The sequence below is a fragment of the Vulpes vulpes genome, chromosome 14 (genome assembly GCF_048418805.1).
Source record: "Vulpes vulpes isolate BD-2025 chromosome 14, VulVul3, whole genome shotgun sequence".
Taxonomy (NCBI): Eukaryota; Metazoa; Chordata; class Mammalia; order Carnivora; family Canidae; genus Vulpes; species Vulpes vulpes.
The window spans coordinates 14,574,857-14,636,123 of record NC_132793.1 but is presented as its reverse complement, the minus strand read 5'-3'; the positions used below and the strand labels follow the sequence as shown (position 1 = coordinate 14,636,123).

General features: G+C 46.6%; 3 protein-coding genes across 7 annotated transcripts; 2 read left to right on the top strand and 1 right to left on the bottom strand.

The window, feature by feature from the left end:
* Positions 1 to 14,984: 14,984 nt before the first annotated feature.
* Positions 14,985 to 29,663, bottom strand: WFDC3 (WAP four-disulfide core domain 3). 3 transcript variants are annotated; one of them, XM_026014673.2, is made up of 7 exons: positions 29,234 to 29,663; positions 26,913 to 27,230; positions 26,305 to 26,436; positions 25,556 to 25,702; positions 17,205 to 17,336; positions 15,793 to 15,977; positions 14,985 to 15,214 (listed from the first exon to the last, which is right to left on the bottom strand). In XM_026014673.2, exons 2-6 carry the CDS (start codon positions 26,989 to 26,991, stop codon positions 15,793 to 15,795), a joined length of 675 nt encoding a protein of 224 aa, XP_025870458.1. In that variant the 5' UTR covers positions 26,992 to 27,230; positions 29,234 to 29,663; the 3' UTR covers positions 14,985 to 15,214. The 3 variants fall into 3 exon arrangements, with proteins under 3 accessions (XP_025870458.1, XP_025870457.1, XP_025870456.1); XM_026014672.2 differs by having other exon boundaries at positions 29,574 to 29,663; XM_026014671.2 differs by having other exon boundaries at positions 29,583 to 29,663.
* An 82-nt stretch (positions 29,664 to 29,745) lies between these two features.
* On the top strand, positions 29,746 to 54,529 carry DNTTIP1 (deoxynucleotidyltransferase terminal interacting protein 1). Of its 2 annotated transcripts, XM_026014667.2 has the most exons (14): positions 29,746 to 29,910; positions 30,484 to 30,554; positions 31,612 to 31,708; positions 38,012 to 38,110; positions 43,900 to 43,968; positions 44,237 to 44,293; positions 44,551 to 44,607; positions 45,252 to 45,301; positions 45,486 to 45,531; positions 47,760 to 47,818; positions 47,920 to 47,980; positions 52,253 to 52,324; positions 53,998 to 54,053; positions 54,164 to 54,529. In XM_026014667.2, the coding sequence occupies exons 1-14, from the start codon at positions 29,806 to 29,808 to the stop codon at positions 54,300 to 54,302; spliced, it is 1,038 nt and encodes a 345-aa protein (XP_025870452.1). In that variant the 5' UTR covers positions 29,746 to 29,805; the 3' UTR covers positions 54,303 to 54,529. The 2 variants fall into 2 exon arrangements, with proteins under 2 accessions (XP_025870452.1, XP_025870453.1); XM_026014668.2 differs by lacking the exon at positions 45,252 to 45,301 and having other exon boundaries at positions 29,748 to 29,910; positions 44,551 to 44,609.
* A 776-nt stretch (positions 54,530 to 55,305) lies between these two features.
* UBE2C (ubiquitin conjugating enzyme E2 C) lies at positions 55,306 to 60,733 on the top strand. 2 transcript variants are annotated; one of them, XM_026014740.2, is made up of 6 exons: positions 55,383 to 55,543; positions 56,277 to 56,304; positions 57,573 to 57,659; positions 58,348 to 58,552; positions 58,668 to 58,727; positions 59,027 to 60,733. In XM_026014740.2, exons 1-6 carry the CDS (start codon positions 55,443 to 55,445, stop codon positions 59,083 to 59,085), a joined length of 540 nt encoding a protein of 179 aa, XP_025870525.1. In that variant the 5' UTR covers positions 55,383 to 55,442; the 3' UTR covers positions 59,086 to 60,733. The 2 variants fall into 2 exon arrangements, with proteins under 2 accessions (XP_072591845.1, XP_025870525.1); XM_072735744.1 differs by lacking the exon at positions 59,027 to 60,733 and having other exon boundaries at positions 55,306 to 55,543; positions 58,668 to 59,009.
* Positions 60,734 to 61,267: the final 534 nt, after the last annotated feature.

Here is a 61,267-nt window from a genome sequence, read left to right as displayed (position 1 = left end):
GACAACAGGATACTCTATGTAGAAAACCCAAAAGACTACACAAAAAAAATTACTAGAACTGATACAGGAATTCAGCAAAGTCACAGGATATAATATCAATGCACAGAAGTATGTTGCACTCCTATATGCTAACAATGAGGCAGAAGAAAGAGAAATCAACAATTGCACCAAAAACCAAAAGATACCTAGGAATAAATGTAACCAAAGAGGTAAAAGATCTGCACTCTGATAACTATTAGAACACTTAGGAAAGAAATTGAGGAAGACACAAAGAAATGGAAAAATATGGGACGCCTGGGTGACTCAGCGGTTGAACATCTGCCTTTGGCTCAGGGCATGATGCCCAAGTCCCAGGAGTCCCAGGATTGAGTCCTGCACTGGGCTTCCTGCACGGAGCCCACTTCTCCCTCTGCCTAGGTCTCTACCCCTCTGTATGTCTCTCATGAATAAATAAATAAAATCTTAAAAAAAAAAAAAAAGAAAGAAAGGAATGAAAAAACATTCCATGCTCATGGATTGGAAGAGCAAATACTGTTTAAAAGTCTATACTACCCAAAGTGATCTACATGTTCAGTGCAATCTCTATCCAAATGCCACCAGCATTTTTCACAGAGCAGGAAAAACAATCTAAAATTTGATGGAACCAGAAAATGCCCTGAATAGACAAAGGAATGGGGGAAAAAATAAACCAAAGCTAAAGGCATCACAATTCTGGAATTCAACCTCTATTACAAAACTGTAATCATCAAGACAGTATGGTAATGGCACAAAAACAGACACATAGATCAATGGAACAGAATAGAAAGATAGAGAACACAGAAATGGACCCTCAACTCTATGGTCACCTAATCTTCCACAAAGCAGGAAAGAATATCCAATGGAAAAAAGACAGTCTCTTCAACAAATAATGTTGGGAAAATTGAACAGCCACATGCAGAAGAATGAAACTGGATTACTTTCTCACACTATACACAAAAATAGAGTCAGATGGATGAAAAATCTAAATGTGAGACTGGAATCCATCAAAATCCTAGAGGAGAACACAGGCAGCAACCTCTTTGATCTTGGCCACAGCAACTTCTTGCTAGACACATCTCCAAAGGCAAGGGAAACAAAAGCAAAAATGAACTATTGGGACTTCATCAGGATAAAAAATTTTTGCACAGCAATGTAGACAGTCAACAAAACTAAAAGGCAACCTGTGGACTGGGAGAAGACATTCACAAACGACATATCAGATAAAGGGCTAGTATCCAAAATCTATAAAGAGTTTTTCAAACATAACACCCAAAAATCAAAAAATCCAATCAAGTAACAGGCGGAAAGGCACCTGGGTGGCCCAGTGGGTTAAGCATCTGCCTTCGGCTCAGGTCATGATCCTGGAGTCCTGGGATCGAGTCCTGCAATGGGCTCCTCCCCCCAGTGGGGAATCCCCTCTGCCCTCCCCTCCTGCTTGTGTTCTCTCTCTGACATAAATACTTATTTTAAACCTGTAAAAAGAAAGAAAGAAAGAAAGAAAGAAAGAAAGAAAGAAAGAAAGAAAGAAAGAAAGAAAGAAAAGAAAAGAAAAGAAAAGGGCAGAAAACATAACAGACATTTCTCCAAAGAACACACATGAAAAAGTACTCAACATCACTCAGCATCAGAGAAATACAAATCAAAACCACCATAAGATACCACCTCACACCTGTCAGAATGGCTAAAATGAACAACTCAGGAAACAATAGATGTTGGCAAGGATGTAGAGAAAGGGAAACCCGTACACTGTTGGTGGGAATGCAAACTGGTGCAGCCACTCTGGAAAACAGTATGAAGGCTACTCAAAAAATTAAAAATAGAACTTCTTTAGGACCCAGCAAATGCACTAATAGGTATTGATCCAAAGGATATAAATGCAGTAATTCAAAAGGGCATATGCTGGGATGTCTCCGTGACTCAGTGGTTGAGTGTCTGCCTTTGGCTCAGGGCGTGATCCTGGAGTCCCGGGATCGAGTTCCACATTGGGCTTCCTGCATGGAATCTACTTCTGTCTCTGCCTCTCTCTCTCTCTCTCTCTCTCTCTCTCTCTCTGTGTGTCTTTCATGAATTAATAAATAAAATTTTAAAAAATTTTTTAAAAAGGGGGCATAAGCACCCCAATGTTTATAGCAGCAATGTCCGTGATAGCCAAACTCTGGAAAGAGCCCAGATGTCCATCAACAGATGAATGGATAAACAAGATATGGTACACACACACACACACACACACACACACACACACACACACTGGAATATTACTTGGCCATCAAAAAATGAAACCTTGCCATTTGCAACAACCATGGAACTAGAGGGTATTATGCTCAGTGAAATAAATCAGTCAGAGAAAAACAAATACCATATGATTTCACTCCTGTGTGGGATTTAAGAAGCAAAACAGATGAACAGAGGAGAAGGGAAGGAAAAATAAAATAAGATAAAAACAGAGAGGGAGGCAAACCATAAGAGACTCTTAACTATAGGAAACAAACTGAGGGTTGCTGGAGGGGAGGGAGGTGGGGGGGATGAGGTAACTGGGTAGTGGGCATTAGGAGGACACGAGATAAGGAGCACTGGGTGTTATATGCAACTGAAGAATCACTCAATTCTACCCCTGAAACTAATAATACACTATATGCTAACTAAATTGAATTTAAATTTTAAAATAATTTTTTAAAGAGATAGTACATTCTGCCCTCATATCTGGATTCAGAGCAGGACCTGGGAGAAGATGGAAAGAAATATCATCACAAAGACTCTGATCTCTTTCCCCATCTAACCATCCCCTTCCATCTCCTGTAAGGAAATAAAAGCTTAGGAGAAAACCTCCAACCCTTCTTCTGTGTAGCCTTCGCTGGGTCTGGTAGATCACTTTCTCCATATGAAATTCCATATCCAGTACCCTGAAACCTGTCCCATCTACCAGGCTCTCTTCATCAGATCCATTCATGATCTGGCCACTTCCAAACCCCATTAATTCTATCTCCTGTTGCCAGAATCATTATCCGCAAGTACCATTTCTGTTTTTCAGGCCCTTGGTCCAAGACATGCAGTGTTTGTGGTTAAAATTTTAACCTAATATCCAGGTCTCCCACATCTGCCCCATATTATTACTCTTTCCTACACTGGGCTTTTGTCTCAACTTCACTAGTCTTTTTATGAGTAGCATGGATTTTGAGAGAGGAAAGCGACCTAAAAGATCCTCTAATCCAATTCTGACCTATTATACATACTGGAATTGAAGGTCTGAAATGTGAGGTGACATGACAAATGCCCCATTGTATCTCAGAGTTTCCTTTATGTCTTATACTTCAACTCTCAGTTGGGAACTTTCTTCCATGTTATTAGCAGGTAGAAGAAAGGAACTTAATTTATCCATAGATTCAGCAAATATTTTCCAGAGTAAGTGAGTGATATTTGAGCTGACATCTGAAGTATAATTAGGCACAAGGGGACAGGTGTTCCCACCAGAGGGAATGATATGCATAAACCTTGAGACAGGATAGAGCATAACATATTCCAAGCATTGAATGTGCTCCCATGAGCTAGGGGCCATAGTGAGGATAAAGAGGTTTGCAGGCCCAGGTCTTCCATATGACTTTATACGTCAGGGAAAGAAGTTTAGATCTATTCCAGCTGTGATGGATAAAAATGGAGGGTTTCAAAATGAAGAATAATGTGTCTAAGAGAACATTTGGGGGATTATGGTTCTGATAATGGCAGAATGGTTTAGACCAAACTATCCTACAGATAACAATTATAATATCTTAACAAAATGTTTAAAAAAATGCAGATGAAGTTCAAGCAGAAGGCCACAGTCTTGTGTCCTGAGCAGTCAGAAAACAGTAATGAGGATGGACTCCCAAAGTAGCTATGTATCAAGGGAGGAAATCCAAAGAGAAGACAACCACAAGGGGAAATCTCCGATAATGTTATACAGTCTCCTCTCAAATCCCCGATTGTCTTTCTAATCTGTAATGTGCAGGTGATATTCCAAAGATCCAGCCATGACACAGGTGCCAAATCACTGGGTAAGCTTTATAGCTTTGATTTTTTTTTTTAAATAAGAGAGTATTACATTTGTGAACCCTTTCCAAAAAATAAAAATCTTTAAAATGTTTTTTTAATGAAATAACAGAAGGACAATAATCTAAAAATCAAAATGAACAAACTAAAAGCCCAGGAGCATCAGCACCATCTGGGAGCTTGTTAGAAATGCAGAATCTTGGGCCCACTAGAGAATTGGCAAATTAGAATTTGCACTTTAACAAGACCCCTTGGTGATTTATAGGCTCATTTCACAAGTACAAGCCTATGAAAAATGAGGAAGCTATCAGGAAAGGAAATCTACCTGAGTAGCTTCTTAGAACAAAGGTTTCTCCTACACCAACTAACTTCTACCCATAAAATGTGAAACTCTTAACAGGAGTCTGTATAGCTCTGAGGATTTACAGTGAGCTGTATCTGTCCCTTCCCATTTCTAGGAGCATTTTATTTTCCTTTTAGGGAATTCTCTCTCTCCATCCTATGATGTCTTGTGGGGGCCAATTCCAGGAGCCTGCTAACCACAACCAAAGTCAGGGAACTAGACCACTTTTCTACACAATGCTGTGAGGGGACAGCGTTGTGTAGAAATTTTCAACCAGGAGCCATTTGGCCCCTCAAGGATATTTGGCAAAATCTGGAGACATTTGGGATTATCACAAATGAAGGTGAAGTTTGGGGATCCCTGGGTGGCGCAGCGGTTTGGCGCCTGCCTTTGGCCCAGGGCGCGATCCTGGAGACCCGGGATCGAATCCCACGTCGGGCTCCCGGTGCATGGAGCCTGCTTCTCCCTCTGCCTGTGTCTCTGCCTCTCTCTCTCTCTCTCTCTCTCTCTCTCTCTCTCTCTCTCTCTGTGACTATCATAAATAAATAAAAATTAAAAAAAAAAAAAAGAAGGTGAAGTCTGCTGGCATCCAGTGGGAAAAAGCTAGGGATGCTGCTAAACATCATAGAATACACAGGACAGCCCCTCCACCTTGACAAAAAATTATCCAGTCTAGGGGCACCTGGGTGGCTCAGTCAGTTAAGCATCTGCCTTCAGTTCAGGTCGTGATCCCAGAGTCATGGGATTGAGCCCCATGTTGGGCTCCCTGCTCAGCAGGGAGTCTTTTCCCTCTCCCTCTGCCCTTCCTCCCCCCACTCCTGCATTCTCTCTCTCTCTCTCTCTCTCTCTCTCTCTCTCTCTCTCTCTCTTAAATAAATAAATAAAATATTTAAAAACAATAATAATTAAAAGAAGTATCCAGTCTAAAATAATAGTAGAACCAAGGTTGAGAAACCCTTAATCAGGAATCATGACCTTTGTCTCTTAGAAAATCTAAATCTTAAGAGAAAGACATAGGAGAAAGGGAACATCACTGTTACAGCAGTACCACCAGAACCCCATCTGGGTAACCTTCCTGCTTAGAGGACATGCTTCTTCTTTCTTGACCCTCCACAGCACCACCAGTTCCCAAACATGGAACCCCACCTTTCCATGAATAGCATGAGTATCAAAATCTTTCTTGTTTGCTTGAGTCAGCCAGTATCTTTCTGTTGCAAGTAACTGAGAATACTGACCCACAAGTACCTAGTCAGATGAGAGTCCCATTCCAGGGAAGGGTGGACTCACCTAGCCACTAGGCTAAGCATACATGTAAAGCATCAGCAAAGTAAAGTTCAGCTTTAATGAACTTTACTAGAATTTGTAATCTGAAAAACCAGAAAGAAAACTATTTTCATTTAGTCTAAATGAAAATTTTGTATCACTGATACAAACTGCTCATTATTAGGAGCCCAATGATCTAGACCACTGGATGGGTATTGAAGCAAGCTTGCTTTAGTTTTGAGTATCAGTGCTAAGAAGGCAGAAGAAAACAAGGGAGAGAGAAGAGATTGGATTGCTTCTATATGGCCCTGGGGGAGAGAACGGTGAAAAAAGAAGCCTATATTCAAAAGACCCAAAAAATGTTAAAACTGGGAAAATATTAAAAATGGAAAGACATAACCTATAAAATGGAGTGCGCTGCAGAACAGGAGAACCTAAAAATTAAAATCAGGACTATCATATATCAAGAAACATCTGTAATGATCTACCTGCAAGCCTAAGAAGTGTTGCAAACAACAGAGCCTTTGCTGTTTATAAACACTTACTGGTTTAATTGCAGTAAGATTGAAAGTAAAAGCCTTTGAAGCTGATTGGCAAAGAGCATGGGGAACAAGTCAAGGAGCAGCTACAAAGTTATGGGGTCTTGTTAAATATAAAACATCCATATGTATTTTTTTCACTAATACTTTAACAATTAAAAATCATGTCTATCAGGGCAACTGAGTGGCTCAGTCAGTTTGGCAGCCAACTCTTGGTTTCAGCTCAGGTCATGATCTCATGGATCATGAGATTGAGCCCTGAAGCAGCTCCGCATTCAGGAGAGTCTGCTTCTGCCACTCCCCCTATTCACTCCCTCTCTGTCTCCAATAAATAAACCTTTTTTAAAAATCATGTCTATCTATGACATACTGTTGAGTGACAAAAGCCTACTGTAGAACAGCAGGAACTTCCTTCCCATTCTTGCTATCCTATCAACGTTTGCGTGAGTACCTAAGGGTAAGGCAGGAGGGATGCGCACCAGTTAGCAATGGTAATCTATGGGTGGGAGATACTTCTCTTTGGACTTTTCCATGTTGTTTGAATATCTCAATAGTGATCACGCATCCTTTCTCAAAAAATAAGGAACTCGAAAAGGAGGAGGAGGGAGAAGGGACAGAGGGGAAGAGGAAAAGAAAAACAAAAAAAGATGTATGATCCCAAGCATATCAGCAGCTCTGACAATGCAAGAAAACTGAAGAAGAAAGAAAAACACGGAAGAGGTGAAGGAAGGATGAACGTTTGAGGTTACCGAGTTGGGTTCAGATATCCTCAGAGCTGGGAGGGGCTTTCACAAACTTCTAATTCAGAGATTACCAAACCAGATCATCCATGAGAATTCCCTGATGAGCATTTTTTAAAATGTAGCTCCTAGGGGCATCTGGGTGGTTCAGTGAGCTAAGCATGTGTCTTTGGCTCCGGTCACGACCTCAGAGTCCTAGAATTGAGCCCTGCATTGGGATCCCTGCTCAACAGGGAGTCAGTTTCTCCTTTTGTCCCAACCCCTCCCCCTCCCCCTGCTCATGGGTACACTCACTCGCTCTCTCTCTCCCAGATAAATAAATAAGATCTTTAAAAATAATATAAATAATAGTGAAAGGGAATAGAGGGGAAGGGAGAAGAAATGGGTAGGAAATATCAGAAAGGGAGACAGAACATGGAAGACTCCTAACTCTGGGAAATGAACTAGGGGTGGTGGAAGGGGAGGAGGGCGGGGGGTGGGGGTGACTGGGTGGCAGGCACTGAGGGGGGCACTTGATGGGATGAGCACTGGGTGTTATTCTGTATGTTGGCAAATTGAACACCAATAAAAAATAAATTTATTATTATTATTATTAATAATATAAAATGTAGCTACTAGTGGACAAACCAGCAGTTCCTTTGGCCTGCCCCACCTTTGACCAATTGAATCAAAATATCTGGGATGAAATTTGGGAATCTGCACATTGACAAGCCCTCTCAAGTAACTCTGCTCTAAAACTAGCCTCTGGCAACCTCTATTCTGCTTCCTGTCTGTATGGGTCTGCATAGCTTAGGTATTTCTTATGAATGGAAGCCTACAGGAGGTGGCCTTCTGTGTCTGGCTTCGTTCACTCAACACAATGTTTGTGAGGCGGCTCGTCAAGTTGTAGCAAGTGTCAGTACTTCAGCCCTTTTCATGGCTGAATACTACTCCATTGGAGGGTTAGGCTACATTTTGGGTTTTTTTTTTTTTTAATTTTTATTTACTTATGATAGTCACAGAGAGAGAGAGAGGCAGAGACACAGGCAGAGGGAGAAGCAGGCTCCATGCACCGGGAGCCCGATGTGGGATTCAATCCTGGGTCTCCAGGATCGCGCCCTGGGCCCATTTTGGGTTTTTTATCTATATATCCTCTGATGGACATCTGCTTTGCTTCCACCTTCTGGCTATTGCAAACGGCATTCTGCAAACATTCAAGTACAAGTTTTGGGTTGAACACCTGTTTTCTATTCATTTAGTTCTATACCTGAGAGTGGAATCACTGGGTTGTATGGTAATTCCATGTTAACTTTTTGAGGAGACACCAAACTTTTTACTTTTTTAATTTTGCCACTGGAAAACCTGAAATTACGTATGTGACTTGCATTATATTTCTCTTGGAGAGCGCTGTTCTAGATGTTTCTTTCTGCCCACACATTCCACAGATGCTAACCTCTCATGCATGTATACCACACCATCTGCCAAGCAGGATTAGAGGAACTTAATACTATAAAGTAGATTACAGGAAACTGAAAATCATTATACCAAGAGTAAAAGAGAGCCAAGAGATTAATTTTTCCAGGAAAACGTGAATAACCATCACTGAATGTGCCTTTTGTGTCAGGCTCTGTGCTAAGTGCTCTCTTTATGTATTCACTCAGCAATCCTGTGAGGTGGGCAATGTGATAATGTTATTGTCCTCATTCATATCGCACAGAGCTAACAAGCAGCAGAAGAGTTCAGATTCAAACCCAGACCTTACTGCAAAACCCAAGCTCTTGGTGTCCTGGTAGCCACAGCAAAAATGAAACCCTTTTCCACAGGGGTCAGCAACAGAGGAGATGCCAGTGACTTCCCTGCCCATTCTCAGAATGGCTCACGGTCAGAAGGAAACTTTCTCCTGATCTTGAGCTCCACAAAGAACTTTCCCTCTGTGACTTTATACAAGAAACACTGATACAAGGGGACCATAAGTGATACCATGTAAGTGTTACCAAATGGCAGTCATTCCACAAGGTATGAAAAGAAAGGACATAACATTAGGTCCTTAGGCGCCTGAGTGACTCAGTTGGTTAAGTGTCTGCTTTCAGCTCAGGTCATGATCCCTGGGTCCTGGGAAGGAGTCTCACATCGGGGTCCCTGCTCAGTGGGGAGTTTTCTTCTCCCTCTCCCCCCACTCCTCCCTGATGCTTGTGTTTGTTCTCTCTCTTTCTCTGTCAAATAAATTAATTAATTAAATCTTTTTTTAAAACACATAGTAGGGATCCCTGGGTGGCGCAGCGGTTTGGCGCCTGCCTTTGGCCCAGGGCGCGATCCTGGAGATCCGGGATCGAATCCCACATCGGGCTCCCGGTGCATGGAGCCTGCTTCTCCCTCTGCCTGTGTCTCTGCCTCTCTCTCTATCTCTCTGTGACTATCATAAATAAATTTTTTTAAAAAATTAAAAAAAAAAGTATATTAAAAAAAACACATAGTAGGTCTTATAATTGATTAAGTGCAATTCAGTAGGAATCTGGAGTATAGAGCCAGCTGTAACTTTTTCTCATAGTGACTGGAAAAAGCTGGGAAGAACTCAGACAATACTGAACTTTTCCCTTAACTAGGCTTCTAGATTTTAGGTTCCTTTCTCCTGCCTGGAAATGGTCTGTTATTTAGACCTCTGCTGCCCTCTGGTGGCTTTGAGAGTAAAGGCACCCAGCCAACAATTGTTCCCACTCAAAACTCCCCCAGCCATTGTTGTTTCCACAAGTGTCCCCAAAACAGCTGAGCTCAGGGTCTGAGGAGAGGAGCATCTGAGCTCCTCACCACTCCTCTCAGGCCTCGAGCCCTCGCTGAATACCCGCACCCCATGTTTTCACGGTCTGGGCTCTGCCCCCACCCTCACAAACTGCATTTCATTTGCCTGCCCTGGTTGCACAGTGTCCTGCTTCAGGCGGGAGCCAGGGCCCAGGTCACTGTTGGAAGAAAACGATTCAAGAACTGCTATCGGATATGGGTATTTAAGACCAGGAGGGCAGAGTGACCAGAAAATGAATGAGAAAGATGAAAGGGAGGGTATGAATAGGTCACAGATTTCCAGGGCCAAGCTCCTTCCTCCCGGGACCTGCTCGACCCTAGAGTCCCAGGGCTGGAAGGGACTTTAACTCAGGTTATCCCCTTCTCTTTCTCTTAGTCTCCCTCCCTCTCCCTCTCTCCCTCCTTCTCTCCCTCCCTCCCTACAGAGGGAGCACCCTGCCCCATGGGGCTCATGGAGCCAGTCTGGACTGGCACCCAGAGTTACCCCTGCCTATCCCTCTTTTCTTGCTTCTCAAACTGTCGCAGTTGATCCCAAACCACTTGCCTACCGCCATTTCACAGTGAGAGAAAGTAGCATACCAAAATAGCCGGAGTCACACAGACCAAGGGTCAAACTACCCCGTGACACCCTCAGTGTCACCCTTGGGCAAGTTATTTAAACGTTCTCGGGGGACGCCTGGGTGGCTCAGTGGTTGAGCATCTGCCTTTGGCTCAGGGTGTGATCCCACGGTCCCGGGGATCACAGAGGGCTTCTCCCTCTGCCTATGTCTCTGCCTGCCTCTCTCTCTCTGTGTCTCTCATGAATAAATAAATAAATAAATCTTTAGGGGGGAAAAAAACGCTCTCAGTTTCCTCTTTAGCTCATGTGGAAGACACAGAACGTCCCAGGGCCTCTCTGCATGTCCAGTTCTGAGCCCAGCACTTGGGACCCGGTAGGCACTCAGTGTTAGCTGTTAACTCTTTGGCAGGGGCCTTCTTCATTCTTTTCTGATGTTTGTGAATCTATTGGAATCTGGCCTTCTAGGCACCAATCCCCTTGACAAGAGGGCTTAACTTGGGTAGGAAAAGGAAGGTCACCCTCAAGAGCACCCCCTTGCCACGTCACCCCACATATCCTGCTTACCAATGACATTATGCCCCCCAGAGTAAGACCCAGAAGAGCAGCACACGGAAGAGGATCCAGGGCCCGTGATATCACTAAAGTGGCACACAAGTGTGCACCCTGGGGTTTCCACCACCTGATGGTCAAGGAAAGGGATGAAGAAAGACCCAGTGACTCGGGTCAAAGAACAGATCTCAGGTGACTCACACTTGAGGACCAGGAAGTATCAGAGCCCCAGAAATTCCTGCCCACTGTTCGGAAGTGTTGGAGGTCACAGAGAGGCCATGACCCCCTGTTCACCCCAGGGCAATGGGAGGCTCTTCCCCCTTCCCTGCCCTTAGAATGTACCACCACTCATGCCACTCACGTTCCACAGTGGGAGCCATCTGCCAGGATGTAGCCTTGAGGGAGCAAGGTGTTGCTGAGACCCTCTGACAGGTGCCTGTGACTGAGCCCCATTAAGGCCTCTCTGTAAACTGCTAAGGCTCTGGTGGGTGGGCAGGCGCTAAGATCTGCTGCCCTCAACAAGCATCTTGTGGTAGCTCCCTGACTTCTTACACCTGCTACCTGCTGATCAGAGCTGTGCTTCCCTCCCTCTCACCAGGCCCTCTGTGAATGGGGAGCTGGCTTCAGATTTCACCCCCTAAGGTGAGCCACAGGAAGCTGAGGATGTGGGGAGGAGTGTGTGTGTGTGTGTGTGTTTTTCAATCTGGCCAGGGCTAATTTCAGGGTGCAAGGTTAGGGCGTCCATAGGAGCAGGATCCACTGAGCCTGTTCCTCCAGGCCCGAAGCTGACATGTCCTTAAACTGAGGAAGGAAAGCTTCTGATAGCTTCTTTGGTTTGGGGTACAACGGTAGGAAAAGCAACCTAGAAAGGCCTGGGAGGAGGGTGGGGTGACATGGAATTGGACCCCATCTCAACCCTTGACGTCCAACTCCAACACAATCCCAAGGTCAAATTCGGCCCTTCAGTTCATGCTTTCTCTCGCTCTCTCTCTCTCTCACTGTCTCCCCTCCCCCTTCCCCATGTCATTGCTCCTATGTGGACAGAGTGGGCTGCCCCCGATGAGGAGGAAAAATCTGGAAGGGACCTTTCTCCCAATGTTCAGCCTGAGCTGTGCTGGGGCTCAGGCCTTCCTTTCCAGTCTTAGCCCCACCCCCAACAGAAAATCACCCCAGCAGTATTTTAAGACCCAGGACTGCTGTTTTGCATCAAAAGCTTCTCTGTGTTGATTTTTTTTACTGGTGTGCATGTGTTGTTTTGTTTTTTTAATAAATCATAACATGACAAGCAAAACCATGGAAGAGGAAACTACCAAAAGTTTAGCAGCCTATTACACTGACCCTGTGGGTCCTCCTACTTCCTTGCACTGAGCCTGAAGCCCTGAGTGTCCCTGGGATGGCCACTGCGATGCTTATGCCAGCCACTCCTCCTGGCATCAGGCAACATAGACATGTCTACTCATCTCTTTCAGTTCTCCTTGGTTCAGAACCCAGGAGAAACCAGAATTTCACAGGCTAGTGTGAAAACAGGGGGAGAAGGGGCACAAAAAGATAGTGGTAGTGGAAATTTTTTTTATTTTAAGATTTTTATGTATCTAGGGGGCAGGCAGAGGGAGCGAGAGTCTTAAGCAGACTCAGCTCACCATGGGGTTCAATACCACATCCCTGAGATCATGACCTGAGCTGAAACTTAAGTTGGATGCTTAACAGAATGAGCCACCCAAACGACCTAGAAATTGTTGTTGTTGTTGTTGTTGTTTTAAGTTGTAACTCACCTTTTTCCATTAGTGTTGGGAATCATAAAGATATTTTTGCAATATTCAAGGTGAGCACTACTATTCTTTTTTTGTTGTTGTTATGAAATCCCTGCCTACTTAGTAATTTCTGTCCACATTTTGGTTTTGGGGGTTTTTTTTAATAAATTTATTTTTTATTGGTGTTCAATTTGTCAACATACAGAATAGCACCCAGTGCTCACCCCGTCAAGTGCCCACCTCAGTGTCCGCCACCCAGTCACCCCCACCCCCCGCCCACCTCCCCTTCCACCACCCGTAATTCATTTCCCAGAGTTAGGAGTCTTTCATGTTCTGTCTCCCTTTCTGATATTTCCCACCTATTTTTTCTCCTTTCACCTTTATTCTCTTTCACATATTTTATATTCCCCAAATGAATGAGACCATATAATGTTTGTCCTTCTCCGATTGACTTACTTCACTCAGCATGATACCCCCCAGTTCCATCCACGTTGAAGCAAATGGTGGGTATTTGTCGTTTCTTTTTTTGTTTGTTCGTTTAATAATAAATTTATTTTTTATTGGTGTTCAATTTGCCAACATACAGAATAACACCCAGTGCTCATCCCGTCAAGTGCCCCCCTCAGTGCCTGCCAATCAGTCACCACCACCCCTAGTTCGTTTCCCAGAGTTAGGAGTCTTCCATGTTCTGTCTCCCTTTCTGATATTTCCTACCCATTTCTTCTCCCTTCCCCTCTATTCCCTTTCACTATTATTTATATTGCCCAAATGAATGAGACCATATAATGTTTGTCCTTCTCCGATTGACTTATTTCACTCAGCATAATACCCCCCAGTTCCATCCACGTCGAAGCAAATGGTGGGTATTTGTCATTTCTAATGGCTGAGTAATATTCCATTGTATACATAGACCACATCATCTTTATCCATTCATCTTTCGATGGACACCGAGGCTCCTTCCACAGCTTGGCAATTGTGGCTGTCCACATTTTGAACATATATATCCTTTGACCCCATGCAACACACGCAGTTCATTACTTACCTACTCCAAAATCATTCTCCCCTTCTTTCTTGCTAATAGAATCTTGACTTTTATATCCAGGTGGGACCCTCCCTCAGCTTCAAGGATAAAGCATGTATAATCTAAGAACAGTCACATTTTCCCTTTCCTATTTGCAGACATTTGCTTCTCTGTCCTCCCGGGCAGCAACACCTCTGGCCAATGAGAGGATGAGGAAAATGTGGGGAGGGGTCAGCTTCTGGGGAAGATGGTCGCCATCATTAAAAGGAGCTCACCAGGGGCACCTGGGTGGCTCAGTGGTTGAGTGTCTGCCTTTGGCTCAGGTTGTGATCCTGGAGTCCTGGAATCAAGTCCCACATCACGCTCTGCTTCTCCCTCTGCCTCTCTGTGTCTTCATGAACAAATAAATATTTTTTAAAAAATGGAGCACATCATTTGAGGTGAAGGTCTTTCCACCACTCTGCTCACCACAAACCTTCCTGCCATGACATCCAGATCTGTAGCAACTATCCCAGGTGACAGTCTCACTGACATTGGTATGGGAGGAAGGAAGGAGTCTGCTCATTAGTATTGTGGGTGAGCTGCTGGACCAGCCTCACAGCCTCTCTCCGAAATCTAATATGAGAAAATTAAATGTCTTTATTGGCTACGCCACTATTAGTTGGGTTTTCTATTACTTGCAGCTCAACAAATTCCTAATGGAAAGACTCAGGGATTATATTCATTCATTCAACAAACACTAATTGAGGGCGTTTTTGGGGGTCAGGCTCTATTGAAGGAACTAGAATTCTACTACAAAGAATTTCCCCAGATTTACTTGCAAAAGTAGGCCAACACTTATAGGTACAAGCATTAATGTCCACCAGGAGATGACTAGTTAAATTAGCTATTTTCACGGTGTCCCATTACAAGAATAATGTGATGACATAAACTTCTCCAAGACATAGAATGTGATCCATTTTGTATGCAGTTTTAAATTATTTTTTTTAATTGTTTATATTCTGAGACCCTAAGAACAACCCCTCCCTACAGCAAAGCTACCCAGAGAGGACAAACTGCCTGTCTTAGAGCTAAGGGACGGGCCCCCAAGGAAGGAACTCCAAGGTGGGAACATCCAAGGGACTACAGTAAACTAGTTGCCCACCCCCATTCCATCACCATTCATACTTTCCAACAAAAGAAAGGTCAGCAGGCCCAAGAAGGAGCCTGATGGTCCCACTCCTGAAGCTTGCGAGAGACATCTGTGTGTGACAAGTCAGCCTAGGCTGAGCTCTCACCTACCTGAGCAGCACCCAGGTTTGGTGTTCTCAGAAAGGATGGATTGCCTTAATCCTATAATCCTGTAAACATGCTCAGACCCCTGGCTCTCTCTCCTCATCCTGGCCCTTAAACAGCACAGACAAGAAGGTGAGCAAAGTCTTTATTGGGGACACTGCACACCATTGCCCAAACCCACAACTCTGTTTCCCATGCTCAAGGCAGCAGCAGAAACAGAAGCAGAGCAAAGAGGGCCACGAGAACCCCCACAAGGCTCACAGCCCCAGGGCATCACCCTCTCCTGGCAACCAAAACAAGCCCCCTGCAGTCACCAAGCAGCTCAGGATAAATCAGGACAGCTTAGGCATCAGGCTCTCTACAAAAAGAAGAAACATCAGGTCAAAGCTGTGCCCTCCTGGCTCCCCCCATCCTAGAGATGTTTCTCCTCTACCCTAGAGAAGTTCGGCATATGTTGCTACCCATAGCCTTGAATGGTGTCCTGCTTCCCAGACAATCCAGTCCAAACTTGCAGTGAAGACTCTCCTCAATCGGATGTCAACCTTATATCTCCTGACACAAAAACAGCCCACTCTCACCCACCCCACCCCATTCCCCAAACACATCACATACATCCCACCCTTTGTGCCTTTGCTAACCACCAGACCACCCATCCAGCATGTTCTCTGTGCTGTCCTCCCTTTGTCACATCCTGCCTAGCCTCTAAGGCCCAGATCAAATCCTGCTTCAGGCGGGAAAACCTACCAAGGAGGCATACCCACTCTGAGAGCCTAGAAGACCATGATGTCAATAAAAAAGGGTTCTCATCTGTGACATAGGATCTTTTTCCCCAACTAGAACTTTGTCTTGACCTTCTGAAATCCCCTACCCAGCACCTAACCCAGTGCTCTACACATAGCAGTTCAGTTATTATCAGTGATGACAGACCATACTCACCTAATGCAGAATCAGACCTGAGGTCCAGTTGGAGTTCATGGCTGGTTCCGGTGGCAGAACTGGAGAGAAACAGAAGCGGCCGCAGCCTGACTTGCAGCATTTTGCCCCAGCCTGGCAGTTCTCATCCATCATGCAGCCAACAATGCACAGGCCCACCAAAATGTTTGGACAATCACCACCCCGCCCTGCGGGATAAACAGGCACAGGTAAAGAGACAGGACAGTCGGCTCCACCCACTCCAAGTTCCTGGCTAGAACTGAGACCTGAAAGTTCCAGAGAAATCCATCCCCGACTGTAACTACATCTTAACCAAAGAGCTGCCTGGGAAACCTGGAAGCTAGAGCCTCTGAAAATCGGTAGGGGCCCACGAGAACATCTGGACTAAAACTTTTCAAATGATACCCCATAGAGTTCCCCAGAGGTCCCTGGGTTTGATATCTCTGTGCGTGGGGCTGGATGGGGTGCCAAGGAGCCCCCTTCTCTCTCCCCTCTGCCTGGGCTTCTCAGGGTCACTTCCTCAGGGAGGCCTCCTCTGCCATCCCAGACAAGGCTTGGTGCCCTGGGTTGTGCTCCTCTCATCAGGATTTATTACAATTCCTGATCTGATCTACCTTCCCTGAAAAACTACATAATTTCAAGAATATGTCTTCAGAACCTTGAACACTGCCTGGGAATCTACATGTTGTCTAAAAACCACATCTGAGGGATGCCTGGGTGGCTCAGCAGGTGAGCATCTGCGTTTGGCTCAGGTTGTGATCCTGAGGTCTGGGGATCAAATCCCATATCAGGCTCCCTGCAAAGAGCCTGCTTTTCCCTCTGCCTGTGTCTCTCATGAATAAATAAATAAAATCTTTAAAACACACACACACACACACACACACACACACACACACCCCTGAGCCAGTGATTCTGAAATGGGAGTTCCACAGCACCTGGTATAAAAGGAGCATTCAAAAATATGGATTTGTTTTAAATATATGTTTTTTGAAACAAAGAAATCAGATCAGGAATGCTTTTATCTGTTGCAGATATGTTCCTAAGAATTTGGTCAGAAAACCATGATCTTGGGCAGTTCCCTCATTTTACTGAGGAAGAAACTGGCTCAATGAGAGTTTGCTTCCCCAAGGCCACGGAGCCAGTCAGCAGTGGGACCAAGGCCAGCAGCCATGCTACCAGTCTTCCAACCTCAGAACTTTTCCTACTAACCCACACTGCCTTCCCCTAGTTCTTAAAATGCCAGCATGGGCTCCGGAGCCTGAGGAGGAAGGGTGGCTTTGGGCTGGAGGCTAGGAGGACAGGAAGGATGAGAACTCTGACTCCCCCCAGGAAGGGAAAGACAATAAGGCCACCAACGGCTCCCTCCCCAACCAACCGTGGAACTCAAAGATTTCTTCCCCAAAGAGCCAACATACCTCCCTTAATGTCTCCACGGCAGGCGTGCCCACAGCCGGTGCTACAGCATTTTTGCCCCTGGGGACAGGACTCATCCCTGTCACACAGCTCCTCACATGGAAGGGGGTCAGCAGGACATTCACCACCAGACTCTGCAATAGAATCAGAGCATGGGGCCCAGAGGTGTTCAAGTCCAGTGTTTCCAGTTGTTTTCATTGTGATTCTTGAGTGCAAAATTACATTCTTCATTGTGTATATTAATCCATATGTGCATATATCTATATACTCTATAGTCTTTCTATGTATTTTTTCAAATGCTGGTCCTCAACTACTAAACTAATCTCAAGACTCACAGTCTGGAAAACACTGTTGAGCTCTAACCTACTGTGGCAAACAGACCTATTGCCCACCCCATATTCACTCTTCCTCCCTCCTTCCTGTGGTAGACATCCATGGTGGTGGTCCCCAGTGAACCACACCTCCTATATTGTCTCTGGGCTGGACTGTGTGACTTGCTTTGACTAACAGGACACCATCAAGTGTGATGAGAGCAAAGGCTGGATAAGCACTTGTATATTGGGGCTTGGGAAACAGCGCCCCCCCCCCTTGGAAACCGGCTGCTACACCATGAAGCAGCTTGGGCTCAACTGTGGAGTGATGAGATATCCCATAGCGAGAGAAGCTGGATGAAGAGAAGCATCCTGAAAGGTCCAGCCATCATCAACTTCCCGGCTGAGCTACCAGCTACATGCAGCTACGTGAGTGACCTAGCTGTACCATGTGGCTATAAGAACTGCCCAGCTGAGCCTGTTTGGGCCAGCTGTGAGAAAGAGCCAAATGCTGTTATCATAAGCCACTAAGTTTGGAGAGTGCTTGTTATGCAGCCATGGATAACTGAAACACCTGCTAATAAAACCGCAGGTTTGTTGTGAGGCAATGAGCCTGGCCAGCTACAATGATTTGCTTCCCCAAATTACCTTGTAACTAGGAGAGACTACAAACTAAGACATAAGCTGGGAAAACTTTTGCATTCTGACCCAGATAATGCACCTTTCAAACTGCCCCCTGGCTTCTCTTTCTTCCAGTGCAAAGACAGACATAACACAGGGAGATAGAGCCGTCTTCTTTCAACCATGGGGGGCAACTAGACTGAGGATGGAGCTATGGAATGCAAAGGAGAAGGAAAATAAACAACCTCATCCTTGTTAGCATCATGGAGCCACCACCCCAGCCCTGGTCCCTACTTCAGGACTTCTTCTTATATGAGAAAAATGAATCCCGATTTGGTTAATTTTCTGTTGTGCAGAGCCAAGCACATCCATGATGCACTCCTTCACCACCCCTCTGAAGATAATAAGGCTCAGAGAAGAGAAGGGGTTTGCCCAGAACTACAGAGTGAGTCAGCAGGAAAGCAGGACAAAACTCAGCCTCTTGGTTTGCAAGGAAGCACTCTTTCTACTACACCATCCTTAAAACATGCAGGCACCAGGCCAGGTCCTCTGGAGCAGGCACTCCCTAGGAAACCTCATCCAAGCCAAATTGACTTGCCATGACTCATTCATCTCAGTGTTTATTTCAGGTTTTTTTAAGTGGAGAAAAGAAGAGGCAGGCTATTAAAAGCATTGTAGAAAACCAACGCAGGACTGGCCCAGTGCCCTTGAGTAGGGACATGTAATAATTGCATATGTCTGGCTCTGGGAAGTCTGCCATGATGGAAAAGGCAAGTGTTGGACTCCAAGGAAAACACGTACAGCTAAACAATCATGGTCTAATAACCCTGCATCACAGGATTTTCCTGAACAGCCCCTATTTCAAAGGTTCTATGCCATTGTCAGATCAGATCAAATCTTATTTTTTAATCCAGAAAATATGGTCACTGCCAGATGTACCCCTCCACACCTCCCCACCTGCCAGGTGAACACTAAAATCTATTTAACAAAGAGCAAAGTCTTTCATCCCACAGTTGAGAAGGCTGGGGACATTAAAAAAAATCTCTCTGGTGGGAAAAACCTAGCAACTTTAACTTTTCATGGAATTACACTGAGCAGAACACTTCCCAGATACCATTTTGCTGAGCTTGGCCCTGAAGTGACCAATACCAGGTCATACTGAGGACCAGGCATAAAGACCAAACCTCTACTCTCTTCCAGGCCAGACTTCCTTGAGGTCCCTGGGGTTGTTCAAATACTAGACAGTGAAGAGACTCTTGGGGAATAGGCTGAAGCCCTGAGGGTCAGAACGTGTCCTTTGACCAGTGCCCACCATGGCCACCCACTACATCACCTGATTGAGGCATCAGTCTGATGCCTGAATCCCTGCCAAATAATTCCCTACTCTCAGCTCAAATGCTGGAATTCAGGGGGCCTCACAACCTCCAAGCCAGACTATGCCATCATTATACTTTTTTTTTTAAAGATTAATTTATTTATTTGAGAAAGAGCACATGAGCAGGAGGGACAGAGGGAGAGTGAGAGAGAACCTCAGGCAGACCCCACACTGAGCACAGAGCCTAACGCACGGCTCAATCTCATGAGCCTGAGACCATGACCTGAGCCTAAATCAAGAGTCAGTTAACCAACTGAGTCACCCAGGCACCCCCATCCTTATACTTTATCCTCAGCTGAAATCTGGCTGTCTAGAAGTTCTGTCCATTGGTCCAGGTCCTATGTCCAGAGACCTTGTGAAAACATGGCTTGTGCCATCAGCCTAGACAGGATCCTCTGCCTCTCACTGTCTCAGCTTTCCCAAACTAGGTAAGCTCAGTTCCTCATACCACATGGTTTCCAGGCACCTCACAGTTATCTTACCAGGAATCAGGATGACAAACAGGAATGAGAGTCAGAATGGGAATGGTCATCCCCACCCTGCAAATATACCCCTATCCCAAGACCCAAGATATCACCAAAAAAAAAGGTGGAATAAAAAGCTGAAGCCCAGGAAATACTCTTAGACTTTACTATTACCCTGGCTGTAACCTTCCACTATATCTGAGGGAAGGACAGTGGCGCTAGTTGAAAAGTGAAATCCCAAAACTTCTTAAGCCAAGGACTCTCTGAGTTATCAAACCTACTCCTCTTGCAAATAGACAGCCAGACAGCCAGTAAAGGGATAGGATTGGCCTGAGGTCAATGGTGGCAGAATTGGTTCCCAAATTCCCAGCTCTGACACTAGGACCAATGATGTAGTCCTTTAAGCCACTCATTATGATTCCCTATACTCTACAAGGATTACACAAGAACAAGAGCTGAGACTCAGTCATGGGGCACCTGGATGGCTCAGTCAGTTAAGCATCTGCATCCCGCTTGGGTAATGGTCTCAGGGTCCTGGGTATAGAGCCCCCTGGGTCTCAGGTTCCCTGCTCAGCTTCTCCATCTCCCTCTTCCCCTCCCCCCCACCCTGCTCCCCCCTCCACCCTCAAAGTAAATAAATAAAATCTTTTAAAAAAGAAATAGTTAGGACTCATTCAGCTGTATTCTGACAAAAGTGAAGACCCAGTGGTAGAGAATTGCAGGGATTAGTAAAACCTAGCAAGAAACCAGTGTGTTGGGAGTCTCCAAGACAATTCCTAGGTTGGGTGATGTGTTACGACTCACAAGACTCAGTATACAGTTGTACTCATGGCCACGCTATATTACAGGAAAAGATATAAAGCAAAATCATCTCAGGGAAAGGGTGCATGAGGCAAAGTCTAGAGGAAATCAAGCACAAGCTTCCATGAGTCCTCTTCTAGTGGATTCCTATAAGTCATGACAACACAGTGTGAAGTGATGTCAACCAGGGAAGCTCATTAGAGACCTGGGGTTTTTACTGGGCACTCTCTGCTTAGCAGGTATGATTCTTTTTTTTTTTTTTTAAGATTTATTTATTTATTTATTCATTCATTCATTCAGAGAGAGCAAAAGAGAGGCAGAGACACAAGCAGGCTCCATGCAGGGAGCCCGACGTGGGACTTGATCCCAGGTCTCCAGGATCACACCCCGGGCTGTCGGTGGCGCTAAACCACTGCGCCACCGGGGCTGCCCTAGCAGGTATGATTCTTACCAGTTAGGGTAGTAGGAACACTCTCAAAATCTAAGTTCCCAGAAGCCAGTCAAGTCCGGTCTTGCAAGTAGACCTTTCTAAGAATATCAATCTCAGGCCTGCTATGTTAACTCTTTTCTGAACAACCAACAGTGAGGTTTCAGGAAAAGGTCATCCAAACACACAGGAAGCCCATGCCATCCATCCACCCAAAGGATATAATTCACAGGTTGTAATAAGCAAAACAATGGGTCACTGGGTTTCATGGGGGAGGGGAGGCGCCTTAAGGTAGCCAAAGGAGAGTCGTCTCTTAGGCTGTAATCTGCATCTTTGTTCCAAAACCTCTTACCTCCAAGACCTCCCATCACTCAACTACTCAAGTCAAACACTTTAGTACAGCTCTTGACACTTCCTCTCCCTCAGCACACACATCCACTTATTTCTTCACTTAGTCTTGTCAACTCTACCTTAAAAGTACTCCAAGTCTGTCACTTTTCCCTGTCCACACCATCACCACCCTGGTCTAAGCTGTGCTCACCTCCGCCCCCCAAGCCTGCCTCAACCGCCTCTTAATGGGCCTGCCATCTGCTACATTTGTCTCCATCTCTTCTTCACACATCAGCAGAGTGCTTATTTTCAAATAAATAAAATATACGTATATTTAAAAAAAGAAAACCAGGGGCACCTTGGTGACTCAGTGGTTGAGTGTCTGCCTTTGGCTCAGGTTGTGATCCCAGGGTTCTGGGATCGAGTCCTGCATAAGGCTCTCCACGGGGAGCCTGCTTCTCCCTCTGCCTATGTCTCTGCCTCTCTGTGTCTCTCATGAATAAGTAAAATCTTTAAAAATAATAAAATTAATTAACTAATTAATTAAAACCAAGGGGCACCTGGGTAACTTGGGCAGTTAAGTGTCCAACTGTTAGTTTTGGCCCAGGTCGTGATCTTGGGGCATGCAATCCAGCCCTGCATTGGGCTCTGTGCTCAGTATGGAGTCCACTGGAAATTATCTCCCTCTCCTTCTGCCTCTGCTCCTCATCCTGCTAGCACACACTCTCTCTATATATATATATAAAATAAATACAAAAAATCTTTTTAAATAAAGTAAAACAGGGCAGCCCGGGTGGCTCAGCAGTTTAGCGCTGCCTTCAGCCTGGGATGTGATCCTGGGGCCCCGGGATCGAGTCCCACGTCAGGCTCCCTACATGGAGCCTGCTTCTCCCTCTGCCTGTGTCTCTGCCTCTCTCTCTCTCTCTCTCTCTCTGTGTCATGAATAAATAAAATTTTTAAAATTAATAAATAAAATAAAATAAAGTAAAACGAAAACCAGACTAGGCCTCTCCTCTCTGCTTTCATAAGCCTTGCAAAGGCTTCCCAGTGCACTTAGAACAAGGGCTTTGACAGAGGCCCCAGAGACTCACTGGAGGTCTGGACTCTCCCTAACCAGAGCCACTTTCCTCCTCCTTCCCTTTCTCTTTTCTCCAACTCCACTGACCTCCTTTCACTTCCTTGAATCAGTAAGCTCTTTCCTACTCTTCACACACCCTACAGCCAGCTCTCTCTCATCCTGCAGGTTAAAATGACACCTCCCCGATAGCTCTCTTTGATTTTCCTTCACAGCTCTCATCACAATCTGTGCCTATTATTTATAACCTCAGCTGCCTTGCTCACACCGGACACACATAATGCCAGCTGCAGACACTTGATAAGTAGTGAAGGAGGGGACACACAGATCTGACTTCAGATGGCAGGAGGGAACGTGAGCAGAGAGGTGCTGTGCAACACAGCATGAGCTGCTGAGCATTATTTGGCAGGCTTTCTATAGGCTTTTAAAATAAATTTCTTCTTGGGATGCCTGGGTGGCCCAGTGGTTGAGCATCTGCCTTCATCTCAGGGCATGATCCCGGAGTCCCAGGATTGAGTCCTGCATCAGGCTCCCCATAGGGAGCCTGCTTCTCCCTCTGCCTATGTCTCTGCCTCTCAGTGTGTCTCTCATGAATAAAAAAATAAAATATTTTAAAAATAAATAAAATAAAATACAGTCTTCTAAACTGTATGATATAGGCTGAATGTTGTGTTCCCCCAGGATTCATGTCTTGAAATCTAACCCCTAATATGAGTTTCAGAGATGCGTGCTTTGGGAGGGGGGCCCCCATGAATAGGACAATGCTCATATTGCCCTTTCACCGTGTAAGGGCTCAGTGAAAACATGGCAGTATGTGAACCAGGAAGCTGGCTCTCTCCAGGCACTGAATCTGCTGGCACCTTAACCTTGGGCTTCTCAGCCTCCAGAACTATAAGAAATAAATTTCTGTTATTCATAAGCCACCCAGTCTATGGAATTCTGTTCTAGCAGCCCAAAGGACTAAGACACCAAATTATCACTCTTTGAGGTAAATAAGCTTATCTCCACTGTACAGAGGACAAAGGTGAGGTTCAGAGAGCTAAAAGGATTTGCCTGAGGCCACACAGCAAGCAGTTAGAAGCCAAGGTTCACTTGCATGCTCAAACCAGAACTGCCCCACCTGAGCAGGTCCCAGGGTCTACTCTGAATCCTCAGCCAGCCTGTCCCCCCACCTTACCAAACAGACTAGAACTGGCTACGTAAACCTCTGGCAATGTCAGAGCCGAGGGAAAGCAGGAACTGTTCAGAGCCCAGGACTGACAGCTTCCTGTCCCATGGAGTAGCTCAGCCCAGGCCTGGAGCCGTAGACAGGTCATTAACTACTCTCGCCAGACTAGGAAGCCCGCTCAGCCAGTAAGTATACTCTGGGAGATCTGCAGGGAGGTCACTATTGCAGGCTGCCTGGCTCCAAGGAAAGAAGAAGCCCCATCTGGGCTGGCCAAGGCCCAAAGCAGCTCACAAAGGGCCTGGCCTAGGTGCCAGCCTCACCCTCAGCCCCCATGACTCAGCCATCAGCCTCACACACTGGAAGACTGTGCTGGGCCTTACAGGCTGGCAGTGAGTGACTGGCCTGACACAGGTTCCCAGGCTCTGGTTCCAAAGCTGGGCCGCAAGAGTCCTGGCAAGGAGTACAACCCTCTATTCTCTCTAATGGGCAGGGAGCCCAAGAGAGCTGTCCAAGCCAAACACAGCCCCACAAGGTCCAGAGAAGAGGCCCGCTACCTGGGGAGGTTTGGCTGGAAAGAAAGAGGTGGTCACATGCTGTGGAGTTCCAGAGTCTTCCACAGGAAGAGGAATCCTTGTTCTTGATAAAAGGGGCTGGTAAGCAACTGCACTCCTAATAAAGCCCACCTTAGCAGGCAACAGGAAGGAAGCTGATGTCTCCTGAGGGCTAAACACTTTACACACTTTGCATCTTTACAACAACCTCCAAGGCTTATTCTTTCCATTTTACAAAGAAGGGAACTGAGGCTCGGGGAAGCAGAAGACACTTGGCCAGGGACCTGCTGGCCAGTAACTGGTGAGCCTCAGGCTTGAACCCAGCTCTCTGATTACCAAAATCTAGGCTTTTCTACTGGAATAGCTGCCACATGCCCTCAGAGAGAATGGTTCCAGTTTCTTTAGAAAACATAATGGAAGGTGTAAATTAAGACCTCATTTAATGCAGATGAGAAAAAAATAAAACAACCTAGGCATTAACTTATCAAGAAGTATTTGAAAACTATGAAATACACCAAATGCACATGGACAATGGGAAGACATAAAGATTCACATAAAAATGTCAGCTTTCCCTAAATTAATTTTTTAAGATTTATTAATTTGAGAGAGAAAAAGCATGGGAGGAGAAAGTAGCAGAGGGAGAGGGAGAAGCAGGCTCCCTGCTGAGCCCACGTTGGGCTCCCAAAACCCTGGGATCATGACCTGAGCTGAAGACAGATACTTAACCTGAGCCACTCAGGCACTCCTGAAATTAATTTATACATCTAACACATCTCCAATAAAAGCAGCCCTCCTATTTGAGAGGAAGGAGGTAGTGATGGACAATATGATAACAAAATATATGTGGAAGCACAAACAAGCAAATAAACCATAAAAATCCAGAAACAAGAGGGAAATGAGAAGGGGAAGCTACGGAAGATGCATCATCAATTTCTGATACCTTTTGGAGGCCTCTCAGGGACCAAAAGAGGAGGCAAGCAATAGAGCAGAAAGCTCTGCATGCCACGATCCTCCTTCTAGCAGCCTCCTCTGCCTGCCTGGACCCCATTCCCAGATCATCAATGGCTGACCCTTTGTCTATCATTTTTTAGAAAAGTTCTCAGAATATGGCAGCCACTTAATTTTTGTTGTTCAAAGTAAAGTAAAACCAACAATAAGATGGTGCAGGCTTATTTGAGAAAGAAGGACTCAGGCCAAAGAGCCCATGGGCCCCGGGGTAGTGTTTCTTACCCAGCTTTGGCTTAGGGACTGGGACCACACAGCTCTTGTTGCAGCCAAACGTGCAGCATTTCTTTATACCCGGACAAGTCTCATCAGTGACGCACCTTTGAAAACAGGATTGTTTCCGAACAGCCCTGGGGCAATCTCCTTTCCTCCCTGTAGCAAAAAAGGGAGACAGCCATAAAGAGAAGAGAGAGAGAGAAGTGCCTGGTGGCACCCATAGGTGTAGCAAAAGGGAGATTTAAAGGAAGGAACCCCCGAGCTTCTTTGGGACTCTCAACCCTGGCGCTACAGCAGAGACAGTAACAATGATAAGAGCTCACATTTACTGAGTTCACTTTGTGCCAGGAACCTCTCATTTGAAACTCACAGCAATTCCAAGAGGTGCAAACAATTATCCCCATTTTACAGATGAGGAAATCGAGGTAAAAGGCTGTTTAAGTCTTATTCAGCCTGGCTCGGGGTCTACTCTTTTGATAACTACCTCTAACAGGCTTCCCCTCACAACTTTGCCCTCCAGCCTTCGCAGGAGCCCTGAGTTCAAATAAAAGAGATCGTCAGTTGTGTGTTCTTTCCTGATAGAAGACAAAGAACTGAGGACTCAGTGATTGAAGAAGAAACTCCAAAAGGGAGATGAGGCACTTCAGGCAAGCTAGATTTCAAGAGCCTATCTAGGACGTTGGAGGCTCTCTGGGTCTTTCTAGCCCAGAGGCAAGGTCAGGAAGCACACTTGGATTTTGCCCCTCCAGTCAACATACCCTCTGGAATGCCTCCTTGGCAGACCCGACCACAGCCAGTGCTGCAGCACTTCTGCCCAGCCAGACACGATTCATCCCCCTGGCACAGCTCTTTACATGGGTTCTTATCAGGAGGGCATTCTCCTTCTTTCACTGCAAAAGATATCACACAAGGTTGGAGTGACTAGCTAAGCCTCAAAAGATGGGGAATAGAAGCCAAGTGCACTTCAAGGATGTTCAACCTCTCCAAACTTTCCTATCCAAAATACCTTTCCCCTCCCCCAACACAACCACTGACACTCACCTACCATTACTGAATGTCCAGCCACTTTGTAGATAAAGAGAAGGAAAGGTTGGGGTTGATCCTGTTCACATTTAAAGAGCACTAGGGAAAAGCTAGAACCTCTAGTAAGCCAGACTGGAAGTCCTACCTCCTTGTCCAGAGAGAGTAAAGAAAACCAAGAAGACCTACCCTGTCAAGCTGTCCTGAGAATCTTTGCATCCAATCCTGACCTACAGATATGACCATCTCCACAAATGAGGACTCTCACTCCAGGATGAGGAAAGGGATGACTTATTCTTAGTTATTTTCTGTTACTGTCAGCCAGGGATCCCACATAATAGCTCACCATGCTCTCCTGCAGCCACCCAGGATGTCAGGGACCCAAGAGCAAGAAGTGCCTTCAGGAAGAAGCAGCAGCTAGACATGATGATGGTGCGGAGAGTTGAGATGAGCGCTCAGTCCAGGCCGGAGGTATACACCTCACCCAGAGCATCAATCAAGGGAAGGGCAGGACTAGGAGACTGGCCCAAACCCAGCCCCAAAGTCTTCCCTTTCGCAATATTCCCCAAGGACGTCTTCTCCCGACAAGAAGAAAAGTAGTTGCTGGTGTGTGGGAAAATGCCTGGCACTCCCAAAGGGCACATGTGATGATGGTGATCAAACTCTGTAATGCAAAATACACAACACTCATGGGCAGGGATAAGGAACCTGGTTGGTAGTTGGGGAAATGAAGGGATGGCCACTGGATTAAGGATCAAAGAGAGCCCTAAAGGGCTTTGGAAGGACACAGCTGCAGCCAAAGAGACAGAGGGAAGGACCAAGGACAGGACTTAATCATAACCAAACTAACAAAATGTGGTGTGGCTCCTGTTCATCCTAGCAATCCAAAAAACAGAGTGGAGCAGACTACTTAGAAAACATCAGAAAGGGGGCAGCTGGGGTGGCTCAGCAGTTTAGCGCTGCCTTCGGCCCTGGGGCCTGATCCTGGAGACCGGGATCAAGCCCCACATTGAGCTTTCCTGCATGGAGCTTGCTTCTCCCTCTGCCTGTGTCTCTGCCTCTCTCTCTCTCTCTCTCTCTCTCTCTCTCTCATAAATAAATAAAAACTACAGCAAAGCCGTATGTGAGTTTGTTCAGAACTAATACAAATGCACCAAACACCTACATCTTGGTCCATCTAGCCCATTCAGGCCATTTTTGGATTGCATGAAGGCTAGCTGACAGAACGAAAAAGAAGTTGCTATGATTCAAGTAGTCTAGACCATCTATACTCCCTTACTTTATCTCCTCTTCTTCTATTTTGTTTTACTTTTATCTGTCCTGTTGACATGTCCTGTCCATGATGACTTTGGTCAGACATGATATTTAATGGTATCCACTGACGTTGCTTGGCCCAGTAAGAGCCAGTAAAGAGCAGAGGAAATTCAAGGCTTAAAGGAAAAAATCTCGGGGCACCTGGGTGGCTCAGTGGTTGAGCATCTGCCTTTGGCTCAGGTTGTGATCCCGGGCTCCTAGGATCAAGTCCTGCATTGGGCTCCCCACAGGGAGACGACTTCTCCCTCTTCCTATGTCTCTGCCTCTCTCTGTGTGTCAAATAAACAAAATATTAAAAAATAAAAATAAAAAACAGGGCAGCCCTGGTGGCGCAGCGGTTTAGTGCCGCCTGCAGCCTGGGGTGTGATCCTGGAGACCCCGGAGGAGTCCCACATCAGGCTTCCTGTAAGGAGCCTGCTTCTCCCTCTGCCTGTGTCTCTGCCCCTCTCTCTCTGTCTCTATGAAAAAATAAAATCTTAAAAAAAAATAATAAAATAAAAATAAAGCCAAAATATCCACTATAGAGCCAGAGTTTGGTGCCAAAGAGTTGCCTTATTGTTTTAAGGCTGATATTGGACCATGGAGATAATTAACATTTGTTGATAACCTAACATGTGCTTTATATGTATTATCTATTTTAATCCTCACAATAATCTTGCAGAAGTAAGAAAACTGGTTCAGAGGGGTTGAGAAAGAATGACCAAGGTTATAAAGCTAGTAAATGGTGGTTACTGGAATTTAACAATAGCAGTGACAGATAGCATTGCTTGGGGGTTTACCTGTGCCAGAGTTCTTCACATGAATTAGCTCACTTAATCCTTAAGTGCAACCCTATTAGTTAGGTACCATTGTCCCCACTCTACAGATAGGGAAACCGAGGCACAGAAAGAAACCTGGATCACACAGAGGGTGGTAGACCAAAGGCAGGCAGCCCTGCCTAGTCAATATTCTTAATCACCATATCACGCTGGATTTGAACTCATATCTTTCTACATTAAAAACTCAGGTACTGGGGCGCCTGGGTGGCTCAGCGGTTGAGCGTCTGCCTTTGACTCAGGGCCTGATCCCAGTCCAGGGATGGAGTCCCTCATCGGGCTCCCTCCAGGGAGCCTGCTTCTCCCTCTGCCTATGTCTCTGCCTCTCTCGGTCTCCCATGAATAAATAAAATACAAATAAAAACTCATGTACTTTTTACTATTCCACATTGTGACCCGGTAAAAGGAACTTTCTCTACTACCGGTAAATCGATCCAGTTCTATTTACGGACATCCTACCTCTAAGCCAGAGCTAAGGGGAGCTTTGCGAAACTCCATAGCTGTTAAACCTCTGCATCCCCGCCCATCCCAGAATCACCTTCCTGGAGAGAGAAGCCCAGGTCGCTGGGGCTTGGAGAGTCCACGGGCCAAGACCCAACCTTCATTATGATGCCTTTAGATGCAAGAGGCAGCCCCTGGAGCCTAGGCCTCGGGGACCCGGTGGGTGTTTGGAGGGGCATGGGCCAGACCCCCTCTTGTTGGATTTTCGGGTCCCCGCATTAGGCGCACTCAACGACTTTCAAAGACTGAACTGCGGGCCCCGCTGTGCTCCCCTCCGCACCTAAGCTCCAGCCCCGAGAGCCCGCTCTCGTCCTCCTGCCCCGCACTTCTCCACCCGCCTTGGCCCAGCGGAGAGCGCTCCCGGACCAAATACCCACAGTCCGCACCCGAGGAGCCGGCGGGGCCGCAGAAGAAGCCCCCGGCCGCCCGGCTCACAGCGCCTGCCCGCTTCCGGGCCCCAGCGAGACGCGGCCTTGCGGTTCCCATGGAAACCCCGCGGCTCGCCGCGTCGCGCTTCCGGGCCGGCTCGCGGCGCCCTCCAATGACGTCACAGGGCCACTTTCCGGCCGGTGGCAGAGTCGGGCTGAGGTTGTAGGGGCCGGGAGAGCCATGGGGGCCACTGGCGACGCCGAGCAGCCGCGGGGACCCGGCGGGGCAGAGCGGGGCGGCTCCGAGCTGGGCGACGCGGGCGCAGCGGGGCAGCTGGTACTCACGGTGAGGGCGCCCCCGGGAAGGCCGGGGCTGGGGCTGGGCCTGGGCTCGGGCCGGCTGGGCCTCGGGCTCCCGGGACGCTGGCCCGCGGGCGAGAGAACGCGGCGGCTGGTGCTGCCCAGGGCGTTGGCGTTTTCGCAGTCCGACCACCCGGATTCAAATTCTGGTGCCGCCCTCCTGGCTAGGCGATGTGAGCCGGTCCTGTCACCTCTGAGCTCCGGTTTCCTCTTCTGTAAAATGAGGATGATTAGTGCCTGCCTCGTAAAGTTGTTACGGGGATGGGGTGTAAAGGCGAGCAGAGCGCCCAGCACGCCAGCAGCCCCAGAGTGGTCCCTCGGTAAACACTGGTTCCTTCCCCCTCCCATCCCAGAAAGGGTGGGGTTGGGACTTTTCGAGGCAGGAAACTTCAGTTCCTCCACCCCGGCAGGACCGGGGTGCCCTCCCGCCTGCCCGAGGGTGGGAGAGCTGCTGACAGTACCTGAGAAGCAGAGGTGTCCACGTTTAACTTCATACTCACTCTCCACCTGTACCTAGTGTCACAAGCCTCGGTGACATCTGTTCCCTTGGTCCCCACAGAACCCTTGGAACATAATGATAAAGCACAGGCAGGTGCAGCGAAGGGGCCGCCGCTCACAGATGACAACAAGGTAAGGCTGGGCCCGAGTATCGACCTCCCCGGCATTGATTGGCTTGGATGGCACCTTGGGGTCCCCACTACACAGAGCTGAAGAGAGATCAGCAGCTGTTAGAAGGAGCAATGGACTAGGAAAAAGGAGACTCGGCTTTTGTCACTCTGGATGTGACCTTGGTTGAATCATTGCCACCTCTGAACTTTTGTACAAAATAGGAATCATGAATTCAGCAGTGCCTAAGATCCTAACACTCACTCGCTCTGTGGTTGAGGGTTCTAAAGAGGCAAAATAGCATAGAGGTTTAGAAAAAAGTGGGGCTGGGGCACCTGGGTGGCTCAGTGGTTGAGCGTCTTTCTTCAGCTCAGGACATGCTGTCAGTCCAGGGATGGAGTCCTGCCATGCTGTCAGTCCTGTATGGAGCCTGCTTCTCTCTCTGCCTGTGTCTGCCTCTTTCTGTGTGTCTCTCATGAATAAATAAAATCTTTTTTTTTTTTTTTTTTTTTTTTTTAAGAAAAAAGTGAGGCTAATAGTAGTATTTATCTCGGTGAAGGGAGAGAGCACAATGGACCTATGGGATCCTGATTAAATTTCTTGACCTGAGTAGTGATTAAGTGGATGTTCACTAAACCTATTTGGTAAAGTATATAGACTTTGTATTTCATAAAACACTTTAAAAAATAGTACTTTTTTTGTAGGGTTCTTATGAAAATGGAATAAAGCCATACATATGTTTCGTTTGCACAGAACCTGGGCACATAGCTTGTTTTCAATAGAAGCTATTACTGTTATTAAAGGAGCCTGTGTCAGTAATTGGCTGGGCAGGGATCTCTGGGTGGCACAGTGGTTTGGCGCCTGCCTTTGGCCCAGGGCACGATCCTAGAGACCCAGGATCGAATCCCACATCAGGCTCCTGCTCTGTCTCTCTCTGCCTCTCTCTCTCTCTCCTCTCTCTGTGACTATCATAAAAAATAAATAAATAAATAAAATTAAAAAAAAAAAATAATTGGCTGGGCAGACTAGGAAAGATATGTTTGGGACATGACCCCTGACTGTGTCTCCCTCCTGAATGCAGTTTCACAGATCCTGCCATTTCCATGGACCTCCTTCGAGCTGTCCTGCAGCCTAGCATCAACGAGGAGATCCAGACGGTCTTCAACAAGTATATGAAGGTGAGAGATACAGAGATGCAAGGGCAGGCCTTTCCTACATTACAATCCCCCTGGCTCTTTTTGGTACAAAAAGATGAGTCAGGTTTTCCAATTCTGAACCCCTGAGAACTTTTTTCACCCTCTTTAGAGGTAATTTGAATACCTCTTTCGCCAAGCTATTATGAGGATAAAATAATTTAAGTTTAATGTGCTCTGCACCATGTTACAAACAAGTGTCTTTCTTATTTGTTTAACAGGATCAACATTATTATTATTTAAAATTCCTTTCTAGGCCTATAAATAAACTTCCACATGACTCTACCTGATTGTCCCCTAGATGCTTGAAACAGCATATCCAGAGCTGAACTCTTTCTTCCTAAACCTCTTCCTCTTATGTTTGTTTATTTATTCAAGAAGCATGTACTGAGCACCCACCATTATAGCAGGCACTGAGGATGCAGCAGCAAACAAAATGAACAGTGTCTCTGCCCTCTTTAAACAAATAAGTACTATGCTAGGAAATACCAGAGAGAAGGGGGAGAGAGTAACCAGTGGGGAACAGTAGTGCTGTTTCATAGATTGTGCCCAGGAAAGCCACATGTGAGCAGACACCTGAATAAAGGGAGAGAAAAACAGGCTATGTGGACACATCAGGGGAAAACACCCTAGGCAGAGGGAACATCAGGGGAACACACCCTGAGGCAGGAGTGTGCTTGGACACTCAAAGCAACAAAGTCTCGGGCAGCCCCAGTGGCTCAGCGGTTTAGTGCCACCTTCAGCTCAGGGTGGGATCCTGGAGACCTGGGATCAAGTCCCATGTCGGGCTCCCTGTGTGGAGCCTGCTTTTCCCTCTGCCTGTGTCTCTGCCTCTCTCTCTCTCTCTCTCTCTCTCTCTCTTTCTAATGAATGAATACATAATATCTTTGAAAAAAAAAAAGTCTCCAGTGTGACTAGAGCAGACTGAGCCAGGAGGAGGAGAATAGGAGAGGTAATCAAAGAAAATAGGGGCCCAGTTCATGCAGAACCTTTGAGGCCATGGTAAGGATATTGGGATATACTCTGAGTAAAATAGAGGCCCTTGGAGACTTTTGGGCAGAGCACTGGATCTAAACTTTTTTTTAATCTAAACATTTTTTTAAATATTTTTTATAGATTTTATTTATTCATGAGACACAGAGAGAGAGAGGCAGAGACACAGGCAGAGGGAGAAGCAGGCTCCATGCAGGGAGCCCAACGTGGGACCTGATCCCAGGTCCCAGGATCATGCCCCGCCAAAGGTGGCGCTAAACCACTGAGCCACCAGGGCTGCCCTGATTTAAACATTTTTAAAGGGTCAGTCTGACTGATGTGAATCACCTGCAGGAGAATCAGGAGGCTTGAGAGGATAGTGCCTTGAGTGTTAGCAGTAAGGGTATTGGGAAAGAATCCCATTCCATGTGTATTTTAAAGGGGTGTGGGAGGTTCAGTCAGTTAAGTGTCTGCCTTTGGCTCAGCTCGTGGTCTTAGGGTTCTCAGCTTAAGCCCTTCATCAGGCTCCCTGCTCAGTGGGGAGTCTGCTTCTTCCTGCCTCTCCCTTCACTTGTGCTCACTCTCTTCTTTCTCTCTGTCAAATAAATAAAAATATTTATTTTTTTTAAACATTTTTTAAAAGAATTTATTTATTTATTCACAGCCACAGGGAGAGAGGGGGCAGAGACACAGACAGAGGGAGAAGCAGGCTCCATGCAGGGAGCCTGATGTGGGACTTGATCCCGAGTCTCCAGGATCACACCCCAGGCTACAGGCAGCGCCAAACCGCTACACCACCGGGGCTGCCCATAAAAATCTTTAAATAAAAAATAAATAAGACAAAGGTATTGCTGATGATTCAGATGTGCAGAGTAAAAGAACAACTAAAGTAATCTCGCAAGTTATCTGTCCAGGGCAGCTATAACAACAATGTTGCCACTGACTTGATATGTGGAAAACAGGAACAGGCAGGGGGAATCAGGAGCTCAGTTTTGGACACGTGAAGTTTGAATTGGACTACATTCACTTAGAAACCAGAAACCAAGGGCTCTGCCTTTCCTTCACCTTCTCTATCCAGTCACAGAGTCCTGTACATTCCACTTCACAATCTGTCTTGCATACCTTTTTTCTTCCTCACCTCTGCCTTGGTTCAAGGCTCCTACTACAATTTCCAACTGCTGCTCTTCTTCCCCTGCATCCATACAGCTGCCAGTGACCTCTAAAGTGTAAATATAAGGATGTCACTCCTCTTTAAAATCCCTTGGGGATCCCTGGGTGGCTCAGCGGTTTAGCGCCTGCCTTTGGCCCAGGGCGCGATCCTGTAGTCCTGGGATCGAGTCCCACGTTGGGCTCCCGGCATGGAGCATGCCTCTCCCTCTGCCTGTGACTCTGCCTCTCTCTCTCTCTCTATCATAAATAAATAAAATATTTTAAAAAATAAATAAAATAAAATAAAATCCCTTGGTGGGCACCTGGGTGGCTCAGTCAGTTAGGCACCTGCCTTCAGCTCAGGTCATGGTCTCTGGGTCCTGGGATTGAGCCGCATGTCAGGATCCCTGCTCCCTGCTCAGGAGCTCTGCTTCTCCCTCTTCCTCTGTCCCTCCCCCTACTCATGCTTGCATGTGCGCTCTCTCTCTCTCTCTCTCTCTCAAATAAAATCTTAAAAAGAAAAAAATCCCTTGGTGACTTTCCATTACCTTCTAGATAAAACCTAGATTCCTTAACATGGCACATAGGGCTTGCTATAATCAGACCCCAGCCATACTTCGCTGTATACCCTGTTACCACTACCCCTAATTATTGCATATTCTAGACTGCACCATGTATTCTCCTACCTCACCTTTACATATGCAGAAGTAAAGAGTTTAAGCTACTCGGAAAAGACTAGGCCAAGATTCAGTCCAGGATTGCCTGCCTCCAAAGCCCTCTCCTTATTGCTTCCCAATAGCAGATACCATAATTCAACAACTTTTTCTCCTGGACAAATGCTGGATAGACACAATTTTTAACTCTGGGCTCCCTTCTTAATATAATCTGTCAGGATACCTCTTTATCACCCTTGTTTTCAGACAAGAGGCTTGATTATACCCTCACTTCAGGTAAGTTCACACTGCTGACTGACCTCCTCTGATCACTTTGTTTGGCAATGTCCCCAAATTTCAAGTATCCAATGTCTTAAAAATGGTTAGGATAGGGATCCCTGGGTGGCGCAGCGGTTTGGCGCCTGCCTTTGGCCCGGGGCGCAATCTTGGAGACCCGGGATCGAATCCCACGTCGGGCTCCCGGTGCATGGAGCCTGCTTCTCCCTCTGCCTGTGTCTCTGCCTCTCTCTCTCTCTGTGTGTGACTATCATAAATAAATAAAAAAAAAAAAATTTAAAAAAAAAATGGTTAGGATAATAACTTCTAGGTATGGCTGATCTCATTTAAGACATTATTCATCATTATTGCTTTATTTCTGCGATTATTAAATGCATCCCTATTTTTTTTAATATTCTAATATATCTTATAAAATAGATTGATGGATGGACAAAGGCATGAGTAAATAGATATGTGATAACAAATGCAGTAAAATGTTAATTATAGACTAAACATGGTAGATGTTAGTGTTCACTGATGGAATAATTCAACTTGATGTTTGAAATTTTTCATAAAATATTGCGGAAAATAATACAGATATTTTAAAAAGTAAAACCTAAAATCACTAAAACTTCCTAGAGATACCAAACTACTAACAGTGACTATAGGTCTCCTATATTTATTTATGGGCAGGTACGTGTGGACACGTTCAAAAAGTACATGGCATTATTTTACACACACTGTTCTACAACTCGATGTTTTCATTTAATGATATAATTTGGTCAAGTTTCTAGATCATGGTTCTTTTTTTTTTTTTTTAAGTAATCTCTAGGCCCAACTTGGGGCTTAAGCGCACAACCATGAGAGCAAAAGTCATGTGCTCTACTGACTGAGCCAGCCAGGTACCCCATCAGCCTGATTTGTTTGTAACAGTTGCAGAGTACCCTATTGTATGAAGGTACCACAATTTAATTCTATAGTTTCAAGAACATTTGGATTATTTTCAGTTTTTCTCTATTACAAATAGTGCTATGCTCAACATTTGGAGGGTACATGTTCATTCACTTGTGAGAGTCTCTCTGGGGGATAGATTTCTAGAGATGAATTGGTGGGTAGAAAGGAAAACAAGGGCATCTGTTTTCCTAATGGCTCAGTCCATTAATCATCTGACTTCAGCTCACATCATGATCTCGGTCCTGGGATCAAGCCAAATCTGGCTCCCTACTCAGTGGGAAGTCTGCTTCTCCCTCTCCCCCTCCACCCCACTCGTGTGTGTGCACACATGCACATGCTCTCTTTCAAATAAATGAATAAAATATTTTTTTCTTAAAAAAGGAACGGAAAACATCTTCTCTCAAGAAAATTTCTGTCCAGAAGCTTGTACAATTTTGTTTTTCTCCCAGCAGCATTTGCAAATGCCTTCTGTGGGACCAGATTTCATTCTTAGGTTCAGAGATTGCTTTCAGTCACCCCCTGTATGTTCATTACACTTCCCACCTCACAGGCTGGCTGTGAAGAATCCAGATTGTTTTAGCTAGCTTTCACTTACCTACTTACCCAGTAATCAATATTGAACACTAGTATTAATCTCTAGTTCTTAGGGGTTTGTTTTATTTTTGTTTGTTTTATTTTTTTCATTAGGGTTTTTCTTTTAAAATGAAATTCATGGGATGCCTGGGTGGCTCAGCGGTTAAGCGCCTGCATTCAGCTCAGGGCATGATCCTGGAGTTCCAGGATCGAGTCCTACATCGGGCTTCCTGCACAGAGCCTGCTTCTCCCTCTGCCTATGTCTCTGCTTCTCTTTGTGTCTCTCATGAATAAATGAATATAATCTTTAGATGAATGAAATGAAATGAAATTTCATCTGACCATTTGTTTAATTTGGCCTGAAGAATTTGTGAGGTTTCTAATCCAAACCTTCTTGTTCTTCTCCTTGGTTGGACATTAACGATAGCAGGCATTTGACCTTGCTAAATATAAAATGAAAGTACATCCCCTTGGGGAATAGCTGGCTCAGGCAGTACAGCATGCAACTCTTTTTTTCTTCTCTCTTTTTTTAAGATTGATTGATTGATTGATTTATGAGAATGTGAATGGAGGGAGGTCAGAGGGAGAGAAAGAAGCAGACTTCCCACTGAGCATGAAACCTGGTGTGGATCTCAGTCTCACAACCCTGAGATCATGACCTGAGCTGAAATCAAGAGTCGGCCTGCTCAACCAGGCACCCCACGCATGGAACTCTTAATCTCAGGGTCATGAGTTCAAGCCCCAGGTTGGGGGGTATGGAGCCTACTTAAAATTTTTTAAAGAAACAAAGAAAATACATCCCCATAGTTGTCTCCCATAATAGGAGCAGTGGTTATAGGTGCAGAATTTTTCTGTATGACATTGTCTTCTAAAGACACTACTCGGACTCTTATTATGAATGTGTTTCCAAGTGCCTCCACTTGGGACTTCCCATCACCTCTTCCTCAGTGTTTTCAGGCTCCAGCTCTCCCTCATCCCCACTGGAGGAACTTTGTCCCTTTACCTTCCCCTGCTGATTGAGACTGCTGGTGTCCATGGACTCTGACCAGGTCTCATGCTGCCAGTCCCAATTGGGCAAACTCAGAATTCAGGGAGGACCTTCTGCTCTCAGACTCTTCTGGCCTGCCCTGGGTTGTTCACTGCAGGCACTGTCATTCTTCTCTCTTCTGCAGAACTAATACAGATATATTGTAAAAATTGAGAGACTATATGGGATCCCTGGGTGGCGCAGCGGTTTAGCGTCTGCCTTTGGCCCAGGGCGCGATCCTGGAGACCCGGGATCGAATCCCACATCGGGTTCCCGGTGCATGGAGCCTGCTTCTCCCTCTGCCTGTGTCTCTGCCTCTCTCTCTCTTTCTCTTTCTCTCTCTCTGTGTGACTATCATAAATAAATAAAAATTGAAAAAAAAATTGAGAGACTATAGATAAGCAAAAAAAGAAAGAAATCATCCATAATGTCACCACACTTTTAACATTAATGCTATAATGACCAGGCTCTGGGCACTTCGATGATCATTACCCTCCTTAAGACAGGATAAAGTACAGCCTAGGATTGGACTCTAAATCTGTCTAATGTGAAAGCCACATTCATAATCGCTTTTCCCTTCTGTATGAGAGTAAGACAAAAGCTTCTCTTTCATAATCAGTTTCCTTCAAGTTGTTGCAAATTAGCAGATCTTCTGACGTTGTCTTCTGTTGCACTTCTCCCTAGTTCTTCCAGAAGGCAGCACTGAATGTCAGAGACAATGTCGGGGAAGAAGTGGACGCAGAGCAGCTGATCCAGGAGGCCTGTCGGAGCTGCCTGGAGCAGGTGAGACCTGAAGGGACAAGAGATGCAGAGATGTAGGCCTGGGCTTAGTCCTCAGGGCTTTGGTAAGAAGTGTGGTCACTTCTGTGATATTTTGGGAGATGTCTGACAAGCCACTAACCTCCAGAGAGGACCTGGAGCTGTTGCTGATAGAAGGGAAGTGGCTACTCTGTGCCAGGTGCCAGGATAGATGCTTTCACACGCTTTAGTTCATTGGCTTCCCAGAAGGCATATTTTAATCCCTAGTGTCCAGATGAAGAAACTGGCTCAGAACAAGCCAGAGGTAGAATAGCTGGGGACTCTCTCACCTCTGCAAGTGGTGACTTCACTCTCCAAGTAGTCATAGCCCCTTTTGGTACTGTGGGGCCTGTCACCCTTTCTGCCTCCCTGCCTCATGGGCTGTGCTCAGGAGGCATGACATCAGGTCTAAAAATGCCCATGTTCCCAAAACAGAAGTGAACCTGTTTGCGCTGTCAGCTGTTCTTATTAATAGGAATTGTCAGCATCACCCAGATTCTGTACTTGACTGTGAAACCACTAGCTGTTAGAGATGGAAATTTCTTCACACTCAGAGCCACAGACTGGTTTGAGCTTAGTCCTAAGAGGGTGATTCTCAGGAAAGGGAGAGTAATGTCTTCTGGAAGGTAGGCTGGCTAGCCTGCTCAGGCACAGCCTCAGAAATGAGCAAGACCAGGGCCTGAGCCTCAGCTTTGGAGAGGGCGGAACTATATCATTAGTACAATAAAAGCTCATCTGGAAAAAAAAAAAAAAAGCTCATCTGTTTCTCATGGTCTTACATTTAAGCTAACCAGACTCATAGGAGGCCAACTCATTACTTCACTCTGGGACTGTAGTATGTTATAGTCATTTATAACATCTGCTGATGATAAAACATGGCAGTTTGTTAATGGTCTTATAAGTTTGAACTGAATCAAAATTAAATTGATAAACCTTCAGTCTCAGCCGCATCCCAGAATGCTTTCTTGAGTTTTTTACCTCTCCAGCTAGTATATACTGAGAGCTTCCTGTGTGCCATTTCTGTGCCAGGCCCCAACAGCGCTGTCAAAACAGACATAGTCTTTACCCCCCAGATTCCTGATGTTGCTCCATTAATTGTACAATAGATCTGGAATTAGGAACTGTTCTAAATGCTCTCAGCATATGAGGCAATGAAGAGTACACTAAAAGGTGCAGAGCTTGGGGGCAAAAGAAAGCAGAGTCCATCCAAGAGACACAAAGAAGCCAAGGTTACTAGTTTCAGAGAGTGGAGAGAATGATACATGGTGAGGTTGGAAAGGTAAGCAGAGACCAAATCAAGCCAAATGATAGGTGTGGAGTTTTAAGCAAAAGAGCTACCTACTGAGATTTGCATTTTGAAAGCTCACTCTGGGGGATCCCTGGGTGGCTCAGCGGTTTGGCACCTGCCTTTGGTCCGGGGCGTGATTCTGGGGTCCCGGGATCGAGTCCCGCATTGGGACTGCGTGGAACCTACTTCTCCCTCTGCCTGTGTCTCTGCCTCTCTCTGTGTGTCTTTCTTGAATAAATAAATAAATAAAATCTAAGAAAGAAAGGAAGGAAGAAAAGAGAAGAGAAAAGAAAAGAAAAGAAAGCTCACTCTGGTGGCCAGAAGGAGATTGGTTTGGGAATTTGCCCTAGAGATTGGAAGGGAAATGTCTGAAACTCTTCAGGAGTCTCCATGAAAGACAATATTAAAGTGAACTGGGCACGATCTGTACTTCCAGATCGTGGATGGGTACACCTTTACAGTCTCCTGAGTCCCTGCATCTACCTCGTGCAGTCCCCCTTGCCAGTTTTGATATGACTGGGAAGCTGGAGTGTGGAACAGAGACAGTGGGTGATCAGAGCATAGGAATCAGAACACAGGAAAGTAGAAAGCCCAAAGTCCAGCTGGAAACCAGACAAATCAAGAAACTTCAAACAAGTCTTTTTTGACCTTTCTGTTCCTCAGTTTCCTTATCCCTAAAATTGAGAGTAAGAATCCCAGTGGTTTGCTTTGAGGATCAAATGAGAAAATAAATACACATCTACTACTAGCACTGTGGGTGCATACAACACAGAACCTGCTAGATATTAAATACTTGGAAGTTCTATTCATAATTATAATACACAACTGCCTCACAACAAAGCCTGGCTTTAGGTTGCCCAGGATACTTGGAAGTTCTTCAGGGTCCCCTTGTCTAAACTGCATACAGAACTTCTTGTTGCATGAAGAGATTCTTCAGACTGGACGTGAGACAATTAGAGAGGGGTTTTTGTTTGGGTTTTGTTTGCTTGTTTGCACTTGAAGCACCACATCATTGGCCATCTCAGTCATGCTCCCTAATCTCCTTAGCTACCCCTTTCTGGCAATTTCTTAGGGAGAAATGGCTAATCTATTCTGTAACCCTTTGCCTTGCATTTTTTGTTTGCATGGTAGTTTTTGTTTGTTCATTTTAATCAAGTAATATACATCTGTTAAGAAAAATGTGGCATGGGGCTCCTGGATGACTTGCAGTTCAGTGTCTGCCTTGGGCTCAGGGCGTGAACCCGGGGTCTTGGGATCGAGTCCCAAATTGGGCTCCCTGCAAGGAGCCTGCCTCTCCCTCTTCCTGTGTTTCTGCTTCTTTCTCTCTGTCTCTCATAAATAAATAAAATATTTAAAAAAAGAAGAAGAAAGAAAAAAGAAAAATGTGGCATGATAGTTAAGAATGCAGGCTTTCTCTTGATTTGCACTGTCCAGATAGGAGTCCTGACTTTACCACTGACTGGCTGTATGACTTGAGGTGAGTTACCTCACCTTACTAAATCTCAGTTTTCTCATCTGCAAAATGGATATATAGGATTGTTTTGTTTTGTTTTGTTTTTTTAAGATTTTTTTTTTAATTTTTTTTTTATTTATTTATGATAGTCACACACAGAGAGAGAGAGGCAGAGTCACAAGCAGAGGGAGAAGCAGGCTCCATGCACCGGGAGCCCGACGTGGGATTCGATCCCGGGTCTCCAGAATCGCGCCCTGGGCCAAAGGCAGGCACCAAACCGCTGCGCCACCCAGGGATCCCTTTTTTTAAGATTTTATTTATGAAAGACGCAGAGAGAAAGAGAGGGACCTGGGACCTGTGGTAATACTCTTAAAGCATTTGATCAGTAACAAAGACTCAGTAAATGTTACCTGCTGCTAGTTTATATTAAGATTAGACAACATAGGGATGCCTGGATAGCTCAGTGGTTGAGTGTCTGCCTTCAGCTCAGGGCATGATCCTGGAGTCCAGGGATCGAGTCCTGCATCTGGCTCCCTGCATGGAGCCTGCTTCTCTGCCTATGTCTCTGCCTCTCTCTCTCTCTCTCTCTCTGTCTCTCTCATGAATAAATAAATAAAATCTTTTTTAAAATAAATAAATAAAAATAAAATTAGACAATATAAATCCTAAGGAAGAAAACTAAGATTTCTAATAATCTCATTACCAGCAATAACTTCTATTAACGTTTTAGTACATTTTTTTTAGTTTCCCTCTGTATATTTTTGTACACATGCATTCATTCACTGGGCACTAGGAATGCAATGAGGAGCAAATACCACTTTTGAACCCATGGTCTCCTTTAGCTGCCACACTGTCTCTGTTCCCTTTGACAGCTCAACTTTGGGGAAGGTGGCTGTTGCTGGTTCCACTTTGTCACCTCCTGTTCATTCTTTTGCTCATTTTGTTCAGTCCCCACCACTTCACTGAAACCCCTCTTTTATATCAGGGTGATCAGTAACCTCCATGTTTTCAAATCCTGTGGACCCTAACTATCCTCAGTTTACCCAACTTCTTGGTAGCATTTGTCACAGGGGATCATTTCATGTCTCTTGGAACACTCCTTTCTCACTTCCAGTGCCTTGACTTTACATCCACTCATCCTTGGCTTCCTGGACCAGCTCATCTTCTCTTCTGTGGTTCACTCTCGTTCTAGCTGATTCCCTCCAGTCCTGACACTTTAAACCAGTTTAACTGTTGTTAATTCCCAGATGTGTGTATCAGCCCTGAGATGCTTCCATTTTTGCCTTCTCCCCATCCATTCTCACAGCAGCCAGACCTATCCTTTTATAGATGAACCAGAGTGTGTTCCCCTCCTCTTTAAAACCCAGTGACTTCCCACTGCAAGCAGAATAAAACCCTGATGCCTCAACGTGATCACCAGAGCCCTACCTGGACTGGCTCCTGCCCGTTTCTTTAACTCATCCCATCACTCCCTCATTGGCTGTCTTCTAGCTGTACTGGAATCCTTTCTGCTTCTCCAGTTACACCAAGCTCAGGGTCTTTGCACTTGCTGTTCTGTCCTTAACTCTTTCAATAGCTGCCTCCTTTTCTTCAGATTTAGCTCAAATATTGCCTCATCAGAGAAGCCTTCCTTGGCCACTCCATCTATAGTAGCTCCCCAGGACACCTAGGTGACTCATCAGTTAAGGTCTGCCTTTGGCTCAGGTCATGATCTCTGAGTCCTGGGATTGAGCCCCAAGTCAGGCTCCCTGCTCAGCAGGGAATCTGATTCTCCCTCTCCCTATACCCCTTCCCACCGCTCATGCTCTCTCTCTCTCTCTTTCTGTGTCTCTAAAATAAATAAGTAAAATCTTTTTTAAAATAAATAAAGTAGCCCCCCCATCTCCTTCCCCACCTTCAGGTAATCTCTATCACCTTACTTATTGGTGAATTTATTTTCCCTTTCCACCCCCCACCTCTGCTGAAAGCTTGAGCTTTACAAGAGTTGAGGCCTGACCTGGTGCACTGCGGTATGCCCAGTCCTAGAATATGACTGAATATGTGGACACTGAGTGTGTGCTAAATGACTGCATGCATGAATGAAGGAGAAAATGAAGGAACAAATGGCAAAGGACCACACAGGGTTCCTATTCTTCTAAAACCTACAGTCTGGTTAGGCAGACAGTATGAATTACTGCAAAACATGCACATAATTTCACACAGAGGCTTGTACACTCTTCACCGCAATGTTTGGAGAAGGTTCATGAACCCAGTATTGGACTTAGCAAATTTGGGACCTCCACACAACAGACACCAGGAAGACTGCTATATGAATCTGGAGCTCAAAGGAGAGGCCACAGCTCAAGAGAAAAAATCATAGTCAACATTGTGTGTCAACTGTACACAAATTTTTTTTAAATATGGGCGTCATCAATTTATTGATGTTAATTGAAGCTGTGAGCATGATGAGAGCAGATAGAGTACCAAATGGAAGAAGACAGAATGAACCGCATTGAGGATGATGAGCCACCAAAGAAAGCCAACAGAGAATGGCCAGGCAAGTAGGAGGAAAACCAGGGAAGTGTCACATGCTCTACCAGCTGAGCCAGCCAGGCACCCCCCCCCCCCATATAAACTTTTGACTCCAAAAAACTACTAATGACTTATGTTGACCAGAAACTTGACCAATAATATCAACAGTTGATTAACACCTATTTTGTATATGTTTTACAGATTGTATTCTTATAGTAAAATAAACTAGAGAAAAGAAAATGTTACTAAGAAAATCATAAGGAAGAGAAAATACATTTGTAGTATTGTACTGTTTTTATTGAATTGAAAAAAATATAAGTGGGCCTGTGCAGTGCAAACCCATATTGTTCAAGGGTCAACTGTACTTAAGGTTTAAAAAAAAAAAAAAACAGGTATCTACATATATGCACATCTTGGGGTGCCTTTTACTGACCATGGAAACATTTCAACCCAGTTTGGAGTTTTAACCCAGCTGTTACCCACCAAAATAGTGACTGTTAACACTTGGTCTTTTCCCTTCAGGCTAAACTCCTGTTTTCAGATGGAGAAAAAGTAATACCCAGATTGGCCCATGAGCTTCCAGGGATAAAGGTCAGAATCACTTGTCTGTGTCTGGGGTGTTATAGGGCGAGACCGATGAAGCTGGGAGGCAGATGAACTCTGTGGACCCGGGGAGCTTCCACAGATTACGCATTCGTAGGACCAGGTCCAAATGGCATCATGCTGGGAGAGCTTCCGAGGCCCAGCCCAGGGAGGGGCCTGAGTGTACAGTCCAGGACTCTGTCTTCTCCAGCCCCCAGGGACCTGCCATTCCTAGGCACTGACTCTCCACTGACCCCTCCCTTCTATTTTTCTTCAGCGTGGCCGACAGACAGAAGAGGAATGTGCCCATCGAGGAAGCCCTGTTCCCAAAAAGGTAACTCATCTCCATATTTTCTGCCTGAGAAAAAGCCCTACAACTCCAGAAGAAGGTAGAGGGCTTCTTCCACACATGTGGGGCCTTTCTAGCATGAGAAGTATGACCCCTGGAGACTGTTAACTCTCCCTGTTCGCTCTCAAGCATCATTTGGTCTCTTTGGAAGGCCATCTCCAACAAATGACCCTGGGCCTGCCAGTGTGGTGGGCTGGGGCTTCCCACAGGGTCAGGCCTCTGACGGCTGTTCTTTCTGGCAGAGGAAAGGACGGCCTCCTGGACACATGCTGTCGAATGACCGGGCAGCCGCTGGCATGGTGTGAGTAGGGGGCAGCAGTGTGTTGAGAGTGGGGCGAGGGTGGGGCGAGGGTGGGCCTGGAGGGAGAGAGGCCAGAATTCCTCACCTGCTGAAATCAGATCCAGCTATTTGAGTCGCCATGGAGGAGGGTTAGTCTGGTTTGAGGGATGGGCAAAGAAGGCAGCAAGAAGAGGACACTATTTTATCCTGCTTTTGCCCCAGAACTGTTCAGCCCAGCTTGATTAAATACCAGAGCTGTTTTTATTGTTAGTATATATTGAATGCTCCTAACATTGCATAACTGCTCTAAACACCGTACATTATCTTTTAATCCTTGCAACCACCCTCTAGGGAAGGTGTAACTAATTTTGTAAATCAGGAAACAGAATTTTTATCCAAGGTCAACCAACCTAATGAGCAGAATTGTATTACAATGGTTTTTGAAGCAACGGAATATTTTTTTCAAATAAAACTTTATGTGGAAGTCTGATCGAGAAAGCCACACCGGTCTGGTTGGGAGCAGCAGGGACAGTCTGAAACCACTGGCTTAGGAGACAGAGCAGTGAGGCCGTCACATCATGACTGGGTCCCCCCCTTGAAGCAGCTCTGAGGCTCACAAACACAGGAGGAGGGACAGTTGCTGTTGTTCCTTCCTTTTCACAGAGGAGGAAACGACAGCTCAGAGAGCTTCCTGGACCTGCCTGCATGGCTAGGTAATCCCAGAGCCAGTCCTAGAATGGCGTTTTGTCTTCATACCTCCTCCAATGGGTTACCAGGAGGAAAGACCAGCAGGGCCAAAGCAAGAGTGTGTGAGGAACTCCCACCACCAGCAGCAGGCTTGGTCCAGTCCTAGGCCTCACCTCGGAGGAGTCACCTTTCTTCTTTCCTTCCAATCAGATGGAAACCAAAGTCCTGTGAACCAATTCGCCGAGAAGGCCCCAAGGTATGATTATATAAGCACGGCAGTGACCACTGTCCCAGAGAGACCCAGTCAAGGCCCTGGACCCACCATGAGGGATGTGTGCATGCCATTCCAGAGCCACTGAACCTATTCCCCAACCCCCACCCTGCACCTGCAACCCTGCTGGCCTCCCAGAAGATCTTAAACTGGGATTGGAACTAGGGGTGCTTAGTATATGACAGACCCTGCCCTAAATCTTTTGTATGTCATCTCATTTAATCTTTATAACAATCTTACGAGTTATATTGTTAACTCTATTGTGGTGTAGTGTATTAAGTGTTGTTATCTTAAATTAAGGCTTAGAGACCTCTTATATTAAAGCTTAGAGACCTGCTCAGAGTCACAAGCTGCCAAATGGTCAAGCCAAGTCTCAAAGCCAAGTTCCATTGCCACCAGAACCTATGCTCGTAACCATTAGCTTCTGTTGCCTCCAGAATGATTGTTGGCAAGCTCTTTTAGCAATAGAATCCTCTCTTCAAGTAAAATCACATATGGAAGCCTAGTAAGGTAGGTGAAAGTTCCATGTGCCTGGTTGAGGCTATCCCAGTAGAAATGCTCCACCTTCGGGGTTACTGGCCCTCTCTGCTCTCACCTGGTGACCATGCCTTTCGTCTTAAACTCTCCTTTAGAGCCAAAGATCATGTATTTCCCTGACCTTTCTGTTTTTCTCCAGACATTCCTTCTCTCTCTCGTGAGTTCTTCTTCAGCAGCAACCCATGTAGTGGGCATTCCTCAGAATTGTCTCACTGGCCCACTCCTGCTTCTGAAGTTGCTATGAATGATCTCATTCACTCTTAGGATCTCAGGGACCAGTGTGTGCAAAGCTGCCATACCTCTTTGTTGCACATATCTCTTTCTGGTTTAAAATTTGTCTCCTGGGGCAGCCCGGTGGCTCAGCGGTTTAGCACCACCTTCAGTCCAGAGCCTGATCCTGGAGACCTGGATCAAGTCCCACATCAGGCTCCCTGCTTGGAGCCTGCTTCTCCCTCTGCCTGTGTCTCTGCCTTTCTCTCTCTCTCTCTCTCTCTCTCTCTCTCTCTCTCTGTGCTTTCATAAATAAATAAAATCTTTAAAAAAATAAAAATAATAAAATTTGTCTCCTGCTGTCTGCTAGGCTTCCCTGCCTGGAATTTCCCTAGCACTTCAAACTCGGCCTATCCGAAGTTACAGTCAGAGTCTTTCTTCCGAGACCCTCTTTGACATTCTTGACTTTAGTCATCTTTCTCTCTTCCCCTCCTTCCGTCTATGTGCACTCAGGTCCTGGTTGATTCCACTTCACAATAGATCACAGCTTCTCTTCCCTTGTTGTCATCCTTATTGCTGTCAAAGCTCAAACCCTCATCTTCTTTCAGAAACCTTTAGTACAGCAGCCTCTAAACCACTCACTGCCTGTCATCTTGCCACTTTGAATCCATTAGCCACATTGTGGGTGAGTGAGCTGTCTTTCAAGCAAATCTGGCTCTCCCTGTTGGGAGACCTCAGTGACTCCCCAGGGCCTACAGAATAAATAAAATGTAAACCCCTAAAAGCAGCACACCCAGGCCTAGCCCCTCACTGCCCCTCTCCAATCTCATCTGTTACCACTCCCTAATCTGTGCTCTCTCGCCTTATAGCAGCACAGAATTGCTTGTGGTTTCTCCAGCATGCCAAGTCCACTCTCACTTCCTGCCATTCATCCTATATTGGTCTTTCTTCCTCCCATCTGCCCTTCCACAATTAACTTGGGAATTTACTCTATAAGGGAACCTTCCTGTTGCCCTCCCCCATGGCATCCTTCACATCCAACACCTATATCCCTACCTGTCTCATGCTGGTATAATTATCTATACAGGGCACCTGGATGGCTCAGTAGTTGAGCATCTGCCTTTGGCTCAGGTCATGATCCCAGGGTCTCAGGATCAAGTTCCACATCAGGCTCCCCACAAGAAGCCTGCTTCTCCCTCTGCCTATGTCTCTGGCTCTCTCTGGCTCTCATGAATGAATAAATACAATCTTAAAAAAAAAAAAAAAAAGTTATCTATACATTACGTCTGCGGCCCCGGAGACCAGAGACTATATCTTACCTCTTTATTGTCAGTACTTGGTTTCTTGAATCAGCGGTTTGGAATAGTAGATGAGGACGGATGGTGGTAGGAGAAGGCAGGAGAAGAGTATTTCTATCCTGCCCACCAGGTCAGCCTCATCCTCATCAGTCTCTGTCTTTTGCATAGTGGGACCCAGCCCGGCTGAATGAATCTACCACCTTTGTGTTGGGATCTCGAGCCAACAAGTAAGTTTAAGAGTTTTGGCACTGAGGGAGGGGGCACCCCAGGGGCTCACCCATAGGACTGTAGCTGCTGGAATCCTTACCACTCCTCCATTCCTTTTTAGGGCCCTGGGGATGGGGGGCACCAGAGGGAGAATCTACATCAAGCACCCCCACCTCTTTAAGGTAAGTGAAAGCTGGGAGGCAGGCAGGCCATTGCAGTGTGAATGTTGGGAGTTCTGGAGGGTACAGAGATTCTGGGAACAAATACTGATCTGGGAGTCAGGACTTCTGGGTTCCAGTTACCCCTCTGCCCTTAACCTTCACCTCTTGTAATTTACTGAACAACTCTGCCCCTCAATAACAACTACTTTCCTGGGTGTCTCAGGCAGTTAAGCATCTGCCTTCAGGTCAGGTCATGATCCCAGATCTCAGGACCAAGCCCAGCATCAGGCTCCCTGCTCAGCAGGAAGTCTGCTGCTCCCTCTGCCCTTCACCAGGCTTATGCTCTCACTCTCAAATGAATAAAATCTAAAAAACAACAACTACTTTCCTTATGTGCTTGTTGCAGACCAAACAGCATTTCACCTGCTGCACTTGCATTACCTCTGGGAGCTATCCTGTAAAATAGGGATGGCTATTATTGTTTTACAAATTAAAACACACACACACACACACACACACACACACACACACACACACAGTAAAGGCTAAATGACTTGCCCAAAGTTTTCAGCCAGTACATGGTGAGTAGACTCAGTCTTGGTCTGTCTTCAGCAAAGCCTGAGCTCTTAACCATTACCTTATTCAATTATCTATAAAATAAAGAGATTGGAGCAGGGCAGCAGTTCTAACCTTTCTCAAAGAGAGGTACTTTGGTCTCTACTATTTAAGAAAATAATAGGGAACATGATATCAGTTACCCTCTTCAATGAATTTGTGGGTTTTTTGTTTTTGTTTTTTGTTTTTAAGATTTTATTTATTTATTCATGAGAAACAGAGAGAGAGGCAGAGACATAGGCAGAGGGAGAAGCAGGCTCCATGCAGGGAGGCGGATGTGGGACTTGATCCCGGGTCCCCAGGATCAGGCCCTTGTCTGAAGGCGGTGCTAAACCGCTGAGCCACCCGGGCTGCCCGAATTTGTGTTTTTTTAATCACAAAAGTATCCAAATATATTGGAAAAATAGTAGTGCATGTGTGTTCAAGATACGCATTTTTGCATGTATACCTAAGGCTTGGAGTTCCAGAATTACAGCTCTGTCCAAGACATTCTGTGCAAGTTAAGATTCTTTGAAGGACAGACCTGCTGCTTCTACTTCTTCAGTCTTACACCCTGAGATCCTCAGCACTTAGACACTGTGGCCTACGTGCTACTTCATTTTCCTTCAAGTGTCTTCAACTCCTGCTATTCCCTCTGATGACCTTCCTCCCCTCTCTGCCCCTTCTGCAAGATCCACCTCTTCTAAAACTCTTCCTGCATCGTTCCCCCCCCCCCCCCCCCCCAGTGTATGTGCTCTGGGACCTCCTTGGAACTCCAGGAGCATAGTGGTTAAGACCATGGTTTCAGTCCTGGTTCCACTACTTAGCAGCTGTATGACCTTGGGCAAGTGGCTTCACGTTTCTTTTTCTTTTTCTTTTTTTTTTATAAATTGTTTAGTTAACATATACTGTATTATTAGTTTCAGAGATAGAGTTCAGTGATTCATTAGTTGTATATAACACCCAGTGCTCATTACATCACGTGCCTCCTTAATGCTTGTCACCCAGTTACCCCATCCTGGATCCGGGATCAAGTCCCACATCGGGCTTCTTGCATGGATCCTGCTTCTCCCTCTGCCTGGGTCTCTGCCTCTCTCTCTCTCTCTCTCTCTCTGTGTCTCTCATGAATATATAAAATCTAAGGAAAAAAAAGTGATTTTAAAAAATTAAAATGGGAGTGCCTGGCTGGCTCAGTTGGTAGAGCACTCTTGATCTTGGGGTTGTAAGTTCAAGGCCTATGTTAGGTGTAGAAGTTACTTAAAAATAAAACCTTGGGGCACCTGGGTGACTCAGTCAGTTAAGCATCTCCCTTCAGCTTAGGTCATGATCCCAAGATTCTGGGATTGAGCCCCGTGTCAGGCTCCCTGCTCAAGGGGGAGTCTGCTTCTTTCTCTCATTCTGCCTCTGTGTGCACTCTCTCTCTCTCAAATAAATAAAATATTTTTTAATAAAATCTTTAAAAACAATAATAAAAATTAAAATGAAGGATATGTGACAAAGATGTATATGGCCAGCAAAACCTAAAATATTTACTAGCTGGCCCTTTATAGAAAAAAGTAAGCTGACTACTATAAAGCTGACCACTTAGAGATTTGTCCATGTTATTAAATTTAATCTCCCTCATTTTATTTCTAACAAATAAGAATTCATAGCATAGATATCCCATAATTTTTCAATACTCCCCTATTTATTTTATGTTTTATAATGTTTATGTTTTTCCAGCAGTTTTGCTATTACAAAAAATGCTATCCCAAACATCTCATATGAACATGCGTGGGTGATTCTGCAGGATATATCCCTGGAAATAAGATTGAAACTGAGTTAGAAAATGCATACTTTTGGGGTGTCTGGATGGCTCAGCAGCTGAGTGTCTGCCTTTGGCTCAGGGCGTGATCCCACATCAGGCTTCCTGCATGGAGCCTGCTTCTCTCTCTGCCTGTGTCTCTGCCTCTCTCTCCGTGTCTCTCATGAATAAATAAATAAAATCTTAAAAAAAAAAGAAGAAGAAAAGAGGGCAGCCCTGGTGGTGCAGCAGTTTGGCGCCACCTGCAGCCCAGGGTATGATCCTGGAGACCTGGGATCGAGTCCCACATCGGGCTTCCTGCATGGAGCCTGCTTCTCCCTCTGTCTGTGTCTCTGCCTCTCTCTCTCGCTCTGTGTCTTTCATGAATAAATAAATAAAATCTTTAAAAAATAAATAAAATAAAAAAAAGAAAGAAAGAAAATGCATACTTTCAATTTTTTTTATATTACTTGGGAAGTGAAATAATTATTTAAACTCAAAGGCTAGTAGCCATACAGATTTCTCAGCTTTGTCTCTATTTCAAATGTTCTACCTATTTGATAAAACTTTTATTGAGCACTTACTGTGTGTCAGATACTATCTTTACCCTTTCTTATGCACTATCTCCTTTATCCTTAACAAGCCCCAGATAAGATAAATATTAATACTGTCTGTTTCACAGATGAAGAAGCCGAGTTTCAAGGAAATTACTGTCCAGGTTGACACCATCTACCAAAAGGCAGGAACCAGAATTTAAACCTAATTCCAAAACCAAGTTCTTGATTTTAGGGGGGGTGGGGGGGCATCTCTCTATCTCCTGGATCTGAATGCCTGTTTCCCTCCCCAAGTTAGGGAAGTTCTCAGCTATGATTTGTTCAGATACACTTTCTGGTCCTCTGTCTCTTTCAGCGCCCTCTGGAACCCCAATTAAATGTAAATTTTTCCTTCTGAGGCTGTCATTTATTTTCCTTAACCTTTCCTCATGATCTTTTAATTGTTTTTCTCTTTTTTCCTCAGCTTCCTTCCTTGCCATCAACTTGTCTTCTATGTTACTCATTCTTCTACCTCATTAACCCTCGTCGTTAGGACCTCCAGTTTGGATTGCATCTCATTTCATTTATTTTTAATTTTGGCCTGATTAGATCTAAATTCTGCAGTCATGAAGTCTCTTGAATCCTTTATGCTTTTTTCCACAGCCACCAGTAGCTTTATAATTGTGCTTCTGAATTGGTTTTCTGACATCGAATTGTAATCCAAATTCTGTAACTCTGTGGGAGAGAGTTGCTCTGATTCTTTCTTTTGTGAGGAGTTCTTTCTAGTCATTTTGCTCAGTGCAGAGTGGCTAAAAATGAGTTGTACTTGTTAGAAGCATGAACTCTTCTCTCTGTAGTGTTCCAGCTATTTAATTCTCAGGCCGAATTCGTAGGTTTTCAGGATGATTTGAAAGTTATCTAGGTAAGTTGGTAGGGACAGGTGACTTGGGGACTCTACTCTTCCACCATCTTGCCCCACCCCCTCCCAAAACAAAGTTCTTAAATCACAGTGCATCTGCCTCCCCCAGAGCATGACCTGTCCTGATTCTTGTTTCAGAAAACATGGTCACCATAACAGTTGACATGTGTGGCAAACTACCTCAGGTTATTTGAAAAGGACTTGAGCTCTAGAATAATAGTCACCAGTCTGACCAGCTGCCAGAGTGCTTGAGAAAGGAAGAGGTAGAGATTAGACATGTGCTAAACCTCTGGGATTTGGGTGCTATCCCCTGGCCTCCTGGGCTCAGCTCCGCTTGCTGTGAAGAGGTTGGCAAGTGCTCTGCATTCACCAGGCTGGGCCGAGGTCTTGGTGAGAGCTGCTCCGGGACCAAATGAGGAAACTTCCTCACACTAGGCTAACATCTGTGACTTCATCCCTCACAGTATGCAGCTGACCCCCAGGACAAGCACTGGCTGGCCGAGCAGCATCACATGCGGGCGACAGGGGGGAAGATGGTAAGCACCATTCACGCGTGCACTGTCGGAAACCCACCCAGCCCAGGGGCCAAGGCTTCAGCTATTGGTGGCAGCTTCCCTCCATGTCTGAGATTCTCAAGTCCTGATAAATGTGGAAAGGGAGACTTGTCAGGTGGAGAGAGCCCATTCCTTCATGCTGAAGACCAGACTTAATCCCTGGATTCCCTTCCCACACACTGGTCCCTCACTCCCTCCTACATCATCCCTCATATTCAGATTATATTAGCTGTGCATAAGAATGGCAGGTATATGACACACGTAACACTACTTTTCCCTCGTGGGTCCGTTGTCAGATTGCACTCATGGATCACAACTCTTCCACCAGACACAGCTGTAGGATCTTCTCCCAACACAGTGCTCCAGGCAGTATCTCCTGTCCGTGGGAGTTAGCACATGCAGTGGAACATGTTTGCCATGCCTAGCAGCCCCATATAGAATCAACTCTGCTTAAACAGTTCATAGCTTATTGAGCTACAGCCTTGGGGAAATCACTGTTGTGTTCTAAAACTGGCAGGGCCTTGTCCATCACATGCAATGTCCCCCATATGAGGACTCGGTCCCACCATGGGGACTGTTCCTATTAGAATTCAGTGGCCTTGCAGACAAACCAATGTGCCATCTCCTTTCTGGCAAGGAAAGCTGTCTTCTGTTTTACTACTCTACTTATTCCTACACCCTGTGTGAGATTTCAGGGAACTTAGCACTGATACATAAAATGCAACATAACACAAGTAAGAAATAGATGGGAAAAAGGAGAGACAGGATGTAAAGCCATGAGCAAGACTAGCTTTAAAATGGGTGGGTGTTTTTCATTGCTGACTTGGGAAACTAGCATACTTTCATGGGTTTTCTCAAATTTAGCTGTAGGTTCTTCTCAAGGACATCTCATTGGTTACATAGTTCACAGTCCTCATAAGATGAAGGCAGATTACTCAGGGGACACACAACCCTGACCCTAAGACTAGAAAGAGCTGTCTCCCACAGAAGACTTTCTCATATGATGAACAACACCCTCTGTGTGGTAAGCTTATGGAGAAGGCTCTCTCCCACTGCAGACCGTGGCATTGTGCCAGTGCCATGCTGCAGGCCCCTGGACAGTACAGCCCAGGAAGAGCCCAGGAGCAGTGCAGCTTCTCCTGTTTCCCTTTTTGCCAAGTTCAAAACCAGATCATCTCAGTTCCTAGAGTTAACATACAGCTTCCTCCTCCTGATTCCTGGTTCCCTTGTGTGTTTTGATAACTCTCTTGCCATTTCACTTTATACCACCTCAGAGTCCATTTTTAAAAGAGGAGGAGGCTGGGGGCGCCTGGGCAGCTCAGTCAGTTAAGCATCTGCCTTCTGCTCAGGAGCAGAGGAGCCTGCTTCTCCCTCTCCCTCTGATCCTCCCCCCCTGCCTCATGCTCAAGAGGAAAAGGCTATAAATAAGTCACACCAGTCCCTATTCCCTAATCCCTAAAGTTTCTATTTGAGTGAAATGTTGACTCAGGGAGCTATTCTCCAGACAGTCTCTCCCTACTCACTACTCTCCCCTCCTAAACTGTGAATTATGCCGCCCTCCCTTCCAACCCTTATATTAAGCACACGTTTAATCAAGTGTTAATGAGTTGAAGTGAACCAGAGGCAATGACCACTCTTCTTTGCTTCTGCCCCAGGCCTACCTCCTCATCGAGGAGGACATCCGGGACCTCGCGGCCAGTGATGACTATAGGTAAAACTGGTTGTCTGTCCCCTGCCCCACCCACCCCCACAGGAGCCCCTTGGGGTGACCCTGGGACCACACCCTCCTTTGCTTCAACCCCTCCTCAATGTCTGTTCCAGAGGATGCCTGGACCTGAAGTTGGAGGAGCTGAAATCCTTTGTGCTGCCCTCCTGGATGGTTGAGAAGATGCGAAAGTACATGGAGACACTACGGACAGAGAACGAGCATCGTGCTGTTGAAGCGCCTCCACAGACCTGACCGAAGCCAAGACCCCTGGCTACACTTGGCAGCCCTCCTCCAAGGCCCTGGCACCCACGTGGCCGAGGCCACTGCTGGGACTGCACCTGGATGGATCTCAGCGGCATTAAGCTGTGCCTGGGCTAGTCTGTAGTGACTCACTACAGAGCACCCCCAGACTGGCGTGTGGTTCTGTTTGTAAAGTTATCGGGTTAAGAAGCAATTAAACAGTTTGTAATAGACAGTGAGCTAGCTGTGCAGTCTGTGTTGTAGGGGCCAACAAAATACCGAGGGATCTAGAAGTGGGTGTAGGAAAAAAGGACCAGGTATCCCTCCCCCATCACAGGTCAGACCCAGTAAGGTCCCCCTGCCCCGGGCATTTCTGCTTCTGAGACTGGGAACACCACGGAGCACCGTGCCAACCTTCCCTGGCTCTCGGCTTGTTTCTTCATCCCCTAAGGTACAGAAGTGGCAGGATGTGATGGCTGGCACCAGGAGGTCGATGACAGACCAGAAGAGAAACGCGGAGAGGCTTTTATTACCCCCGTTTTACACGTTGAAATACTAAATGCCGTGCCCGAGGTCACACAGCAAACGCTGGGAACGAGCCTGTTTGTAGCAGCCGTCATTCCCCTCCCATGAATTTTCAAACACCGGGCCCTACGGACGTGTCCGGGACGTCACGTGTGTCGTAGGGGTTTCCGGGGAGAGGGAAGGGTACCAATGTCGTCAGACCGGAGACGCTGCCTTCCGCCGGGAAGCAGGGAATCCCGGCGGGGCGCGCCGGTAGCTCCCTCCCCAGCCAGGCGTTTAACCCGAAAGGGTCGGCCCACGTGGACTTTTTCTTGGCCCTTTAATGGTCGGCGTTTTCCAAAGGCCCCCACTCCGCCGCTGAGTCGTTAGTTAATGGCAGCCTCTTCTGCCAATCGCCCTTCAGAAGCGGGTTCCCGCCGCCCAATAGTGCTGCGCCGGGGGGCGGGCCTAGCAGTTGCGCGGTGACAGAGCGCCCCGGCGCGCCCCATTGGCTGGATCAAACCCAAGCGAGCCGCTGATTGGCCGGTGCTGCCGGAGGGTTACGATTCAAACGCGGGCGGGCGGGCCCCGGCCCCGCAGTTGCAGTCGTGCTCTCCGAGTTCCTGCCTCCCTCCCTGCGCCGCCCGGATGGCCTCCCAGAACCGAGACCCAGCCGCCGCCAGCGTCGCCGCCGCCCGGAAAGGAGCCGAACCCAGCGGGGGCGCCGCCCGGGGCCCCGTGGGCAAGAGGTGAGGAGTATGGAGGTACCATTGGCCGGGCCGGCACGCCCTGGGCCCTGCGGTCCAGAGCTCGGACTTCCGGGCCCCACCTCCTGGAGTGGGCAGGTATGCGGGGCCGGAGGGCGCGCCGGGAGCTCGGGCTGCCCCCAGAGGCGCCCCGAAGGCGGACAGGAGGAGGCGCGTGGCCGGGGCCCTCCGCAGGTGAGTCAAGATGAAAGTGTGCCTGGGCCCCCGGTGGCTTGGAGTAGGGGGAAGCGGGGCGGAGTGGGGAGAAACAGGGATCCGGCACAGGGAGAGGCGTCAGAGAAGCTGAGGGGCCAAAGAACAAGGCAGAACAAGGATCCCTGGGTGGCTCAGCGGTTTAGGGCCTGCCTTCGGCCCAGGGTGTGATCCTGGAGTCCCAGGACGAGTTCCCGCATCGGGCTCCCTGCGTGGAGCCTGCTTCTCCCTCTGCCTGTGTCTCTGCCTCTCATGAATAAATAGTAAAATCTTAATTAAAAAAAAAAAAAAAAGCCTGAACTGAACTAAACTGCCTGAGCCTGGAATCAGGAAGGGAGAGGACTCTCTGCCAGAAATGGGGTTGAGCGTGCCCCCGCGGAGTCTGGGTGGCCTCAGGATTGGGGAAGCCTCCTTGACAGCTCTTCCAGGGACCCCGAGGTTGGGGTTGGTGTTGGGGAAGCGGCACCGGGTGGAGCGCTGGCCCATGCAGGCCCCCAGATGACGCCCAACGCTTACGTTGCAGGCTGCAGCAGGAGCTGATGACCCTCATGGTGAGTGACTACCTGCCCAGACCCCAAGCCAGGTGACCCACCCTCCACCTCCCATTCACTTATCAGTAGCGGCCTCTCCTACATCAGGCTTTTTGCTAGACACAGCACAGGAGATAAAAGGATGAATCGAGTTTCCTCTCTTCTGGGCCCCACCTACACCTTTCCTTCCAGCAGTGTCTACTCCAGGTCCCCCTCAGCCACCACCACCACCACCACCACCACCACCACCTTTAAGTTCTCTCTAAAATACAGCTTCCCCCCCAAAAAAAAATAAAAAATAAAATCAGCTCCCGAGGATCCTGGATGGCTCAGCGGTTTAGCACCTGCCATCAGCCAGGGCGTGGTCCTGGAGTCCCGGGATCGGGTCCCACATCCAGCTCCCTGCATGGAGCCTGCTTCTCCCTCTGCCTTTGTTTCTGCCTCTCCCTCTCTGTGTCTCTCATGAATAAATAAATAAAATCTTTAAATAAAATAAAATACAGCTCCCTTGCTATATGTTGGCAAATCAAACTCCAATAAAAAACACATACAGGGATCCCTGGGTGGCGCAGCGGTTTGGCGCCTGCCTTTGGCCCAGGGCGTGATCCTGGAGATCCGGGATCGAATCCCACGTCGGGCTCCCGGTGCATGGAGCCTGCTTCTCCCTCTGCCTGTGTCTCTGCCTCTCTCTCTCTCTCTCTCTCTCTCTGTGACTATCATAAAAAAAAAAAAAAAAAAAAAAAAAAAAAAAACACCTACAAATAAAATAAAATACCGCTCCCTGATGCCAGGCAAGTCCTTCTCTCTGTGCTGCCTGGTCCTACTTCCCACACCCAACTCTCCACCCTTACTCTTCTTAGGGAATATACCTGTCAAACCTTCAAATAATTTTTCCTAGATGACCTTGTCTACTTTAACCCTGAATATCCAATTTAAATCCTTCTATGCTGATGTTGTATATCTCCCGGGTCTGTGAATGGTCCTTAGGCTTCGTATGCAGCTAGTACTAACTAGCATGTTGAACCCAATTCCCAGCATCCAACAAGACTGAGAGTACAGAGCTGCCTTCAGTTTCTCTGCATAACCCCTCCGCCCTTAACACATCCAGTATTCCTCCCCCACGGGGGCAGTTTCAGCCCCAGGAATTGAATCACTTCCTCAAAAAAGCGTATCAGTTTGGTCTGGTTGCTTTATTTTGGATCAAAATTTACGAGCTTAAGGGGAAGGATTTTACCCACTGATCCCCAAAACCATATTCTGCAGCCCAGCAGGTGTTGTTTCTTCCCCAGATGTCTGGTGACAAAGGAATTTCTGCCTTCCCTGAATCAGACAACCTTTTCAAATGGGTGGGGACCATCCACGGAGCAGCTGGCACAGTAAGTATAAGGCTGAGGTGGGTGAGTCTGGGGAGAGGTATGAGGTGAAAACCAAGTGCAGGTCAGCTTAAAACCTGGCGGGACACTTCCCTGTTCTGTTCCTGTGCTCTGAGCCTGTGGCCCTTGTCTCCCTCTGGATAGTAAGAGGTTGGGTTTAAAGCACAGCTTTCCATCTTGGATGCCTAGAGAGGGCAAGACGGAATAAAGAACAGAGGGTACGTGAGGACTTCAGCCAGTGGAAGGGCACAAGTCCCAAGATGGCAGCTCCCATTGCTGCACATCTGGTTTAAGTCAGAAATCCAGGGGTCCCCTGCTGGCTGTCAGTGAATGAATGTAAAACTCTTGTTCTCGGGGCTGTGCCCTAAGCCCCACACTGGGGTTTGATTGCTTAACAATAAAATCTTTTTAAGAAACAAATTCAGGTGTATGTCTAAACTACCCTGATTTTCACATGTTAGCAGCTGATGTTGTGACTGACTAAAGCACAGCTATGGTAGCCCTCAGGATGCCAGTTGACAGCCCACAGACCGAAGGATCACTGATGTCCCTACTAGATACGAGAGAAAGTACAGAGCCAGTGTAACACTGTCTCTTGTCAAGTCCCAGACAAACTCAAAGGTCCTTGTAAGCCGTTTATTGGGACTTGGGGTGGGAGGCCTACTCCCCACCCCTGTTTCTCCATTGCCAGGTATATGAAGACCTGAGGTATAAGCTCTCCCTGGAGTTCCCCAGTGGCTACCCTTACAACGCACCCACAGTGAAGTTCCTCACACCCTGCTACCACCCCAACGTGGACACCCAGGGTAACATCTGCCTGGACATCCTGAAGGACAAATGGTCTGCCCTGTATGATGTCAGGACTATCCTGCTGTCCATCCAGAGCCTGCTAGGAGGTGACTTCTGAAACTAGCCCCTCCCCTGAGCCTGGGAACCCGTCAAGACTCCCAGGACACCCCCTGCGTGGCCAGCCTTTTCCCTTCCTACTGACCATTCTCTGTCCATCCACAGAACCCAACATTGATAGTCCTTTGAACACACATGCTGCCGAGCTCTGGAAAAACCCCACAGGTGGGTCCTTCATCCTTCTCAGGCACCAGGTGGTCCCTTCCCAACCTCCAAAGTATCCCTCAAACAGAAGGATCCTGCACATGACTTGCTCACTAAGGCCCCCAGCCGCCTCCCCAGCCCCTCTGGGAGCAGAACCCATCCAGGAGACCTAATTGGGTGGGCAGCAGAAGGAGAAGCTGTTGTTGGGGAAGTCCTCCCCAGCTCCCCAGACTTCTCCCACCCCTGTATCCTTGCCTGCCCCCTGGCCCACCTTAGCCCCTGTGCCCACCACTCCTTGAGACCTGCCTGTTCTCTTCCAGCCTTTAAGAAGTATCTGCAAGAAACCTACTCAAAGCAGGTCTCCAGCCAAGATCCCTGACTGTCCAGCCTATTCTCCTTGTGTTGTCTTTTTATTTTCTCCCTACATGGTCTGTCCTTCTCTTCATTTCTGTCTAGGACTCTGTATCTGAAGCTGTGGTGTCGTTTTTGTTTTGTTTTGTTTCTGTTTTTTAAATTAAGTCTCTGTTTGAGCCCTTGTGATGAATATATTAAATAAATACATTGGTTTTTTTTTTTTTTTTTACAAGTTGCCTTGTAGTTACCCTAGGGTTGGGCGTGCTCAGGGTCAGTGGAGTGGATCCAGGCTCTTGCCCTGCTCATCTAACCCACAGCCTGAAGGCAGCTGACAGGCTGAGCAGCTGAGCAAGGAGGTGACAAGGATTCCTTCCCTTGTGACCTTAGTCATTTTATGACTGCATCCATTTCCTCTTCAATAAGATGGTGTCATAAAATGCCTCTTTCTCTCGAGTTGTGACATGCACCAGGAATGGCAGTGGATATTGGAGCTGTCCCAGCCGAGTTACAGATGAGACTGAACCAGACCTTAGAGCAAAACAGCTGTAGCTATAGAGTGTTATGTGCAGACACATGCATGTACAGCAGGGGTTTGGGGGGTGAGCACCAGCTACCAACTCTTATGTCGGGGTGTTCTGGCCCTGAGACAGACAAGGCAATTGGGTCACCCTACAGCAAGCCCAGGGTCTGGGAGACAGGGAGGGAACCCCTCTTTCCTGCCAGACACCCCAGGACAGCTCTCAACCCACCTCTTACCCCAGGCCCTCCATGGATGGCTCCACACTCCTGCTCATCTCCACCAGTGATAACTCCAGCTGCTGCACCCACTGGCCAGGGGCCTCCAGCCCTGAGGCCTTCTCAACACTGGTTTGCCACAGGCCCTACCCTTGGAGCCCCTGAGAGGAAACTCCTGTGCTGGCCATTTGGGGTCCTTCCAGGGGCAGGCAGGGGGAAGAGCAGGCTAGGGTGATGGCCCTGGTCCAGGTGCTGCAAGATCTCCAAGGTGGACTGACCCAGCAGCCAAGTGCCCTCCAAGCCCCACCTGGATCTTAGCTTCACCCAACCTAGTCCGCTCTGCCAGCAGCTGATAGTGCAGGCCTGGGGGAAGGGGCGGGGGAGCAGAGGAGGGCATCAGGTTCTCGCCTTCCTTGTGCTCTGCCAGCCCAGGCTCCTTTCCTGCCCTGTGCCCCCATGAGTATAGCAGTGGCAGGCAGGTCTGGGATTGGATTTGATGTCCTCTGCATCTCACACATGGGGGGCAGGGGCGGAGTGGTGCTTGGAACAGTGCTACCCTGTTACTGCAGATAAATCTGCCAGGGGTCTAACAAATGCAAATTTTGATTCAGTCGATCTGGATGGGGCTTGAGGTCCTGCATTTCTCTGGAAGGTAAAAGTGTAGAGCAGAGCTCTCTTCCAGGTGTGGCCCTCCCACTTGCACCTGGAACTTGTTAGAAATGCAAAGTCTTGAGGGAGGCTTGGGTGGCTCAGTGGTTGAGCCTCTGCCTTGGGCTTGGGGCATGATCCTGGGGTCCCGGGATCAAAACACATCGGGTTCCCTGCATGGAGCCTGTTTCTCCCTCTGCCTGTGTCTCTGCCTCTCTCTCTCTCTCTCTCTCTCTCTGTGTCTCTCATGAATAAATAAATAAAATCTTAAAAAAAAAAAAAAAAAGAAATGCAAAGTCTTGGTTCCAACAAGCTCTCCAGAATTCTGATAGCTCTCCCGACTTTGAAAACCCCTGGCTAGAGGATGTCTTTAAGAAGAGAAAGCTCAGAACCTGGCACTAGTGGTTCTTACTCCATGCTGGCCAAAATGGGCATATTTTTTTGCCTGCCTTAGGATGCCTCTTTGTGTGGTCCCCTTGATCAAAGTGTTTGCTCCCCCACCCCCAGATGGCTAGCCCGCCTGCCTTGTGTCAATCCCAGGGGCTCACTAGTTCAGAACCAATCAGTGTTCCCTGGAATTAATTCCTGGGAAAAAAGTAAAATGATGTTACTAATAGGGATGCTAAAAGAGGAGGAAGTCTGGGCAGCTGGAGCAGACAGCTGCAGATGGAAAAAAGCCAAGCACAGAGAAGTAGCTAGCTACGAGATGGAGGTGACATTGAGGCTCTGGCCTCCAGCTGACACCTTAGCATCCCAGTTTCATGAGCTAGTAAATCCCTTTTTTAAGTCTGTTTGCTTTAGGTTTCTGGCACTTGCAACAAAAA

Bases quoted from the DNA above. Each gene is read 5' to 3' on its own strand.
- WFDC3 (XM_026014673.2), bottom strand. From the start codon at position 26,991: ATGTCTAGCTGCTGCTTCTTCCTGAAGGCACTTCTTGCTCTTGGGTCC. The intron at 26,437-26,912 runs GTGAGCTATTAT...TATCTTTTGCAG, and splicing joins GGTGGCTGCAGGAGAGCATG to TGAAAGAAGGAGAATGCCCT. The intron at 15,978-17,204 runs GTATGTTGGCTC...TTTATCCCGCAG, and splicing joins CCGTGGAGACATTAAGGGAG to GGCGGGGTGGTGATTGTCCA.
- DNTTIP1 (XM_026014667.2), top strand. From the start codon at position 29,806: ATGGGGGCCACTGGCGACGCCGAGCAGCCGCGGGGACCCGGCGGGGCA. The intron at 43,969-44,236 runs GTCAGAATCACT...ATTTTTCTTCAG, and splicing joins ATGAGCTTCCAGGGATAAAG to CGTGGCCGACAGACAGAAGA. The intron at 44,608-45,251 runs GTGTGAGTAGGG...TCCTTTTCACAG, and splicing joins ACCGGGCAGCCGCTGGCATG to AGGAGGAAACGACAGCTCAG.
- UBE2C (XM_072735744.1), top strand. From the start codon at position 55,443: ATGGCCTCCCAGAACCGAGACCCAGCCGCCGCCAGCGTCGCCGCCGCC. The intron at 55,544-56,276 runs GTGAGGAGTATG...CTTACGTTGCAG, and splicing joins CGGGGCCCCGTGGGCAAGAG to GCTGCAGCAGGAGCTGATGA. The intron at 58,553-58,667 runs GTGACTTCTGAA...GTCCATCCACAG, and splicing joins CATCCAGAGCCTGCTAGGAG to AACCCAACATTGATAGTCCT.